At 36.7% G+C, this 65,162-nt stretch overlaps 3 protein-coding genes across 3 annotated transcripts; 2 read left to right on the top strand and 1 right to left on the bottom strand.

Moving 5' to 3' along the window:
• The first annotated feature begins 18,872 nt into the window (after positions 1-18,872).
• Positions 18,873-24,451, top strand: LOC111881382 (flavin-containing monooxygenase FMO GS-OX5). The gene is made up of 7 exons (XM_023877776.2): positions 18,873-19,384; positions 21,842-21,923; positions 22,114-22,263; positions 22,679-22,761; positions 23,818-23,953; positions 24,043-24,213; positions 24,305-24,451. The coding sequence occupies exons 1-7, from the start codon at positions 18,873-18,875 to the stop codon at positions 24,449-24,451; spliced, it is 1,281 nt and encodes a 426-aa protein (XP_023733544.1).
• Positions 24,452-24,720: 269 nt separating this feature from the next.
• Positions 24,721-27,365, bottom strand: LOC111881376 (vesicle-associated protein 1-3). The gene is made up of 8 exons (XM_023877770.3): positions 27,168-27,365; positions 26,521-26,591; positions 26,343-26,424; positions 26,118-26,233; positions 25,863-26,015; positions 25,743-25,784; positions 25,274-25,351; positions 24,721-25,011 (listed from the first exon to the last, which is right to left on the bottom strand). Exons 1-8 carry the CDS (start codon positions 27,217-27,219, stop codon positions 24,898-24,900), a joined length of 708 nt encoding a protein of 235 aa, XP_023733538.1. The 5' UTR covers positions 27,220-27,365; the 3' UTR covers positions 24,721-24,897.
• An 18,757-nt stretch (positions 27,366-46,122) lies between these two features.
• LOC111881368 (uncharacterized) lies at positions 46,123-48,941 on the top strand. Its single transcript, XM_023877762.3, has 2 exons — positions 46,123-47,846; positions 48,594-48,941. The coding sequence occupies exon 1, from the start codon at positions 46,357-46,359 to the stop codon at positions 47,779-47,781; it is 1,425 nt and encodes a 474-aa protein (XP_023733530.1). The 5' UTR covers positions 46,123-46,356; the 3' UTR covers positions 47,782-47,846; positions 48,594-48,941.
• Positions 48,942-65,162: the final 16,221 nt, after the last annotated feature.

Raw genomic sequence — 65,162 nt, 5'->3', positions numbered from 1 at the left:
GAAAAGTTTCAATTTTTCCCCTTTAGGTTTTATAGTTTAAATTTAAACTCAAAAGTTTAGTTTTGAATTTTAAATAGATGAAACCCTTATGTTTTGAAATGTTTCAAAAACTTGCCCTCAAGTTTTGGAATTTAAATTTTGATTAAAAGTTTAATTTTGATGTATATTTAAATTCTAAACCCTAAGTTTTTGAAATGTTTCAAAACTTGTCCTCAAGTTTTGGAATTTAAATTTTGATTAAAAGTTTAATCTAGGAATGTTAAATTCTAAAACCCTAGTAGTGTTTTGAAAAGTTCATATCACACCCTTATGGTTTTATTAATTAATTAAGGTGTATAATTAAAAGGGGTTTAATAAATCCATAAAAGTTTTGGTTTACAATTTAATTGAATTAAAAGTATAATTGTTAAATTTGACCACCTAGTATTTTAAAAGTGTAAAATACACCCTATACTATATATAACATTAAAAGTCTAACATTATATATATATATATATATATATATATATATATATATATATGAGTAAAAGTCATTCTTACCGTTAGTAGGCCTCATTCACGCAGCTGGTCTATAAGGGGTGTTTAAGGAAATTGCCTATAAAATGGCAATTGAATGGGTATCCACTCTTACCCACCGCACTCTTGACTAGTGGAGGGTCGTTAGCCGAAGGGGTAGGATAGGACAAAACCTTCCATTATAAGTATAATGAAGTACAAAAGTAACTAAATGTTTTACAGATTCCCAATCTTAGTTACTTAGGCAAAAGTGAATTGATGTAATTCCATGAAATTACACTTTGTGCCCTTGCGAAGATGTTAGTGGAGCGTGTGTGGTTTACCGGCACACTAAATGGTTCTAAGAAAAGGTAGCAAAGGGTGACTCAATGTTTGTCATAGTTCGGTGGAGCGTGTGTGGTTTACCGACACATCGAATAGGTGACTGTAACATGTGAGGGCACCATGTAAGTTTGCATGGTTATTCACACCCGCTTTGTGGTCCTCGGCATCCCAGTCACAAACTAGAGGGGCATATTGAGATTTAAACATGCCATTGAAATGTTCAATGAATCTCAAAGGATCTAGGAGTTTTCATAAATTTAAAACTTAAATTTCTTTTTCGTTTTTCATGGTGGAAATTAGTGAATCGTCATTCACTTACCTTCAAATATTCTGCAACTAGATTACGGCATCCCTTTTCTAGGTTGTATCGTATTGTGTTGGGTCCTAGCCTTAGTATCTCATTTGGGTGATTTACTAAGGACTCAATCAATCAACTAACTTGAATTTGTTTTCTCTCGTTTTGTAGATGTCAAAGTACGACAACTATGGTCTTCCCAAATCCCGTGGAACAAGCTTTCCACATGAAGATGATATTCCACGATTCGATCGAGGAAAAAGAAATCATGCTTCACTTCCTCCACCTCCTCCAATTATTCTCCCTAACCCACAAGTTCGAAGGCTTGAAAAGTTCAAGCTCACTCAAGCCCTTTTGGCAAGTAAACATGAAGAGGGAAAGTCGGTGTGTGCACACGTCCTAGGGATGAAGTCACACATTGATAGGTTAAGAATGTTGGGATCCGTTGTCTGTGAGGAGATGGCTGTTGATTGGGTTTTTCAGTCACTTCCTAACTCATATAGTGAGTTCGTAAGAGAGTACTATATGATGAACTACGACGTGACCCTTATAGATCTCACCTATATGCTTATTGTTGCTGAATCAGCAATGGTTTGGCGCAATAGAAAAGCAAAGTTGATTGGTGAATCTGCCTTCAAGACTTCTATGGATATAGACAATGGCAACGAAAGACATGCTATGATCGAAAAGTTTGATCATAAGAGAATGGCAATGTCTGAAGTAGTTCCATGTCCTGTTCCAAAAGAGTCAATTTGCTTTTATTGCCAAGAGAAGGGGCATTGGAGACGAAGCTGCCCTATTTACCTAAGAGATCTAAGAGATGGGATAGTCAAAACGTATGGCTCTGCTTTAGGTAAAATCCATTGACTAACTCTTTTAAGCTCCTATTCTAGATTCTTAATACATAATGTGATAAGATTACAATTGATGTTTTGTAGGATCGAAGAAAGGAGAGGAAGCTTAAGGGAAGAAGTGAGCAGAATCTAACCGTGAAGAAATGGATTTCGATCGCATTACTTGAAGATTAGATTCTTGAGCTACTACTTAGAATTAGAATTAGATTGCTAAGAAATATGTATTAGCATAGTTTTTCAATGAATTGCATTGTAAGGACAAAATTTTTCCGCAATAAAATAAATTTTGATTTTATATTATTTATTTATCCTTGCAATGGCATGCATGAAAAATTGATGTTTGAAGGTTTTTAATATTAGCAATAATGGATTTGATTGTTAGTTATGTTGTCTGTGGAAATGTCGATAATTTACCAAATAGGGAGAGTTTCTCATCGCCCAAGTTTCAATTGGACAGAAACTTGGAATCATGCAACTTGGTTGCACGATGAATGAGAAATTTCATATTTGGAAATTAGACTAATTCATTGACAAAGTGTAAAGTGAAGGACTAGGAGATCGAGCACACAAAGTTGCGTGTTGATCAAGTCCACCATAAGAGTAACAAAGATATTCGTCATGATTTACTAAAGGTTTAGTAAATATGATTATACTTACAAGATTAAGTTTAATTCTGAATTGATTGAAAAGGTTTAAATCAATAGCAGAACGAATAAGAAGAATAAAGTAGGCAGAAAGATAAAAGTTTCTCCATTCTAAGAAGAAGAGAGAGTACCTTTTAAGCTTTATGATAAGTCTTAATGATTAAGAACCATATCTCAATTGATCCTCTAAGTGAGTCTTAGTACAATTGTATGTCTAAGAAGAGGAATCAAGAATTGAAGAAATGGTTAAATCAAGAAGTCAATCATACTTCGTTCCAAAACAAGTCTTAGAGTTAAGATTGTGACATTGAGTGATAAGTATTAAGAAGGTTTATAACATTCATCAAATGAGGAAAGTTGTGATGTCTTGGATAAGACAAAGACCAAGTAGGACCTATTTATGAAGTGTTTTGATAAAAACTGCACTAACTCTTGAATATTTGTTTGTCAAGAAATGTTTATTGACAAGAGAATCTTATATGTCGAGGAGTCAGCGGGAGTCTTAATGGTCTTGAAAGGTTTCAAGAACAAATCAAAATAGACCTTATTGATCATCACTAGCACACGAGTTGAGGTTTACAACCTATCGTGTTGACACTATATTGTTTCTGTGCCGTTCCAATTGAGTTAATTATGCATGTGAGCCCTATGAGTTCTCATTTGAACGCATAAAAGGCAGGCACCTTGATCAATGGAAAGTACATTGATAGGAAAGGGTGAGCTGCTCAACTACTTGGAAGACATGGTGGGCAGCTGTGTTACCATAAGGCAAGAAGTAAAGATTAAGAAAGTTCAGCTCATATGAGTTTGAATTTGTCGTAAACTTTGGTTTTGACAAATTCACATGGATAGGAACACATACACCATTAAAATCTAAGTGTCATAAGATTCCCTCCTTCATAAAAGTGACTGTGAGGAAATGTTTTCACTAAGAAAGATTTTAAGAAGATAGGGATTGTGAAATTGAATTCTCGAATTCGATTATGGTTACGGTATCCCTTTCCATGATTCGAATTGTGAGATTTGGCAATTAGTCTGAATTGTTTAGACACACATATGAGCTATCTAAAGAAAAGGTGTATAAGCTTAGATAAAGGATTATCAAAGCATTAGGTATTAGAAACATGAACTTAAGGAATTCAACAAGTATTGTTTTTCTGGAAGTTAAGCTGGTTTCTGAATACATGTCAAAGCTAGTGGGAGCATAAGTGTTATGTTTATAATAATTATCATGATAGTGGGAGCATAAATGTTAGCAATATTAATTATAGAAAACAAGAGTTATACTTTGCAAAGTCGCAATAGTTGAAAAGTTGTTTTGCTCTAATTAAGGGAGAGAATATTATGCTTCATTTTAAATTTAAAGGTTTAGGTTGTGGAATGTTAATAAATTTAGTCAAAGGTACATAGTGTGCTCTCAAATTTTGATTATGATTACGACATTCCTCTTCATAGTTCGAATTTTGAGAACATAGCACATAAAATATTATGGCAGAAGATTGATAAAGTATCAAATCTTTATGTAAGAAATTATGCATCATGTCCCATACGCTTCCGGTATAGGATCGATTGCAAATGCTATAATATTTGACCATTCTAAAATTTTCCAAATGTCTAGCGCATTTAGAGGGAAAAAGGACAAGAATCGGTTTTGACTAAGATAATTAAAAACTATCAAAGGACAATCCAAAGTTCGTCGAGGATTGGTCGCTTGTGGGTAGTTGGAAGTATAGTATTGGATGGACCATATCGACATTATTATGAATAGATAATATTCTATTGAGAATGAGTTGTCATATGGCGAATATGGAAAGGTTTCCATATTGGGAGTTAGATATTAAGAGTCTATGTCTAGATTAGAAATTTTATGCAAAAGGATGTTCAAAGGAATGTACTTTGAGTGAGAGACATCACATCTAAAGAATTGTCTTGTAACAATCTCCGATAAAGGACTTTGTAATATCATTGGCAATAGGCATTGTGACTTTTGTGCTATGACATTAAAAAAGGATCATTGCATAAAATGTTAGAATCTAGCATATTCCATAAGTGGCAAGAATTTGATATTCTTTCACTTGTGAAAAGGATTGGGATTTGTGAAATGAGTATGATTGGAAATGTGTTCATTTGATCTATTTCACAAAGTAAGAACCATAGGTAAACATTGTGTGCATGCTAAGAGCATGGGACAAGTGTAATAATTCAAGTAAAAAGTTGATTACTCAAAACAACAAATAATGAGTAATCGATATGGTGATAAATAAAAGGTGTTTTATTTATGCTCAAAGTTTTAAGGCCATATGGGATTAATATCATTCTTGTGTTTCACTTTGCATGTTTTGACTTCCTGAATAATTTAATTGGTTTAGAACAGTCAAATTATTCGAACGGGCCATAGTCGTTCATATGTTGGAAGTAGGTATGAATAAAGACTGTCATGAATTGGTGTGTGGATTGTCTTAAGAGTATTAGACATAAGCAAATGTTTGCTGCAATGTTCATGAATGCTTATGAATATGATTTGAGCATTGGATTAAACCCACGCTCACTTGGATCACTCCATGAATTGTATCACAAGTGATTAATGAGACGATAATATCTTATATTCTTGAAACCGAGATGTGTGAGTTGTATCTTGCAAATCGGTTGCATATTGATAATATGTAAAGGCACTAGTAACTTGGTGTCATAAAACATATTGTTGTGTGTGATTCGGTGAGTGAGTGTAAGCGAGCATTGAATCAAACTTTATCCGTTCCTTTTATCCAAAGAAGGATAAAAGCGATATCTTTGGGCCCCTCAATGATTTAGTGATGACAAACGTAAATGCTCGGCCGGGCTAGGGATAATTTGATTTGTTCAATTAGTCAGTCGTCATAAATCGGAAGTCGAGAAATGGTACAGAAAGAATGATTAGAAATCATGTCTTATACGATATCTAGAATGGAGGAATATATGATCCCTTATCTAAAGGACACGCGTATCTGATAGGATCAGAGTTGACAGCGGCTTTGGAAAGCTACGATTGCAGATCAGGATCTGAAGTCATACGCAAAATAGTTATTAGACTTATCCAAGTGGCAGACTGCTGGATTAGTGTCTAAGTCCATAACTATTTTGGTATGTACTTGACCCGATGGTGCATGGTCCTTTTGGGTTGCCTTTACCATGAGCAACTTGATAGGATGAATTATGGAGAGAAAGGATTAAATATGATTTATTAATATATTATGGGAATAATATATTAAAGGATAAATCATATTGTTTAATTAAGATTAGTCAAGAATTAATAAGAATTAAGTTTGTGACTAAAAGAGATTAATTAAACTTAAGGGACTGGAATTGTAATTATAAGATAATTGCAATTGGGCTATGGATTGCCTTATATTATAAGGTTGGACAAATTCTATGGGGAAACCCATTGGAAATCGTCCAAGGCCTTTAAGGAAAGGAGTCCATGGGTTGCTTAGGGATTAAGCATCCAAATTAGGGTTTCCTTGTTAGATAACCCTAATAGCCTCACTATATATAGAACCCTTATGCTCCAAAAACGTGGTGAACTAATTGTCTAGGGTTTCCACACGTTTTTGAGAGCCTCCTTCTCTTCTCTTCTTCATCATCTTGCTCTTGGTGTTTGTGAACCATTAGAGGAGTGACATTTGTGACTCTAAGCTTTCTGAAGTCATTACAATGAGGATTTGAGATTGTTATTGCTACATAACAATCAAGGTATGATCTAAACCCTAATTATATGTTATGTTGATTATCATATGCTAGATCTAGGGTTTATAGTCTTGGATAAATTGCATGTATAATAGAGAAACCTAGATCCAAGCATTAGGGTTTGTATGAGCACATAGGATGTTCTTATGTTCAAAACCCATTAGTTATCACCATCTCAACCCATATATGCCACCAAAGCTCTGTATTGACTTTTAACCATATATTGGCACCTTATAAAAACTAAAATAACTCTTCAAGCTTTAGGTAAAAGGATGAAAATGGAACAAAAGAAAAACAAAAAGAAATCACACTTAAGAATAATGTAAATTAAAGAAGCACCTGAGAGAGAGAAAGAGAGGCGACGATCTTCTGTTCCCCATGATCAAGTTTATCTTCCCATGCTCCACATCCCTATTTTTTCTTAGTCCCCTGTAAATCAGAACAAATGTGAAAACCACATCCTGTATCAAGTATCCAAGAAATAGCATGCGATGAGTTGTTAGATTGAATAGTGTAAATACCTGCGAAGGACGACTTGATCTTCCCATCCTTGATATCTTGTAGATAATTCGGGCAACTTCGTTTCCAATGCCCTTTTCTCATGGCAGTAGTAGCACTCTGCATCCTTTGGGTTAAAGGTGGGTGCAGTGGGACCAACCTTGGTTCCACTAGAAGAGGTGCCATCATGGGACTTTCCCTTATGGTGGCTCTTTGAAGGAGCCTTCCTCTTCTTACCCTTCCCTTGCCCAATAACCAAGACGGGGGCAGCTGTAGCAGGAGTTGATGCAACATATTTATCCTTGAGGTTGCTCTCAGCAGTCCTCAACAAGCCTTGAAGTTTGCTCAAGTTGACCTCTTCTTTGTTCATGTGGTAGGTCATGCGAAACTGGTTGAAGTAGGGTGGTAGCGAATGAAGAATGATATCAATCGCCAACTCTTCATCGAAGTTAACATTTAACTTCAGCCAGGCGGTCGACATACCTCTGCATTTTTTTGCAGATGAGCAGTGACAGACTCTCCGTCCCTCATCTTGGTCGTGATCATCAAAGTGATGATCTCGTACCTCTCCTGCCTGGCACTTTGGTGGTACCAGTCCAGCAAATTCTGGTGTATCTCATATGGATTGTAGTCCTCGTAGGACTTCTGGATTCCTACAGTCATTGTCGCGAGCATGATGTAAAGAACTTTCATAGCATCTCGCTCGTGGGCCTCGAAGGCAGCAATCTCTTCAGAAGTAGGAGTGTTTACGTTCACCTCCTTCAGCTCCTTGTCGAGGACATACTCCTTGTCCTCGTAGCGGGTAACCATTCTGATGTTGCAGATCCAATCATTAAAATTGGTCCCATCGATGATCACCCTCCCACACAAGTTCATGAGTGAGAATGAGTCGGATGAGGTTAAGCCTGAAGCGTTGTTGTTGTTCGAGTTCGACATCTGAAAAAGAAAAGAGACAAAGTTTGATTAAATAATAATCCCTAATTAAACACCCAAATGAGAAATTAGGGCTAGGATCCAACAACATTATTTCAAACATAAAAGAGCGATGCCGTAATTTAAATTGCAAATAATTTGAAGGTAAGTGAATGACGATTCACTAATTTCCACCATGAAAAACAAAACGACTAAGTTTTAAATGTATTGAAATTCCTAGATCTTTTGAGATTTATTGAAATTTTCAATGACATGTTTAAATCTCGATATGCCCTTCAAGTTTGTGACTGGGATACCGAGGATCACAAACAACGTGTGAATAACCATGCAAATGTACTTGGTGCCCTCGATGTTACAGCCACCTAATCAATGTTTCGGTTAGCCACACACGCTCCATTGATCTATGACAAACAACAAATCACCATTTTCCACCTTTTCTTAGAGTCAAATTAGTGTGTCGGTTAACCACATATGCTCCACTAACGTATTAGCAAGGGTACAAAGTGTAATTCCATGGAATAGCATCAAATTCACATTTTTCCTAAAGTAACTAAGATTGAGAATTTTATAAAAAAACATTTAGTTACTTTATTATTCATTATACTTTTAATGAGGAATTGGTTGCCCTATCCTACCCGTTCGACTAACAACCCTCCACCAATCAAGTAAGCGGTGGGTGAGAGTGGACTAGAGGTGGCAATCGTGTTGTGTCGGGTTGGGTTCGTGTCATGTCGAAACACTAAATGGGTTGAAAGTGCATGACCCTAACCCGACCCATTTAATTAACGTGTCGTGTCGTGTCAACCCGTTTATTTTTGTGTCGAGTTCGTGTCGGGTTTCGGGTTAGGCTATACCTTTAAATATGTTGTGTCATGTGAGGTTAAAAGAAATAGCATGTTGAAAGAGTAGGAGTTGGGTAGGCGAAAAGGAAAAACTAATAGTTTGGAGGTAGAATAGATGAAGTCATAGCAAGTTCAGATGACAAAACTGAAAGAGTGGGAGTTGGGTGACAAGGTCATGTGGATGTGAGAGTGGTGAAAGAGACTGGGTAGTTTGGGACAGAATGGAAAAACTGAAATGAAGTCTTGATCTAGACAACTAATTCATTTCAACATTACAAAACAATTCAATTCAAAGGTTTTCTTTTGCTTATGGTTTTGTTATTGTATCTTTCTAGATTATTTAAATAATTCAAAAAACGTGCATATAAATAAACGGGTCATTTTCGAGTCATATTCGAGTTGAAATTCTCAACACTAACCTTACCCATTTAATTTTCGTGTCGTGTCGTGTCAACCCGTTTATTTAAACGGGTTGAAATATCTTACCCAAACCTGTTTATTTCATGTCGGGTTTCGTGTCGTGTCAATTTTTGCCACCTCTAGAGTGGACACTCATTAAATGGCCATTTTATAGGCCATAACCTTATACCCCCCTTATAGACCGGCTTCGTGAATGAGGTCTACTAACGGTAAGACTAACGTTTATCTTATAGATATATAATAATTATTCTTATAATATTATGATAGTATAGGGTGAATTTTAAACTTGCAAAATTCTAGGGCTTGGAATTTAATTATTTCAAAATTAAACTTTTAATCAAAAAATTTAAATTCCAAAACTTGAGGGCGAGTTTTGAAACATTTCAAAACTATCTAGATCAAAATTCAAATAAATAATTAAACAATTAATTTTTGGTGATTATCTAATTTTGACCTAATCCGATTTCATGCAAGATAATTGATCAAAAAATTCAAATAATTAACATTTATCAATAAAGTAATAATTATCTAATTAGATGACAAAATGTTTTATTTTGACAAAGATAATCATAAGGAATCAATAAAATTCATGTTTTATTAATTGGAAACAATTATGGTAATTATCCTAAGCCAAAATAAGCAAAAAAATCCCGAAAATCCATCTGTCTGACAGCCCGACTCGCCGAGCCCCATACAGGACTCACCGAGTTCATCCTCCTCGTCGAGTACCTCTTTGGGCTCGACGAGTCTGTCAGGCAGATAGCCAAAAATTTGATTTTAAGCAATGAATAAAGACATTATGCATCAAATACAATAGAAACCAAGCAAGGCTCTGATACCACTGATGGGTTTTGAGCAAAAGAACATCAAATGTGTACATGCAAAACCCTAAAGCTTTGTATCTAGGTTTCTCTATTGTACATGCAAATTTATCCAAAGCTTGTAAACCCAAATCTAGCATACAAAAAAACTAACTGAATATCAAATAAACAAGTTAGATGAATACCTTGATTGTTGATTGTAGATCTTGAAGCTTTGAGAACCTTAGCACCCCAAATGTTGCGCCTCTAATGAATCACAAACACCAAAATCAATTGGATGAAGCAAGAGAGAGAGAGAGAGAGAGAGAGAAGGAGAGAGGGGAGAGGGAAAAGTCGGCTCCAAGGCTTCTAGGGTTTTAGTGTAGCTGAAATCTCATGCCTAGGGGTCTTTATATAGGTGTGGGAATTTGGGTTTCAGTGATTATCCTTATCTAGTTACTTAGCCACCAAGCAGCCCAAAGGATAATTCTAGAACCCCCTTAGACGAATTCCTAAGGCCTTATCCTTAGAATTCGTCCACCCTATGCTCTAGGGTTTCCTTACCCAACTTTGCAACTATCACATAATTACAAGTTCAGTCCCCTTAATTCAATTAACCTTTTTGGACCATAAAATTAATTCTTAATTAATTCTTGACCAATGTTAATTAAATAAATATGATTTCTGTTTTAATATATTATTCTTATAATACATTAATAAACCATAATAACCTCTTTCTCTATTATTCATCCAGTTAAGGTGCTTTGGTGAATGCAACCCAAAAGGACCATGCACAATCGGGTCAAGTACATACTAAATATAGTTATGGACTTAGACACTAATCCAACAATCATAACATAACATGTATGGGTATCTTGGGGAAAACTTACTTAAGCTCGGTAGATTATCGCATCACACACCTTGATTTTTTTAAAGTTTTTTTCTCTTTGCAAATTCTTTTTATAAAATGATTTTTTTTTCTTTTGAAAAATTTTCATACCAAGTCCTTAGTTTGAGTCCAGACACACCCGAGTGTGTGTCTGAATCCCTCAAACCAAGGCTATGATACCAACTTGTAACATCCCAAAATTCAAGACCAAAAATTTCATTTTAATTAAGTTATTATAAAGCAAAAGTACAAGAAAACATCCATAATAACGTTCCATGTCAAAACCAAAGTGTCAATAATCAAAACATGTTATCATAAAATAATATCAGAGTGTACTCCCAAAGATCTCATGTGCGGAAAACATAATGTGATGTGTTGCGATCGAGCCGACTCCATTCCTTCGAAAACGAAGTACCTGAAACCAAAACTAAAAACCATAAGCACGAAGCTTAGTGAGTTCCCCCATCATACCACATACCATACAAATCACATACTACCAGGCATATCTGGGTGCTCGGCTTACCCTGTCAGGCATATCTGGGTGCCCGACCTACCTTGTCAAGCATATCTGGGTGCTCGACCTACCCTGCTAAGCATACTGGGGTGCTCAACCTACCCCACTGTCAGGCATACCGGGGTGCCCGACCTACCCCATTTCAGGCATATTTGGATGCCCAACCTACCCTCCGGTGTATCTCAACCGGTTACAGGGACTGTTTCACCCCTACCACTACTACATAATAACATAACATAAGATAAACATACTGTCAAGCATACCGGGGAGCCCGAACCACCCCTTTGGTCCTTTCGACCTGATACAAGGACTATTCCCCATACTACAACTATCACACAACATCATACCATACTAGCACATAAAACATAACAGGTAGTGGCATACCAGACAATTATCACAAAGAAAATCATCTAACAAACAACTCCTACTAGTGGGGTCGGCATTGTGGCCTTAGACCCACTTCTACTGGATAGTAACTCACCTCGCACTGTTGAAGTCCCACAGACAAAACCCTAGTTGTTGGATGACAAATTCTCAAACTGTCAATATCAAAATAACACCCGATTAAGAATTGGGTTCCAACACATAACCATAAGTCCATGCTTGGGTAAAAGGCTACGTTACCCCCATCTTAGCTTGATTCAAGCCCACGGCCCAATCTAAAGGCCCAAAAGTCAACTATGAGTCAAAGCCTAACATCTGGCCCAATTTTCCAAATGCGGCCCAAACCTCTACATGGTCTTCCCCTAAGGCCCAACCATCTAGTCCAGTCCAAACATTTGGCATTCCAATGGTCCAACATCTCATAATCATCAAGGCCTAAATTATGGCCCATCTACGGCCCAATTTTCCAAATTTGGCCCAACCCCTCATATGGCCCTTACCCTCAAACCCATCTAAATATTCTAGTCCATATGATTACTCTTGGATGGCCCATAAATAGCCTAATCATCAAAGCCCAATAGAAAGGTCCAACTCAAGGCCCAATTTAAAATTAGGGTTTCTTACATGAAATGATGATTAGGGTTAAGTGTCCCTACTTAACCCATTAAGGATTTAATTCATTAAGTCCATCACTCTACTAGGTAAATCATATGGTGTGGTAGGGCTTAATACATAATCCCAATCTGGTTGTCCAAAATGCGGGTCCCGACAATCCAAAGCCCATATATCCAAAATTAGGGTTTTCTAAACCCTAATTAGGGTTTCCAACCCAATCACATCCCAATAGGCCCAAAAACTAAGTCTTTAGATCAATTAGGGTTTTATTAGGCCCATTAGAGTTTCATTAGGCCCACTAGTGTTTCACAAGTTAGGCACCACCCACTACCACCTCGGGTAGTGGTGGTCAATGACGGCTCGCGGCGGCGGTGGCCACCTCACGGTGGTGGTTATGGTTCTAGTCCCATTATGTCCAAGCAAGCTAAACACAAGCAAAAGCACACCGCCACCCAACACAGTGGCTGGTGGCGGTAGAAAGGCGACAGCCACCACCTTACGGTGGTGGTTATGGGTTTTCTTGATTATACTAGTCACTAATTACAATTTATAATGCCAAAATCCCAAATAAGACGCACACACACACAACCACCCTTGTGGTGGCCGATGGTGGTACATGGTGGCAGCCACCATGGCTGGCGGCCATGGTGGGTATCTGTTCCGTTTTCCGGCCATCAAACACCACCTTCAACACACACGCGATTCTGATTTATACAAAGAACCCAGAAACCCACCTGGCGGCTCACGGCGGCTGCAACGACTGTTTTGCGATGGCAGTCACCACCTCACGATGGTGGCGGTGGTTTCTCTCTGGTTCCCGGTAAAGCAGGCACACCAACAGAGGAATGACTACACAACCCACATCTTCATGCCCTAGCTCGGAGATCTGGACGCAGCCACCACTTGGTGGTGCATGATGACGACAGCAGCAACCCTAGCGGCCACAACGGTGGCTAACGGCGACGGCTAATGGGAGGAGTGAAGCACTACAAGAAAATTTCAATTTAACTACGAAAAAATTTCATAGCAAAAATCTAAAATTCCGTAGCTAAAGCTGAATAACTAAGGAATTTTGTAAGCAATTTATCAATTAGACTCCGTAGCTATAATTCTTGTAGCAAAATGTTTAGCTACAGAATTATAATTCAGTAACAATTTTGTTATGACAGTTTCTACGACATCTATTTCGTTGCAATTTGAGTTCCATAGCAAATTTTGTAGCCATCTGTTCTGTAGTGAATTCCGTAGCCGTATATTTTGTAACAAATTTCGTTGTCGTCTGTTCTGTAGCGAATTCCATAGCCGTCTGTTCCGTAGCGAACTCCGTAGCCGTCTGTTCCGTAGCGAATTCCATAGTCGTCTGTTCCGTAGCGAATTCCATAGTTGTTTGTTCAGCAACAATTTCGTAGTATTTTATCTTGTAGCAATAGGTCCCAAAGCAAATTCAGTATGATAAATTTTTCAACAAAATTCAATTTTCCAATTATAATATTCATAAAAACATATAAAAATATAGTAAATATAAATTTAATAGTTACATCAATTTTATAGATATATGATATTATCGAAAAATTCTTCTACAAGGTTTTCTAATCATTAAAACTGAATATTAATCACAAATACAGTCATGCAGTTTAGATTTGAATCGCCACATACACACAATAGAAGCTTTCTCCGATGGCATCTCGTCATACAAAAGTCCAGCAGAGAAGAATCTTTACTGTAGCCAACTTCCTGCATGACTTTGATTAAAACTTCCTGAAAAATTAAGATGAAATTATAAAAACTTGTTGGAGGTGGAGAATATTTTTTATAAAAACAATCGAATGGAATATGAAGCATGCCTCTCTTTATTTATCTGACATAAATGAGCCACTCAAATCCCACAACACCTTCATTATATCATTGAAAGTTACCTTGCCATTATAATCTGATTCGTATACTTCGAAGATACTGTAAGATTATGTATTTACAAGTGTTACATCATATCAAAAGATTTCACTAAAACTTCAAGGAAGGGAAAATTATAAAACTTTTAAAGTTTCTTTGACTATTGAAAAGATGATACTACATATATAAATCTTTAGATCAGATGGAAATTAAGTCTAAAAACAAAGAACTTAGGGTGCGTTTAGTTGCGGAAAAATGAACCGTTTTCCGGAAAAAAAATTCCAAGAAAAATGAGAATTTTGAAAACGCATTTAGTTCGTCTATTTTTCTAAATTTTTCATGGAAAATGAAAATTTTTCGTTTTCTAAAATTACAAAGAAGTTGTAAATTTTTGGAACACTGATAATCATTATTTTCCACATTTTTCAAATTCCAAAATTTTTTTAAAATATAAACACACACCCACTCCCACCCCATCCACCTCTACCTACCCCCACCTGAACACCCCCCACCTACACACACACATACATACCCACCCACCCCCCCACACACACACCCGCACACACACACACCAACCCACAAACACACACACACACATATATACCCACCCACACACACACACACACACCAACCCACAAACATACACACTTACATACATACCCACCCCCCCCCCCCCCCCCACATACACACACACCCACAAACACACACACATATATACCCACCCATATACATACCTACCCCCACCCTCACCCTCACAGACATACACCCACACACACACACAAACCCACACCTACCCCCACAAACACACACATACACACACTCGCACCCCCACATACCCAACACCACCCCCATAATCACCGACTTACCATCACCATCACCACCACTAACTCGTCACTAGCACCACCACCACCGCTGCCGCCGCCACCACCACCACCACCATTGACACAATTGACGTCGCCACCACCATCGCCTGTTATCACCACCACCGTCGCCGACCCGCTACTGTCACCGCCCCCACCCACACCCTACCACCGCTACCGTTTTCTAAAAATGAAAACCGATAGAAAAATACACATCTAAACATGTTTTCTAATTTTCTAAAACTGAAAATGAAAAATGAATAAGTTTAACTAAACGCTTTTTCTAAATTTTTCAATGAAAAATGAAAACGGAAAACGAAGATCGAAAAGGGAAAACAAAAAACGGAAAATAAAAATTATTTTTCCGTAACTAAACGCAACCTTAGCCATATTGTTTCTTAGTTTCAATCAATGTAAGAATTACAAGATTATCACAAAGTCCTTAAAGCTCAAACCATCCACCATCTTAAGCAATCTCTGTAAAGAACCATAAAGAAAAAGGAAGGCAAATCATCAAAACACCTTTTAGGCATCCCAATATATCATAAAATTGAAACCGAGTTCTAAACCCTAAGAATTTCCGGTAAAACAAATCATCATGAAAACTTTATAAGCATGTCAAAGTAAAGACACTGATTGAAGATTTGACTTATACTAGGAGAGAACAGTTTTGACCATATTTGTCTAGTCAAAATCCACAATTTGCATCAAATGCAATCAAATTAACCAATAAAAACTTGAATCTAGCTGCATGTTTGGATTGGTAGAGTTAACAAGATCCTTCAGGTCATTGGATAATAGAAAGAGAAAATGGAGGAAACAGAACAGAGAAGAATGTTACATGGTAGGGACGAAGACGATTGAGAAGAATCTACAGATTGAAGGAGCAAGCGGCGAACGATAGAGCAAACAAGAGTGAGAGGAGCTCACTATAGAGCGAATTCCGATCGATAAAGGCAAAAATGGAGACCGGGGGGAAACCGCAGAATGACGAATAAGGAATTAGGTCACAATAATGAGCAAGAGTCCTGCCTACAAAATAATTCATTGGTTGACTAGTCAAAATTTAACACGAATATCTATTTTTTAATCCATTTGGTGATTTCATTATACACGTTAGATGATAATTAAAGATTTTTTTTCATTTTATGTTTCAACACATATTTTCTTACATAACCTACAAGTCCTTCATTTATAGAACGAGTAGATAAAAAAATATGTATATATTCCAAAAATCTATTTTATTCAAATTTAAAATTTATTAGAATTTATTTTAATAGTAGATTTTTATTTTTTTTTGATAAATATATCAAAGTAGCACCAAACAAAATATGCTTATTTTTGAACGAGGTCATGTGAATTCACAGTAAATCCTTACTTACATCTCTTGGAATTCCATTCGGTTAACACAACACGTAATGGAATTCAAGATTCCAATTCTTAGTTATCTCCCAAGATGTTCGATTCCGATATTCAGTAATCAATCATCAAATATTACATAGAGTGAATTCCATTTTTAGCCCCTAACTATATCCTGTTTTTGCAATTTTGGTCGTGTTCTAATGTTCTGTAACCTTCTTGGTCCTTGTTACAAGTAGAATAACTATATCTTCTAAAAATATATATTTTTGTTAATCTTATATATATATATATATATATATATATATATATATATATATATATATATATATCATGTGCTAATACTAATTGTGGAGGGTTGGAAAAGATGACATTTATTGAGGTAATTGTAGTAACATTTTTATGTAAATATTGTAATAAATTTGTTCCACAAGATCATTTATTAAAATTAAAAATATTAAGTAAAACATTAAGGGTAAAATAGCTATGAAGTTTTATCCCGTAGCAAAGTAGCTACATAACTTAGTTCCGTGGAAAATTTTGTAATACAAGAGCTATGAATTTTTCCACCGTAGCAAAATAGCTATGTAAATCTGTAGCAAAATTTCATAGCATAATAGCTATGGAATTTCATTTCATAGCAAAATAACTACGAAAATCATTTTCTTAACTAAATTTCGTAGCAAAATAGCTATGAAATATTATTATGTAGCAAAATAGCTACATAATTTAGATTCGTAGTAATTTACGTAGCAAAATTGTTACATATTTTAATTTCGTAGCAAATTCGGTAACAAACTAAGTACAGATTACGATTCTGTTACAAATTTCCGTAATTAGTTATAAGTTTGCTACGGAATTTTATTTCATAGAAAATTTTGTAACAAAAAATCTACAGAAAGCCATTCCGTAGCATACTCCGTAGCAAAATGGCTATGGAATTTGATTCCGTAACATTTTTCCGTAGCTATTCATGATTTTTCTTGTAGTGAAGAAGGATGGTGGCAGTTAGCCGTCATCGGAAATAGCAGCTTAAAGTGTTAATTGTGAATCTCTTAATCGCAGTTTTTATCTAATAAAATGTAGTTTCATAGTGTTTAATACCTAATCTTAGGTGGAGTTATATCACGACAAACATATTTTTGCATTTGCGAAAATTGTGATTATTTGGGTTTTTTTTTACAGACTATTTAATGGTAAAAAAATAAAAATCGTTAATATGGTAATTTTCTTAAAATAAAATTTGATTTTCCATAATTTGTTTATTAAAAAAAGACAAAATTGCAAAAATGGTCCCTATGGTATGCATTTTTTTGGGGTTTTAGTCCAAATCTCGACCTTTTTGGATTGGTGGTCCTTTTGGGTTGGTTTACATGCAATTTTGGTCCCTGTTCAAATTAAAAAGACTATTATACCCTTAATGAATTTAGTTTTCATTTTTCTTTCCCTTTTTAAAATTATTATTATTATTATTAAATATAAAAATGGGTCTCTCTCTCTCTCGTTCTTGGATACCACCAGCAAGGGAAGAGGAACTGGTGGCTGCCCTCACCTCTGCAACTCCTTTCCTCCTTCATTTTCTTTCCCGTCGATCAAATAGCCCAAACACCCTGCGTTCACTTCGTGTGCTACCCATCTCCACAGCCGACAACAAAAGGGGAAAGCAGCCGAGAGGAGCAATGGAGCAACCATATTGCCATCACCTTTGATGCTTCAACCATCTTGTCACCGCCTTCAGCTCCTGCGCTTCTTCTGTCTCAGAAGGAAGGTGCGAATTGCATTTAGGGTGAGGATATCGTTCTCCAAACTAATTGTTCCGTAATTTGTTCATGAAATTAGTAATCTTTCTAAACAGCATCGCACACATTTGCTTCGAATTTCAGTCAAAATTCATCTTATAGAAGCAAGATAAACACGAAAAAATGGTTCCAGAACAACAATGGGAGTAGCAATTACAGCTTTTTGGAATTAACATTGAAATTAAAGGAGTGAAAACAACTAGGGTTTGTTACTCTGTTTCTGTGCTTTTCTTCTACTTCTTCTTTCTCTTGAGCTCAAAGACGTTTTAAATCCTCCATTTTCAGATCCATCGTCATCCCAATCTTTGTTCAATGATTTCTGAAATTCAAGATTGCGAAAATGAATTGATCTGGATTTTGTAAATAGAGAGAGAGAGAGAGAGAGATGTGGCCCCCAAATTAGGTAATTATTTTATTTTTCATTTAAATTAAATAGAAAAAACATAAAAAATATATCAGAAGGGCATAATAGTCTTTTCAGTTTACTGAGGGACTAAAAACGCAAAGAAACCAGCCCAAAAGGACCACCAATCCAAAAAAATCGAGGTTTAGACTAAAACCCCAAAAAAATGCATACCACAGGACCATTTTTGCAATTTTGTCTTAAAAAAATAGAAAAGGTTATTGATTGTTGACCATGAAAACTTCACATAAACCACCCACCTGCTCCATCATATATGTTTCTACCAGAAAAGCGAGGAAAGCTATCAGCCATGGCAACTTCTTTAAAGGTGGCCGTCATTGGTGCTGGTGTTTCCGGACTAATCGCCGCCCGTGAGCTTCAAAGAGAGTCCCACCAAGTTGTGGCGTTTGAAAAGTCACACCGACTTGGAGGAACTTGGGTCTACGATCCACGATTCGAGTCAGATCTCTTAGGACTTGACCTAAACAGAGAGATCATTCATGGATCTCTTTACAAATCACTGCGGACGAATCTTCCACGTCAGCTCATGAGCTTCATTGATTTCAAACTCAACGATAAAACATATGGCGATGAGAGGTTGTTTCCTGGACACGAAGAAGTTCTAAAGTTCTTGGAAGATTTTGCTGGTTACTTTGAACTCACTGAGTTGATTCGTTTCAATACTGTGGTGACCCGAGTGGAATTGGTTGACTCGGAGATCATCGAGTTTGAGGTGGAGTCAAAGACAAATGGGGTGAATACAGTGGAGGTGTTTGATGCGGTAGTTACCTGTAACGGTCACAATAATGAACCTCGGCCTGCATTTTAGGGATGAAAGTGGGTCCAAACCCGGACCCGATGGACCCGGACCCGGAAAACCCAGAACCGGTTAACAAGATTTTATAGAACCGGAAACCGGACCGGTATATAGGAACCGGCTCCGGTGCGGTTCCGGGTAAAGTGGGTCTAGAACCGAAAAACCCGGAAACATCAAAGTGGGTAGGTTAGAACCGGATAAAGTGGGTTTAGACCCGGAAAACCCGAAAAAACCGGAATTTTTTGGTAATTACTTACAACTTAGTGGGTTGAACTTTGAAAATTTTCATATTGATATCCTCACTTTGGGGGGCTGTAACTTATTGAATACGAAACCACAATTAACAAAATTAGAGTCTAAAATCATGTACAAACTCTAAAATACACTCTGGAAAAACCCGCATGTCAATCCGAATTTAAAAGAATGAGATATACTTGTGTTAATATTTTCACATAATACAAAGTACAAAAACAAATAGCTGAAAAGTCAGTTTTGATATCCCGACTTCGGAGGACTGTAAATCATTGAATGTTAAACCAAAAATGACAAAATTATAGTCTAAACTCATGTACAAACTGTAAACTAGAAGTTGAAAAAAACCACATGTCAATCCGACTTCAAACGAATTAGATATGCATGCTTTAAAACTTTCACCGAATACAAAAAAACTAAAAAACTAAAAACTTTCAGCTTTGGTATCTCAACTTTTGAGGACTGTAAGTCAATGAATATAAAACTAAAAATGAAAATTTTATAGTCTAGAATCACGTACAAACTCTAAACTACATGTTGGAAAAAACCGTATGTCAATTGGAGTTGAAACGAATAAGATATGCATCTTGTAAACGTTTCACAAAAAGTGGTTCCGGCCCTAAAAATGGTTCCGGTTCCAAAAACCGGTTCCGGATTTTAGACTCGGTTTACCCGGACCCAATGTACCCAAACCCGGATTACCCGGAACCCGGATAAAGCCAATTTTTAAACCCGGAACCGGACCCGGTTCTATATATTCTGGTTCTAACGGGTCCGGTTCCGGTTCCGGTCCGGTTTTCCGGTTCTAAATCTCATCCCTACTGCATTTGATATTCTAGGTCTATCTTATCTAAAATGTATTTTTTATTATAATATATTTCTATTTTGGAAAATTTCATACAATAAAATCTATATGTTTTTAAAAGACAAATCGCAATTAAAACTAAAAGGGACTATAAATACCAATGTTTAAAAGCCAGTTTTTTAGTTGAATCGGTCTGATGATGACCGGTTCAACCGATTGTCACTTTACATCTGATAGTGGTATACGTCGGTTTTCGAGTTGTGTCACTCCAGATAACTTAATCGATCGAGCTATTCAATTTTCTAGGGAAATTTATTGTTTTTTTTAATAGGCAGAGTGAAATCTAATTATCTAAGTCCAGTAAACAGGTTCACATGATTTTTTTTTACCAATTTTATTACACCGATTCAACCCGGTTTTTGAAGAAACCGTCCAATTCAATCCAGTCTAAAACTTAACATAAAACCAATCGTTGTTGAAACGCACTTGTCCTCAGCTCCGGTCCGGCCAATTCGAACATAATTTTAAAACACTGATAAATACATGATTTGCAAATGTTATCTCATGAAGTCATGAGACACAATTTAATATGTTTTACATGTAACAACCAATATATCAATTCTTTTTGAAATATTAAAATTTAACTAAGGTAAATATATACTCATCTTCTTGGATACAATGCCAAGTGCTAACTTCATGCTAAGGTTGGTCGGAATACCTTAAGAGCACACCACGGTGGGATGAGATGTCACCGTGGTGGTGTTGTGAACACCATACCGCCTGATGTATGGTGGTTTTGTGAATAGAAACGTATGACGAAGTTACACGGCATTTTATTCTTTTTCTTTCCAATAGCTATTTTTCATTTTTTTTAAACTGACCACTATAAATACAATATTATCAAATATTTTATTTCACAAAACGCTTGCTGCTCATTTCACACACAACACTATATTTTCTATTGCTAAAATGAATCCAAACAACTCTCCCATCAAAATCACTCCAAGACAAGTCACACGCAAGTGCTTCAACAAATCTGATTCAAAATATTGTCATTTTTAACTATTTAATGGTTTTAATAAACTTAATGAAATCTTCCTCTTTTATTATTTTAAATATTTATATAATTATTAAATTACATTTTAATATAATTAAAAATAATAATAAGATATAATCATTTTCTATCGGTAAAGGAAGGTGGGGGAAAATGAGGTTGCCATCTTATAGCAAAAAAGTGAAAGGAATTGAAAGAATCCATCCACCACCTAAGGTGTAGCACAATTGAGTTCAGGCAGTAACTTTACATACAAATATTTGAATCTCGGCAGCCTTTAGTTGATTCCTTTAGAACAGAAGCTTCCATTATATATTATTAAATCCATTAAAGTTTTTATATATTTTTCAAAAATGATACAGGAATCGAAAAATGGTCTAAGAAGCAAATGCATAGTCACAACTATCGTGTTCCCGAGCCATTTCGAGATCAGGTTAGTAATAAGAAAATACTACGAAATACAAACATGTTATTATTAAACATTTCATCTATGTATTTAAGAGTGTCTTCAAATTATATAATTTAAAAAGATTTAGCAGCTTACATCAACTAAATAAACTGGTTTTTTAGGTTCAAAAGAGAGTATTTAATTTAACAAACATGTAATTTAAAAACATGAAAAGATTGTAGTTGTAATTGGGAATGGGCCAAGTGCATTGGACTTGTCAAGAGAAATAGCAACGGTTGCCAAAGAAGTTCACATGTCATCAAGATCTCCTCATGTTAAAGTCTCGAAATCGGAGAAGTTCAGCAATATCTGGCAGCATGCTAAGGTAAATTAAAGTATATGATTACTCTTTATTAGAATGACTAAATGCGCAATTTAAAGTCTATTATGTCTTTTGTCTACGTAAAATCAAAATGGGTGATTTTAGTAGAGGTCTTGAACCAAATATATTTGAGAAAACTGAAATTTTTAGTAGAAGCAGCAGCATCGATTGAGGCTTCGGAAGCAGCCTTTTTGGTTGGTGATTGGTGAAGCAACTTGAGTGAGGAAGCAAACTTGGCTTCAAAAAGGGGGCAAATAAGGTCGCGGAAGTGGCGTGTTTTGCATTGCTCTTGTATATATACATTTAAATGAATTTTCATATTAGTAGATATGTAATTTATAATGATTCTAAACTTTGTCTCTTATATCATATAAAGATATACAAACATGACAAATACAATTGTTTTTTTATTTGACAGATAGATTGTATCAACGATGATGGTACAATTACATTTGAAGATGGATTATCAATTGATGCACATATCATATTCCATTGCACTGGGTATGACTCTCTCTCTCTCTCTCTCTCTCTTTATATATATATATATATATATATATATATATATATATATATATATATATATATATATATATATATATATATATATATATATATATATATATATATATATATATATATATATATATGATAGAAAAAGTCGAGATCTCTTGAATTAATCACTTCACATTGGAGTTTATCCCGGTTCAAAACTCATAAACTTCAACTTAGGATGACATGTCCTTAACAAAGTTTAGAAAATATTATTAGCAGTTAAAGATAAGGTCGTCTCCACCTCCAAATTTGTAAAAATATTGTTTCATCACTCTCGCCTCGATTGATGAAAAAGAAATAGACCCGAAAAGATCCAAAGAAGACTTTCACTCAGCAGAAGATCTTCTGACTTTATATTAGTGTCCTCCCTTTGAATCTTCGGTAAGGGCCTTTAGTCTTTTTATTAGAAATTTAGAATAGGGGTCACGTTGGTTTTATTAATTCACCAAGTACTTTAGTTGCTAGGCAATATGTAGTTCCTAATTATCCGGTGTCTCTAGGAAGCTGACATTTTTGCTCCAAGATTATGCAAATATAGTTTCATCTTGCATATCATTTTTATACAAAAAGTATACTCTTAATATATTATTTGTTTGAGACTTATATATTTTTTTCTAAAACATCCTTTATGTTTATCATATTTCTACACATTTATCTTGCATCTTTTTTTGTCGCAATGACTTTATAAATCATATTATCATATAATTATAACCAAATAAATTATTAGTTTGAATTAATTTAACATATACCCTATATATTATAAGAAGTAGTTGTTACCTTTAAACTATAACTATACAACTGAATAAGCTAGAAATGTAGAAACCTAAAATTTGAAGGATCAAAATGGACATATTAAATTTTCTACCATATTGGTGTCAAAAGACAATTCAATGCCAAATTAGGTTTTATATTATTCCTTTACACCAAAATGCTATAAAAATAGTACAAAAATGAAATTGGGTGTTAGGTTGGGTATGTTCTAAACATATAGACTTCACATTTTAGGTACAAATGCCATGTTCCATTTCTTAAGACTAATGGCATTGTGAGGGTACAAGACAAACGCATTGGACCTCTCTACAAACATGTTTTCCCCCCACAACTAGCTCCAAGACTATCTTTTGTTGGACTACCTGAAAGAGTAAGTACATTGTTACTATTTTCCTTTTATTTTACATCATTGATCATGTAAAACACATATAACTAACATGGTTTCCTAATATTAACTAGAGTCTTACATTTCTAATAGTCGAGTGTCAATCAAAATGGATAGCAAAGACGTTGTCAATGAAGATATCACTGCCATCAAAAGATCAAATGTTGAGAGACATCAAAGAACATCATGGAGATATAGAAGATGATGGATTTCCTAAAGCTTACACACATTTTTTTGAAATTGAGGTCTTTCTAAAGCTATTATTTTTATATACTTCCTTAACTTAAATGCTAATAGTATGTACATAACATCTTGACACCTAAATCCTAATGACAGAATGATTACATAGATTGGGTTTCTGCTCAGTTGGGAATGAACGTGGAAAAGAAATTTGCAGAGATGTTCAAATACATCATCTATTGTGCCATATCTGGGAATTACGATGATATTATGAATTTATTCAAGGTGAAATTTGGTATATAATTACGGGCTTTCAGACAATGATTTATCTTTATGTATGCTTATCAAACAAATGTCTAGAAAGATGTAATAAAAATGAGTAGCTCGATTGACAAAAAAAATATTTATGTGTACTATCCTTACTCATGTGCTAAGAAATTTATCGTAATGGTAAAAAATAATACCAAGTATAACAATATTTTACAAATTTAGGCAGTGTTTTTTTTTTACTTAACCCAATAAGTCGCTTTGTCCTGATCAAGAAACAAATCTCATAATATTCATAAAATTAGTTGTAGCTTCAACTGATCATGGTCTTAAATTAAAAAATAAAATGTACTCAAACCAGTTTTACACTTACAACACGACTAAAAATAAACAAGGGTTTGATAATCTTTGCAGAAAAACCACGAGAATTTGCATCTAAAATAAATAAAAACAAATCCACAATTTTCCCATTGCTTCTTCTTCTATGTCTGCTTGATAAGGTACCCAACCACAAAACTTATTATACCCACCACCACCAGAAATAATATCGAATAACCGCCTGATTGATTTTTCACAGTTTGTTTTCTCATCAGCTCCTATTTTTAATTCAAAACGACATAACAAAATTCATATATCTGTTATTTTAGAATAATATAAATAAGAGTAAATTACAAATTCAGTCCCTTCACTTTACTCAAAACCACAAGTTTGGTCTAATTTCTGGGAACTAAATCCGGAACTAGATGAAGCCTTTGGAAGATTTCAAAGAATGGACTAAACTTACAAATCGTAGTAAAGTACAGGGACCAATTTTGTAAATTGTCTATAAAGTAGGTCATCAGATGCAAAAAGACATACCAGTTCCTGTTGGAGCTTCTGACTTTGTTTAAGAGCAGCTGTTTTTTCATCAGTCAACCTTGATACCATAGAAACCGACTGCAGCATATATTACAATAATACCCTCCCTCGTTACATTAATCATAAAGAAATTCCTTGTTAAGGGTCGTTTTAGGGGTTTGACGAAAACTCATAATATTCAACACCGAATCAAGAAAATAAAGAAATTGTTTCATGAGTCATGCAGATAGAATGTAGTATAACTGTATGAATGAATACCAATATTTAAGTCTTTAATTTCCATACTACAAGAGAAAAGAACTTCTGTTATCATCTCATTTTTTCTCTTTTGTAGTCATAAAAATACAAGCTTGTATTGATTTTTAGTCTTCGTTTCCAATTTTGCATATTAGGAATTTTCTTTTTCTTACTAAGCATTTTATAGAATACAAAAATAAAAATAGACTTCTGAGAAGAAATATACAATCACCTCTGCAGAGAGCTTCTCCTTGGGATCCACGGATCTTGTTGTCTACATTCATACAATCAAATTAAGCTTTTGGAAATGATTGAATGAAAAGTTATATTAGCAAAAACAAAAATTGCTTACAACATCAGGCCATGAAGAATTTTGACTTCCATCTTCGCCCCTCGGGGAGGAACCTTCTTCAGATTCCTCTGGGACAGGTGATGGAGGATTAGCAGGAATGTATACAACCCTCAATTTAAACTCCTCAACAACCTTGTTCTCCTCTTTATTGAACTACAAAAAAAACACAGATAGTTTTAGTTTTTGGATTGATAATCAGATAATCTACCACATAATTTTGCACTAAAAACTAAAGTTCATGAAAAGATGAGTCACCATGTTGGCAGTTATGTCCTTATTAGTTGCCCCAATAGGTGCAATAACAGCTTGCAAGAGAAACTTGTCTTTGCACTGCATGTCAGAAGGTGTCTCTTTCTGTGCTTGCATTGTAACTACAAAAAGTCAAAGAAATTTGTAAGTAGTCATAATCCACATTAATTGTCCCACATAGGTAGAGAACGAGATTCAATGTTAGCAGGATTATATGGTAAGATTTGTTACCTGTGACATTACAAACTGATCTTGGTAATACAATTCCAGTGTTTGGACGAACACAATATTTTTTGGGGTTTGTTGTTTTAACCTTCAACCACATGATAAAATTACAGAAGCTTGTCAAACTTTATGGAAGAGCAATAAGTTACAAGTCACTGAAAAAAATGAAGTACCAATCAGATACCTTGAAGGCAATATATTGATCAGTCTTGTTGGTCAACTGTAAGGAACATGAGCTCTGCTTCTTCAACTCAACTACACAAATAAAAATGAATCCCATTTTGTTTTTTTTTTTTGTTTTCACATAGAAGGGCATAGGAACATAGCAAAGAACAGAGATAAAAGTATGTGCAATAGAAGAATGCAAGCAATCTAAAATTTACGTTAGTGAGTTGATCTACAAGTCACCAAAAAAATCTGCAGAATTGAGCAGAATTCACAAGAAAACCGATGATTTGATTGTAGACTTGTTCATGGAAGAAAGCTATTATTTTTATCGGTCTTCCTATCTACTCTTGTTCATGGATTCAACTGCTCGATTATGAAGTCTTGTAGACTTGTAGTTGACTTGTGATTCAACACTTATTCTTTGATAACAACTAAAAAAACGCTAACAGACGCTAAGCCAAAAACCCTAAAATGAATCAATAAACAAATCTTAAATCACACTTCTATTCAGTTAGCAAGAAATCACGAGTAACCTGATCGAACTAAAACGCTTAGTACACTCCACGAAAGAACTTAATAGTACATCAAACAAATCGCAAGTACAAAATCTAAATTTACAGAAAAAGAACATTAATAACAGCAAGATCAAAACTAACAACTTACATGGAAATTTGAGTTCTGAAGGGTGAAGATTGAGAAAATCCCCGGTGCTCATGACTGTAAATGCAACAAATTCCGATCCGGGAACCCCTAATTTGATGAATTTTGTGTCGAGGAATGGCAAGAATGGGTGAGGAGTTCGGTTAGGGTTCTTAATTTTAACGTATTAATTTAAAGAAGCGATAGACTGGTCCAGTTGATTGACGAAACTAACCCTGATGGTGGTGGGCTTTTTAAAAGAAGGTGGCGAGTAGCTTTGAGTGTGATTAAGGGTAAATATGGAAAAAACATCTCTGGTTATTATCGCCAATACCCTGGTCAAGGGTGGATGGCTCTTTTAGGAGAAAAAAAAAAAAAAAATGTTTGGTGGTATGAATTATGGACCCCCGGTACAACGTGGCATAGTGTCAAATGAGTCAGTCAATTTCGTTTTTGACATCTTATCGACGTGTTGGATTTCTTAAAAACGATAATTTTTGGAGTCATTTACATTTTTATAAACTCCAAAATATTATTTATATATCTTTATAAATTTTATAGTTACATATATATCATCGTAAACCTATAAAATCCACATTTATATACAATCTCATATTTTAATTAGAATTAAACTAACTTAATATTAAAAAAATTAGAATTCAAAATTCTATTTGGTGTTACTAAAATACCTTTCCTAAATTAAAGATTATAATTAAACCATTTTAATTTGGATAAATCCAATTAAATCAGGCCATGATATGCATTTTTTTCCTAATTGAAAAATCATTTTCTAAATGAAGGATAACCATGTTCATCTTCTTCATCATACGGTTCTTCATTTTCAGGAATAATAGCAAATTATTTTGAACTTCATCATACTGTTCTTCAACATCCATGTATAACAATAAGCTATTTTGAACAACAGTCCAATAAAACACCAAACTATTGTAAACAAAATGTTTGGGCAAGAAAGTTATGATTTATCGAATAAACTATGTTTAGTTATAAATCTTAATCTTTTTATTAAATGATCAAGGATCCTATCGGTCGATTTCAAGTCGTCAAGTGGATATATTATATAGCATTTAATGCTTTTAAATTAAAAGGTGAACTGAAAGCCTGTTCATTTTTATGTGCTTCTACTTACAAAATTTGTGGTATGAAAACTTGGAATAAATCTTCTCTCACAGTGTGCATATATGCAACATAAGATTAGACCACAATACCTTTGTAAAGAAATATACTCTTGACTTCTAGACGAGATGCCATCACTTTCAAATCTCAAATTTATACTTGCTTACATATATTAACCAAAAATAATCTTCATAAACTTTGAAATTTTATCACTTCTAGTGTCCAAAATTGATTTACAATTAATTTGAAACCAAACACAACCATTCAACCAATTATTTGTTCACGTTATTATTTGCTTGCAATATCATGGTGTTTTATTTGACCATCGATCAAAATAGCTTGTTGTTATTCCTAAAAGACAAAGAATTATGCAATATTAGGTCGACTTTTAGAAAATTATTTTTTTATCAGGAAAAAAAGATGCATATCACGACCTCATTTAATTGGATTTATCCAAATTAAAATGGTTTAATTTTATCCTTTAATTTAGAAAATATATTTTAGTAACATCATATTGAATTTGAATCTAGATAATTTTTTAATATTAAATTAGTTTAATTCTAATTAAAATATGAGATTGGATTTAGATGTGAATCTTATAGATTTAGAATGATATATATAATTCTAAAATTTGTAAGGATATAGAAGTAATATTTTAAGGTTATAAGAATATTAATGAAATTTTCTTTTGGTTAAAATTTTAAAAAGTTAGATATTTATCTCAATAACCAAAAAAATAAATAAAAATAGGGTTTGTTAGTTGCACGAGCGCACGAACCGTCAATCATAATAGGCTTCTGATCAAGGAAAAATGTCACTGTAGCCCCACTAACTTACAAGTTTTGGTTTAAAAGGTCCCTTATTTTATTTTTTTACTTTAGAAGGGCATAAACTAACATTTAACCGGCTAATTTGGGATTATGACCCAATTCAACCGGTTTGCTTGTCATGTCATCATCCAAGTAACCTACTGAGTCAACTCAGACGACTCAGTTTACACGTCATCGACTCACCACCGAGTTCACTTACTTGGGCACTAAGGGTGAGGTGGTCCCCTACTATATAAATGGATGGTCTCTTGGACAAAACCCTAACACTTTGTTACCACTTCCGGCCAAACACAACCCGACAAACGAAAATAGAATACTCGTGTTCCCTTTCATTGTCTTCCATGGAGCCTACCCCACCACCATCACCAGATACTATAAACTCCAACAACTCGATTAGCTCAAGAGACGGGCTATACTTGAACGATTTGCACACGATTTTCTGCGACTGTGGTGATAAAATAGCCGAGCAAAAAGGTGAGGTGGAGCGCATGAAGGAGGAGATGGGTCGCGATTACCTTCATTCCAGGGTTGATGTCCTGAACATGCAGCAAAGGTTCGACAAGGTTGAGAAGCAGATTAAAGCTATTGCGTTGTTGGTTGTGGGTCTTGTCGTGGTGATGCTCCTGCTAATGATTTTCATCATTCACTTGATATTCAGCAAGTGATTCTCAAGGAGGTGAATAGTAGTGGTATGATAATCTAGTGTTCATCTTAATCGTCTATTATGTTTAAGGTTTTTATTGTAATATATGTTATTAGGATTGTGTGTGTTCGTTTGTGTTTGTGGTAATCGCCTATGATGTATGTGGTAATCTAGTGGTGGTTGTTTACGGATGTTTTTTGAAGTCCTGGGAACATGTAACAGGCATTTTGATATTATCTTGATGAAATGTAAACACCTTGAATGCGTTTTGATTTGTTGGGATCAATGTTCTTGATTAAGACTAACGATTTGGACACTTGGTTGGCTTAATTAATGAAAATTAATTGTTGTTGGTAGACCAACTGTGACAGATGTTAATGAGGTCAAACATTGGGGTAATTTCGTCAAGGGGTATTTTCGGAATTTACAATTTTTAAGAACCTACTTCCTTACTCGGCTGGGATATTTTCGTCATTTGCTCTTTATAAGTACTTTACCTCCTTTACTCGGCAGTAGATCCCATTTCTTTGTACATGTTCTTGTTTGCATTTTGAAGTTAGCAGCTCTCGGAAATAACAAAGCAAAAATGGTGAAATGCTCATGTGGATGTTTGGCCATAATCAGAATGTCTTACACTCCATCAAACCCTGGAAGACCATTCTATGCTTGCCCCACTAAGGTTTGTTTGACTTTCTTTATCAGGACATTGTATCCCTAATTTATTTGTTTTTATCTTTGCATTCTACACTTCTAACTTCTAAATTGATTTTGTTAGGGACCTCGTAATGGTTTTATTTGTTGGGTAGAAAAAGCAGACACTAAGAATATGAGTGATGAAGCAGTTATGATTGCAGGATTGGCTAGGTCAAAAAAGAAGCTTGAATCAAAGATTTGGAAATTGAAGATGTCTTTAGTTCTAAGTTGGATTATTTTCTTTGGCATAATTGTGTACAAGTTGTAGTTCGTATGTAGCAGTTTTTTATGTCCTTGTCAAGGAAATTGTTATGGTTATTTACATTATCCTTGTAATGACTTTCAATCACTAATGTCAATAATAGACATCAATGCCATGTTCACCTAGAGTAAATGGGACCATATATATCCAGCACTAATGTAAATAATGGACCCCAATACCATGCACGTCCATAAACACAACACACCATCATTAGGACATTGAAACCTTTTGCATACATAACACCACAGTGAGTTCATAACATAGTAATTTAAATAGTACAGAACATAAAATCGAAACACTTAATCCAACATTGTTTAGCATAAGCAAAGTGACTACATAACACCACAGTGAGTACATAACATAAAATTGAAACACTTAATCCAACATTGTTTAGCATGACCAAAGTGAGTAGAAAACATCAAATTAAAACACTTAACCCGAAATCAGTTGTCATAAACACATTGACTACATAACGACATTGACCACACTTAACCTATTCCAGTTCCATTGGCTTGTCAATAGTGTTGCCTTCCCCATTGTTACCCTCAACCCATGTACCAAGTTTTTTCTTCAATACCTGATGCAATGGTATAAAAGTTAGGGTGTATAGTGGAAAAACTAAATAAAGTATTAATAGAAAAGAAAAAACCTTTGAGCTCTTTTCAACTGATTCAATAGGATTGTAATGGCTGGGCATGGTTTCAAATCAGGCCATGAACAACCTTTTGGTGAGATTGAATTGCCTCTCCATAACATACAACCTAATTTCTTCTAACATTGTGATTATTGGTTTTTTCCTTGCATCTCTAATGACATTGTTGAAGCTTTCAGATAATCCATTTTCAACTGCATCGCACATCCTCCCCTCTCTAAAGAAAGCTCTACTCCATGATTTTAGGTTCTTTTCCATAAGGTAGTCAAATGTTGCAGGATTTAGTACTTGTATTTCCTTCATTGCTGCCTTAAATAAGGTTCAGTTGATGCTTTGCAAGCTTTCCAAAACATCCTCTCATAATGCACACCACTGAACCTTTTCCTAAAGTTGGCAACAATATGCCTTGCACACTGTCTGTGTTCAGCATTAGGCAATACTTCCTTCACAGCCTCCAATAGCCCCTATACAATTTAAATTCATATGTTAAGAAATGGAATTTTATTAACAAGAAATATGAAGTATAATAAGTGATATACCTTATGTTGATCTAACATCAGAGTGATACCACTACCATCATCAACTTGTAGATCATCTTGAAGATTCTCCAAAAACCATTTCCAATTTTCTTTATTTTCCACACACACAACTGCCCATGCTATTAGGAAAATATAGTTGTTAGCATCTCTTCCTACGACACATATCAATTCTCCACTACATGATCCCTTTAAGAAACAACCATCCAGCTTTATTACTCTTCTACAATTTCCTTTCCAACCTTGTTTCAGCCCCTCAAAGCATATGTAAAACTTACTAAAAATATGTCTTCCCATCAGGCATACTGTTGACATCCAATTTGACAGTTGATCCTGGATTGGATCTTCTTATCTCTTAACCATATGACCAAAGCTTGGCATAATGCTTAACTAGTGTACCTTCAATAAGTTCAATTGCATATTTCTTTGCTCTTCTACACTGTCCCATACTCACATCAATTCCAAATTTTTGTTTTACTTCTTCCTTTAGTAGCCTAACACTTATTTTTTGTTTTTGTAAAAATTTAGATGTGAAATGGCTACCAATCCATGCATAGCTTATAATTGACCCCATTTTAAAATTTCTAGCACAATTATGGTCATCTATAAGAGACTTAATCTGAAATGAATTTTCCTCACTCATCCATGAAGCCCACAATCTAAACTTGCATTGCCCTGAACAACATTTAACTAAAAGCCTCCTACTATCATTTTTTTGTAGCACAATTGATATCCTTTAGCAACAACATAATTACACAACATATGTTTTAATTGTTTAGGATTTTCAAATCTCATTCCTAACACAGGTTTTTGTTTTTTCCAATGAACATTTTCATTAAAAGCTGTTACCTCCTCATGAATTGGGCCGTGTTCATCCATCTGATCAAATGGATCTTCATGAGATGGATCCTCTTGAGGTGGAGTGTGTGGAGTTGGTTGCTCCTTGGGGCAGAGCTTGTTCAAAAATACATCATTCAAGGTCTTGTTCATGGGGATGCAATCTCCATCTTCAATGTTGTCATCCAAATCACCTTGCACTTGTACTTCATCTAGGTCAATGCCTCCTTCTGTCTCAACATGCAACTCTTCTACTACTTCACCTACAACAGAAAACTTGTCCTCGGGGTGCATACTTTAGCCATCTCATCAACAATGCATTGATGAACATGAACACTAACATGATCCATGTACACAGAAATTACACAACCAGAATCATACCCTACTTCGATAAACTCCTGGTAGTCTTTCTCAGTTGCCATTATCCTGAGTCCTTTAGGGAACTCGATATCGGGCATGCAAAAGTACACATCAACACATGTCTCGTTTGCAAATCTCTGAATGAACACTAGAAATTCGTTTTTGTCCATTCCAGCAAAATCCACATCCTCAAACCTTTGCTCCACTCTATCTGAGTAACTGATCACTGGATACCTCGTAAACAAACCAGCAAAATAAAAATCTATTTTCATGTAGACGGCCATAGAAAAAAATCCAGGTATGATTTTTGGATGAATAGTTGAAGAAAAAGAAGATATTCGTAGATGAAACCGATTAAAGATGAAAATTACTTGGAAAGGAAGGGTCGGTGTCATTTATCGATACACTAACACGTGGCATATGATTTAGTTTAATGACCTGGCTTTCTTTTAATGATATGTCCAAGAAATAATGCTGATTGGGATTGGGGTCACCGGGTGACCCCTTCACTTTATTAAAAATGGTCAAATTAGCCGGTTAAATGTTAGTTTATGCCCTTCTAAAGCCAAAAAATAAAATAAGGGACCTTTTAAACAAAAACTTGTAAGTTAGTGGGGCTACAATGACATTTTCCCTCTGATCAAAAAATGTCCTTTATATTTATATTATCAAAAGATTAAAAATACATTAATTAAAATATAGTTGCATGCTACTAATCCCATTATGTTATTTATGTCAATTAGAATTTACATATACAAATATAAAGACAAATTGCAAAAAATATTTAAAATAGGTTATAAATGGCAATGAACTACCATTGTTACACAAAAAATGCACCAACTAAGATAATATAACCAACCTATAATATTTATTTATTTTTTAAAATGAAAAAAGTTCATTCTATACAAATTAAGTTTTCAAAACTAAAACTTTTATAAACATATTTGCAATCTACTATATTTCAAAAGAAATAAATCTTTTGACTTTGATTTCGATTGAGAAAGGGTTTTTTTTAAGTATTAATCATCAAAGAATAATAGATGAAATTGTTACTAAAGTACTAGTAGAACGATTAGAAAATATAAATATGTTGGTTGTTAATTTCTTTTGAATAGTTATTTATATCCAATCTCAAAATATTATTAAAAGAGAACCCTTAATTCACCAATGAAGCAATCAAGGCCCTTGATTGTATTTCAATCATATGATTTTCACCCTTAGATCAAATTGATGACATCATCTTCTCCAAATAGAATTCAAACGTTTAATTATAGAATATTTTAAATTTACCAATTATATTTCAAACACAATTACATTAAATTATAAAATCTTTAATTATAGAATCTATTCATATTTAATTATAGAATCTATTCATATTTTCTAAAATATATTTCACAATTCGGTCACAATTACATTTAATTATAGAATCTTTAAAATTAGTAATTATATTATCAATTAAAGCATATCATTATATTTATATATGAGGCATCAGTTTCTCCATAAATCTAGCCAAAAACATGAATAGCCGCCCCCATCTTTCTCCTCTATTTTCTCTTTAACCAGAATTCCCTAATCCTATTCTTCCTCATGTCAATGGTTGTGCTTCAATTGATGTTTTGTGTGTTTATAACAGAATGTAGCACCATAAGGTAGTTCTTTTTTGCTCATGTATTCTTAGAATTTGCATATTGCCTCTTCCTTGCATCTCCAATTATCACACCTCTGTTTTGGCTTCACACAAATCCCTACAAACTTAAGCAAGCATCTCCTTCAAAACATCTTTTGACGATCTATGCCATCATTAACCCTAATTAATATTGTTCATAATTTAATTCCATTATTTATAGTTTTTGGCTACAAAATTCAAACCTAATTAGTTTTTCGTTTTAAAAAAAACCATTAAATAAACATATCAATAATTATGTTATCTTTAATATATATTAAAACAAAAATCTTATGATATCATCTGAAACAATCTGGGTTATTGATTGTATTTCATTCTTATTTTTTCCACCCTTAGATCAAACTGGTGACATCATCTTCCCTAAATGAAATGTATTTAATTTCAATAAAAGCTTTCCAAATGTCAAACAAAATTAACTTAAATCCATTGAAATAGAATGTATTTAATATTAATTAAAATTTTCCATATTTTAAATCTTGAATTTTCGATCATAAAGGTTTTAAAATAGTCAACTTTAAAAGCATATTACTGAAAACCATTTCAATTAATGCATTAAATATCTACCATTAATATAAATCTGTTTATATTAGCAAACCATTAATATAAAATTCATTTTATTAGGAAACCATTAATACCAAAAAATCGAATTAAAATTATCACATACATATACGATTCATTATTGAATTTGCGACTCACATTTATTTTCGATCGTTGCTTTTCTTCAAACCTTCACCTACAACATCATTCTTATTGTTTATCATTTCCATTATCATTCTTGCTTCAAACCTTTATTGTTGTGCACTAGAAGGTCAGTACCTTCTTTCGTTTTTTTATATTTTTTTCGATTATTTTTTGTTCATATATCAAATGTATGTATTCATATATATTTTGATATTCTTTGTCACAGCTTACATGAAATCGATTAACTACTTTTCTGAAACTTTTCAAAAAAATAGGAAAATATATTACATACCTTTAATCTAGACAAAAAAATAATGTACTCTGATGGAAATCAGTTAAAACACAATATAGCAAAGTACTTTGACGGAAAGGAAAATGCACCATACCCATTTTTTTGTTCATGGTAATCAATTTTTTTGTGTATTCGTTTAGCATGATACTTCCATTTTTTATCCGAATGGTAAATCATTAATTTAGTATGTATAATGTTCATCAGAAGGGTAAATCAGTCATTTAATTTAAACATTGATCAAATTGTGAGCTGCTACTATTTCTGTTTGTTTAATAATCTCAATATGGTTACTGTTTTTGATTGTATATAATATGTTAAATTGGTGGCTGAATTATAGGGATTGCAATCTTGATATAGAGCTCATATAATCTATTTAGATAAATATATGGTAATCCCAAATGGAAAATGGAGGATAAGGGTATAATAGGAATAAAGAGATATTATTTAGTGTTTAAATGTAAATTAATATCCTAATATGATGGTTGAATTACAACATTTATTTTCTAACTTTAAATTGAAATCATAATTGAAGGTTATTGATATTGTTGGATGGATTTTTTTTAAAATGTTAAGTATGATTTTAAGGTTTGGGGGCAGAAAGGTATATTCATTTGTGATAGAATAAAGAAGGAATATTCGAATTTGCCTTTTTGAAGGTATCAATAAACTCCTAAAATTATGTGATTTATTTTAATTTAATTGCAAATTAGATGCAAAAAACCTGTAAGTAAGGAAACATAAGGGAAAAATAGGTAATTCAACTTAGGGAACTAGAAAAGCATTAGGCTAGAAAAGAAATTCAACACTAGATATTGAGATGACACATATACTAAAATGATTCTTTTAGCATGATATTTCCATTTTTTTATCTGAAGGCTAAATCATTAATTTAGTATGGACTATGTTCATCAGAAGGGTAAATTGGTAATTTAATTTTAAAATGGATCGAATCGGTTGTTGCTACTATTTATGTTTGTTTGATTATCTCAACTTAGTTACTGTTTATAGTTGAATATAATAACTTCATATTATACCATTTTTAGGAATGTACGTGTAAAGTACATTACGATACATTTTTAACAGTAACTTGTCGTGATTTTTTTGTGTTGTAAATGCTTTTTAATTTATCTTATTCACTATTAAGGAGATGGATTTTATAAACAATTTAATCCAGAAAGGGTTAAACTATAATTATTCTAATTTGTATATGTTTATGTACAGTAAATACAAATTTCAAAGATTGTTTTCTATGACTAACAAAATTATGTTTCTATTTTGAATCTCATATAACATCATTCAGTCTAGATTAAGTCAAAGAAAACAAAAATGTAAAATTTTCATATTAAATTCTTAACATATTAACTTGGACTCGATATTCAACAACCTCTACAAACTGCAATAGCTATGTGATTTTTTTTTACAATTTATAGCAACATACTTACCATGAAAAAAGAACTTTTAATTTAAGCTACAACTTAGTTTTTTATCGGTAACAACAATATACAACATTTAATATCAACATCCTTGTCTACTGGTTTCTCTAAATATTAATACATGAACCATATCAAAAGTAGGCTAAAAAGTTAGAATCTAAACTAGGAATGATCTTATTTCCTTGAATATCATATTTACGGTATTATAGAATTTTTTTTATTTGATTGTAGAATCAAATTGCATAATTACAATTAACATTTTTTTTATTTAACTTTGTATGTAGGTATAAAACAACAATAAGTATATTTTTGAAGGAACATTGTTCAAAATAATTTGTATAATCTAAAATACATGTTAATTTAGTTCATTTCTATACTTTCCTGTAACATTGGATTTTTTTGTCATGTTATATTCAAAATATGGGTTATTAGAACAGACGCCTTAGGTGTTTGACGAAATGTCTCAAAAAATCTGACACAAGTTCTCTACGCTCATCTCACAACAGGTATAAATTTTGGTATTTTTCTAGATTTTTAGCATCATGTGTTTTTTATGTTTGCAACTTTGTAATGTTACATGTTTTTTTTGTCTCATCCTCAGGTTTTTCTATCTCTGATAGGGCTTCATTTTTTATATTTATTGTAAACTATCGATTCAATCTATGTCACTTTGTTATGAATTTTATTAGCGTGATAAGATTCTAATAAATTGTCAATTTCTTGATCTTTTAGAAAAAGATGTTCTAACTGGATTATCATCTACGACTGTTGTATTCTATTTTGTTGATGAAGTGATCTATGATTTGGCCATGATGGTTTTTACGGATTATGTTTAAACTGATAATTGTTCCTGTCATCAAAAAAATACATCCAACAAAAAGTGAAAGACAATTTTTTAAATTAATACCATTATCTAATTTTAAAGGATCTTTTTTCAACTTTGATGGCATGCAACAAAGTTTTGGCTGAAATTTTCAATTTTGTCGGCATATAATAGGTTATGACTTAAATAATGATATTATATATTTGGGCAATAATGTTTTCTTCGGTTCTTAAATTATTTTGTAGGAAGTGGTCCAATTTGGTGTCATTGATCTCACAAAAGGCAAGTCTCATGTCTCTTTTAGCGTATCCATTAACTTTAGTAGTTTATTGACCATATTTGTTTTAAAAAATGTTAAATCTTGATTTAGTGAATGCAAGTCAATAGGAAGTAAAGGTGCAAGAAGAGAAAAATATTAAATATGGGATGATCATGGTTATTTCAAGCCAAAATAAAATTCTAAAGTAACAAATGTTAAATTTAAAACATAAACACTTGTAATGCAGAATACATATTATACTTCCCAAATAAATAACCAAAAACTAACCTCACCCCCAAATAAATTACATATTAACTAACATCAATAAATTATGATTATAGTGTCTTGATTTTTAATTATACATTATAAAGAGTCGGTTAATATGTAGTCATTATTTTTATATTCGTATCGGTTTTGAACTACAAAAGCTATGTTCAAATAATAAAAATGAAATGTAACATATACGATGGTAATAATGCAAAAATAACCTTCAAATTTGGTTTCATACAAAAAAAATAGTCTAAAACTTATTTCTAAAAGCAATAAGAAATAACAACGAACTTTCAAAAAGAAATGAGAAATTGCAATGAACTATTAAAAACTATCAAGAATATATAATATAGGATGATAATAATGCTTAAAAACACTGAGTTTGATCTAATGTGAAAAAAGTAATTTTATATGAAAGTAGGATTGCAGTAATACTAAAAGAACTTATATGTTTTTTATCTGATGCAAAAATGGTCGAAACATACTTCTAAATTAACAAGAAATAACAATGAACTTTTAATTCATCTTGAATAACCATTTAATAGGTATATGTGAAAGATATGAATACTCGGCAGTTAAGACCATATACCTTACAATGTCTTGAAGTAAACATTCTTGAAGTAAGCATTCATTTTTCCATTATTTTATCATTGTCATAAAATAAAAATAAAAAATCATCATCTGTTTAAATTGTTTAATTCGTCTCATAATAACAAGTAAGTTGTGTGCCTATTATGTATTTTAACAATTTCAATACGTAATGGGTAATATTTAAATCGAGCAAACATAAATATTTTTATATTTCTTTGTTAGAGTTTTTTTATATTTATTATTAGGGTGGGGAGGGGGGGGGGGGATGGGGGGTTATGTGGTTCATTTCAAATAAACATAAATAAGTTGCTATTTTTTAAAAATAAACAATTCTATTTTGCAATATAACCATGAAATAACAATGTATTTTGAAAGTACATTGTCAAACGTTTGATTATACTTGCGTAGATCCGTTTTTGCACATGGTTAACTATATGTAGCTGTTTCTGCTGTCACAAGTAAAAAAAATTTGAATGTACTTTGTGGCGATGAATGTCGTTCAACTAATAAAAAAATATTGTCTACAAAGAGGTCTTTTAACGACTATATATATTTACCAACCTCGGTGTATTTTATACACATTTCAATAATACCAATAATTCTGATTTTTTTTATAATTATTCTGCAATATCTGTATACATTTATATTTTATTTATATGTTTCCCGCGTTTAACACGGGTCATAATCTAGTTGAATTTATTGCTAATGAGTAAAGATTTATATATGATGCTTAATTACTAACAAATATTGTTAAATAGTTTATTTGATACAGATGATATCGTTTGTTTTTATTTATTTAGTAATCGTTACTTTTTTATTTCTTATCAACAAGTTCACTCATAACATATTTAAAAATATGTGGTTTTAATAATATAAAATATAGTCTGTAATTTAATTGAATCTTGTTAACGGATACTTTTGTGACCTATATTTATTATGAACTTTAATTTTGAATTTAGCCGTAATAAATTACATCATAACATTTTTATAAGAAATGTTTTTTATTGAGCTGCAATTTGATTTTCGCATAAGGCCTCTAAAGTATAATGGTCGGGACTTCGATCTCATAATCATTTTATTGAAACTATTATAATATGATTATGATCTTCCAAAATTTGGATTTCTGAAAATGTACTATCATTTTAGAAAGTACTAAAATGCATAATATTTTTGAAAATCATTTTCTTAAATAGTGCCTTTATTTAAGGCGATGTCCATTCATAATATTTTCGTGGCTTCGAAGTTCTATTTTAATAGTCGTAATACAATGTATCTTTGAAAATCTTTGAAAAAATTATTTTTTTTCAAAATCGTTTTGTATAAATAGAAGTATGTTATTATTTGTTCTTGTACTAAAAATCTTGTAAACTGTATCTTCAAAAATATTAACATGCTTTGAAAATCATGAACATCTTCGAAAATATTGATCTCATTCGAAAATCATGATCCTTTAAAGTTATCTTAGGTTCTTTTGTGATCGAGATTAGGTATCAAAAAAAGATAAATGAAGGTACTAAATGAGCTATAGTTTTCTGAATTTAGGAGGAAAGGTCCCTAAGGTTTGGTCTTTTGACGGAATCTACCCTCATTCCTTGAAAAAAAAATAGATTCCAAAAATAACACAATAACCCTTTTGCATCTATAAAATACCTTTTATTTATTTCATTCATTTGTCAAGCCTTAAAAAATTAGTTTTTGATTATATAACTATTTGTATTACTATTTTAACCCTATCTTGAAATAATAAAACAAAAACGGAATGTTACAAAAACATATCTAGAAAAAATGAGTCCCCATTAGAATCAACCTTTTTTTTTTTGGCTGGAGAGCCATTCTTAATTGTTTACTTTCTAAGGTGTAACTTGACAAAAGAGGAGTGAGGCTATCTTCTCCTAGAAGTGAGGCTTCACGTTTGGTAGATGAGTCTTCAGGACTCTTTACACCTTCTTTACACCTTTGATGTAATATACCTTGGTGATAGAGGTTTGGGTTCTCTTCTAATCCTAGTGTGATATGGACTTAGCAAAGGTTCATTGGTCCTTTTAGGGTTTTGGCCCGGTTGGGTCGAGTTGCTTATTGGTTGGATCTTCTGGCAGAGCTTAGCCAGATCCACAACACTTTCCATGTTTCTCAATTGAGAAAGTGTTTGGTGGACGAGTCAACAGTTGTACCCTTGGAGGATATTCAGGTTGATAGCAGCCTGAATTATATCGAGAGACAAGTTGTGATCTTAGATCGAAAGACGAAGACCTTAAGGAACAAGGTGGTTCAGTTAGTGAAGGTGTAGTAGCAGCACCGAAAGGGTTCAGAGTGGACGTGGGAGTCCGAGGGGGAAATGAGGGAGCATTATCCAGAGTTATTTTCAGATACAGTAGCAACAACAGACTTCGAGGATGAAGTCTAAGATAAGTGGGGGAGAGTTGTAACGCCTCATTTTCTGGTCTATGATTTAAATAAAATAATTTTCATTTCTTAAGGGGTACTCGACGAGTCTGTAGCCCGACTCGTCAAGTAGAGACGGGATGATCAAGCAAATTTAGTTGGCTACTCGACGAGTCCATACGTTGGGACTCGGCGAGTCCGCTTGTCTGGATGAAGCCCTAATTTTAAGGGTTTGCACCCTATTTAAATGCATTAATGCGCCCCAACCTCGCCCCCATCACCCTCAGAGCATTTCTTACCAAACCCTAGCCCCCCTTAAAGAGTGTGTGAGTGGTTGTTACCTTGTGAAGGAACTTTTGGAGCAAGTAGAAGAAGGAGAAGGTTGAAGAGTTCAAGGAAGAGGAAGTAGATCTAGAACACACTCATTTGTGGTCATCTTTTCTGGTAATAAAGTCTCCACCTTGCTTATTGATCTAGTAGATCTTGTTTGTCCCCAAATTGTTGCTTCTAAGCCCAAAAACCTGAAACCCTTGGTGATAAAGCCTTATGACTGGGTTATACTTCAGATCTGGACCCTCATTGCATTCTAGAAGTGTAAAGTTTCAGTTGTAGTCATGATTGAGGTCCCTCTTGAGCTTGGAACCCCATTAAGAGCTTAAATTTGGCATTTGAAGCCTTTAAAGCCATGCATGCACGTAAAGTTTGTAACTTTACGTGATAAGCATGCTCTAGAAGCTTGGATATGTGATTTGGAGCCGTTGCATGGCTCAAATCAAGTATGTATGGGAAAAGGACTGAATGGACTCGGCGAGTCGCAAGGTTGACTCGACGAGTCATATGAAGATAGACGTGGACTCGACGAGTTGGATGAGCAACTCGGCGAGTCCGATGAAGATTGTCTTAGACTCGACGAGTTGTTCATACAACTCGGCGAGTCAGATGAGTTTTCCCGATTAAAGTAGAGTTTGAGTGAAATAGCTTCATTCCTTCTTAGTTACACGTAAAGTTAGCAACTTTATGTGTTCAGATGGTCCCAGGAGCCTAGATCTACGAGTGAGATGCTCTGGAATGGATTAGAATCGATTGTATGGAATCTGCACGCTAGGACTCGCCGAGTTGTTCTTCGAACTCGACGAGTCGAGTCGCGAGTCCCCCGTCTTTCTTCGATTTGCGAGTTCAGGGTGAATCAGTGAGTGGGAAAGGGACTCGGTGAGTTAAAGTCAGAGTTAGTAATGGAGGGACTCAACGAGTCTGCGCCTTGACTCGGCGAGTCCGGTCAACTGGAAGTTGACTTTGACTAGGGAGTTGAATTTGACAGGGGGTAGAATAGTCATTTTACCCTGAGGGCATTTATAAGTACCTGATCTAGTGTTTTTGGGATTTGTAGCCGGACAGTTCCGGAGCAGCAGTCAGCCACTTTTAGAGTTAGCATCTCAGCAGCCAGCATTACGCGGTGAGTTTCCTTCCAGTAGGAACAGGTCTACGGCCACAATGCTGACCCGTTTAGTTAGCAGTGGTTCCGGACCCAGGTCCGATGCATTAGTTAGAGCGCTTGATGTCTCTGTGATTCAAGCACGTTTTATGTTATGTGTTCCGGACTCCGGTCTGATGCAGCATGCAATATATGTGTTCATGCTAGTTGATATGTTTATGTTATGTTATGTTCAGTCAGTTCCGGACTTCGGTCCGATGCAGGGGACAAGGTCCCAGTTAATTCCGGACTTCGGTCCGATGCAGTTAGTTTCGGGCTTCGGTCCGATGCAGAGGGCAAGGCCATGGTTAGTTTCCGGACTTCGGTTCGCTGCAGTTTCTGGACTTCGGTCCGATGCAGTGGGCAAGGCCCAATATGTACTCTATATGTTATTGTATGGTTTGTGGTAGTTTGGGGGGGGGGAGCTTACTAAGCTTCGTGCTTACAGTTTTTAGTTTTGGTTTCAAGTACTTCCGCTAGCAAAGGGAAGAGCTCGGGATGATAACATAACACACACCACAGCTTCAGCTTTTTATTCTGGGAGTTTATTTCAGATACTATGATATGTTGATACAGTTCTTTGTCATGGCACATTTATTATAACTTTTTGAGATTTGTGACGTACGGTTTCACTATATATTATGGATGATGGTTAGCTTTTAGTACTATTTAAACAAAAAAATTTGGGTTGTATTTTGGGTCGTTACAGCTAACTCCGTCACTTAATTTACCAGATACTGAGCTGTTTTTTGAAGTTCCTTGACCCGATAAACTCTTTTCTGGATCGAATGTATCTTCAGTGTCTATTTTATCACCTAACGATTTTTGGGTTGACTTTTTAGACTCTATTTCCATCTTTTTTGTTGATTTTTGTTGGATTTGCAGGCTCTAAGTTACTACTCCCACTTGGGATTGCCCTACGGCTATTGCTATCGTTTTCAGTCTCTACAACGTCGATTTAAAAGCTTGATCTCCGGAAATCGGTTTCTGTCCCACCCTCCACCTTACCGGTCGACTTCAAAGACAAGCACCCCCTGAAGCCGTTGATCCGCCTTGACCCTTTTCCTTTCACATTTTCTGCTAGACAAATGAGAGCATGGTTTAATTTCCTTGAGATTTGATTTTGTGATGAATAGGGTTTGATGGAGTGACGGCTAATCAAAAGCATCCTCATCAAAGAAGCCTCCTTGAACTCTCCAAATTAAAGAACTCAAACAGAGCATAGTTGGTGATGTGACAAGTTTGGTCAACAAATTGGAAAAATTCAAAGTCAATTTAGGGGAATTGGTCAACAAATGCCAATGTGGCAAAGGGGCAACCGGGTGACCCCTTTCACTTTGGCCACAAGGACTTAATCGACCCGACAAAAAAGACTTGGTTCCCTCATAAAGCCATCAAAATAGTTTAGGGACTAAAAAAGTAAACCCTAAAAACTTGATAGGACGTATATGTCATTTTCCCCTTATTATAAACTTTAATTTTGAATTTAGCCGTAATAAATTACATCATAACATTTTACGAGAAATGTTTTTATTGAGCCAATTTGATTTTCGTATAAGACCTCTAAAGTATAATGGTCGGGACTCCGGTCTCATAACCATTTTATTGAAACTATTATAATATGAGTCATATGACTATGATCTTCCAAAATTTGGATTTCTTAAAATGTACTATTATTTTAGAAAGTATAAAAACCATAATATTTTTGAAAATCATTTTCTTAAATAGTCCCTTTATTTAAAATAAGTAATAAAGGCGGTGGCTTTTCATAATATTTTCGTGGCTTCGAAATTTTATTTTAATAGTCGTAATACAATGTATCTTTGAAAATCTTTGAAAAAATTATTTTTTCTCAAAGTCGTTTTGTATAAATAGAAGTATGTTATTATTTGTTCTTGTACTAAAAATCTTGTAAACTGTATCTTCAAAAATATTAACATGCTTTGAGAATCATGAACATCTTCGAAAATATTATGCTCGAAAATATTGATATTATTCAAAAATCATGATCCTTTAAAGTAATCTTAGGTTCTTTTGTGATCGAGAGGTATCAAAAAAAGATAAATGAAGGTACTAAATGAGCTATAGCTTTCTGAATTTAGGAGGAAGAGTCTCTAAGGTTTGGTCTTTTGACGGAATCTACCCTCGTTCCTTGAAAAAAAAAATAGATTTACAAAAATAACACAATAACCCATTTGCATCTATAAAATGCCTTTTATTTATTTCATTCATTTGTCAAGCCTTAAAAAATTAGTTTTTGATTATATAACTATCGTATTATTATTTTAACCCTATCTTGAAATAATAAAGCAAAAACGGAGTGTTACAAAAACACTTCTAGAAAAAATGAGTCCCCATCAAAATCAAATTTTTTTTTGGCTGGAGAACAATTCTTAATTGTTTACTTTCTAAGGTGTAGCTTGAAAAAAGAGGAGTGAGGCTATCTTCTCCTAGAAGTGAGGCTTCACGTTTGGTAGATGAGTCTTCAAGACTCTTTACACCTTCTTTACACCTTTGATGTAATATACCTAGGTGATAGAGGTTTGGGTTCTTTTCTAATCCTAGTGTGATATGGACTAAACAAAGGTTACCAATCTGGAGCAGCTTATTTCCATGTCTCATGATTATTGTCCCATTCTAATTGAGAGGAAATTAGTTCATGTTATGTTTTTGTCTTCTCTTTAGTTCATTAGGCTAGAAAAATGATTTGATCTTCAGCAAGGTTTCTTCCTCTCCTTCTCGGGTGACTGAAGACATTATTTAAGACGATTTATTTTTAATTAATTAAAAATAAAAGAAAATGGTTTTATTTGAATCGGTGAAGTTGGTGTATTTTTATATTTGTTGTTGTTTAAACTTTTGTATGATTTCCTTTCCTTCTACTCTCCAAATGCTTGCTAGGGGATCTAATAAAATTTCGCCCTTCAAGAAAAAAAAAACTAATAAAATATCGCCGTTCAAGAAAAAAAATACAGTCATGCTAAATCTTTCAATTCTAATTATAAAAATCAATTTGCAAAGACTAAGTTCTAGATGCTTCTTGAAAAACATAAATGTTGACTTTGGTAGTTCAATAAAAATTATTAATAATCAAATTCGTAATGTTTAAACGGCTTTACATTTTCCATAATAAAGAATTTAATAAAAAGTTTAATGAAAAGAATACTCTGTCTATCTCTCTCTATACTCATACCTTCCTTCTAAGACATCCAAGGCACCACTGTTAACCCTCTCTCTCTCTCTCTCTCTCTCTCTCTCTCTCTCTCTCTACCACACCACCACCTCAAAGTTAAAAGATTCATACATACACACCTCTAGATCATTCACATGAGTTTTATAGAAATCATGATATGATTATGTGAAGAAGAACAAAGATCGAAATGGAATTGGGAGCGGCAGCTACTTCAAAACCCCCTCAAATCTCAGAAATGTTTCAAAAGTTTGCAATTGCATTCAAAGCGAAAACCTTCGAATTCTTCACCGAAGAAGAAGAATCCGCCGCCAACTCCGCCGCTGTATCAGCTGCCGTCTCCGATACTGAAGATGGGTTCACTCTTCTTGACTCCACCGAAGACTTCATCACCGATCAGAAAGTCATCATCATCAAACCTGATTTGAATTTGAAAAGTCAAAATCAAAGTGTTTCTGCTTCTATCATACAACCCTTCAATACCCACTTTGGTAACTATCTAATTTCATCTGTTTTCGCTGTGATTTCATCTTTCGAAGCTTCGTATCTTCAATTACAAACAGCCCATGTGCCGTTTGATGAAGAAGGGATTATGATTAATGATAAAGCTTTAGTGAATCAACTTCAGAAATTATACGATTTGAGGGGATTGTATATAGATTCTCGAAAGAATCCGGATTTTAATCTTGATTTCACAACTGGGTCTTGTTTGGAAGCTCAGGTTAACGAGAATCAGAACAAATTAAGAGCTTTAGAAACCATGTTTAATAGATTGCAGTCAGATATCGACGGGAAAGGCGACAAGGTTTCGATGTTAAAGAAGCAATTGGCGGGCATCGAGGAGTGTAATTCCAAACTATCAATCAAATTGTCGAAAAACTTAAAACCCCCAAATGGGTTTTTGCCAACAATTAGGGTTTTCGATTCAATGTTACGTGACGCCTGTCGATCTTCACATCAGTTCACAAAACTTTTGATCCAGTTGATGAAAAAAGCAGGGTGGGATTTAGATTTAGCAGCTAATTACGTTCATCCTGACGTTACGTACGCAAGAAAGGGGCATAACCGTTACGCCTTTCTATCATATGTCTCTTTGGGTATGTTTCAAGGTTTTGATTCCGAAAATTTTGGTGTGATCGGAAGTGAATCTTCTGATAACTCAATGGAACTATTTGATCACGTATCAGTTAACCCATTAGAGACATTAAACAAGAACCCTAGTTTCCCTTTCTCAAAATACTGTGAAAGAAAGTACGAAGAACTTGTGCATCCAACAATGGAGTCTTCAATATTCAAGAATTTTGACATAAAGAAGGAGGTTTTGGATTCATGGAAGTCTTTAAGCGTATTCTATGAAGCATTTGTTAATATGTCTAGCTCAATGTGGTTACTTCATAAACTGGCACGATCATTTACTCCACCTGTTGAGATCTTTCAAGTGGAAAAAGGGGTTGACTTTTCAATGGTTTACATGGAAGATGTAACAAAAAAAGATAAATATCATCATGACAAGGGTTTATCAAAGGTGGGGTTTACAGTTGTACCTGGATTCAAAATTGGAAGAACAGTTGTTCAATCTCAAGTTTATTTAAGTGGATCAAAGCATACAAAATAACAACTTTTGTGAATCTTGTTGGATGTTAGAGTTTTGATCTTGCGGTTTACAAGAGGAGTTTCCTGGTAATGTATTTAAGTTTACATTTTATTGTTACTTTTTAGGTTTGTTTTTTGAGTGCTTAGTTTCGTGTAGAGATTTCTGTACAGAAGTTCTTTGCTCGTTGTGATACTAAAGAAGATAACAAATTGTATGTTACTCCAAAGTTGTGAAAATATCATAGCAGTTTTTTAAATCATCTAATTCAAATTCTATCAAAACGTGTCTTTTGCAATGATGATCTAAGTATCTAATGGAAAAAAAGCAAGACATAGCTATTGTACCTTTTTTTTTAAAAAACCATAGCATCTTACTTTCGTTTAGTTTCAGTTATAGCATCGTTATTCTGACTTTTTTCTAATTAAGACATTGTACTTTGTAAAATCTATCTGATTATAGCATTGTACTTTCAAAATTTGTTATTATCAGGGTATTGTGCTTTTAAAAATCTACTTAATTGTATCAGTGACACTTGCTTTGTATTTGGATGATATTGCTATAACAAACAAATAAATGGAAGCATGTTTCTATTTTTTGCAATTAACCCAAAAAATATTGTCAAAATGTGAATCTATCTTCATTTTGTTTTATCTTGAAGGGAAGAATATGCTTGAATGATGCAACCTCATATCCATGCTCGAGTTATTATATATGAATTCTTTAAGTAATCAATGAGTAAACTATTTTTTTTTTAACCATTTGATTGCTGTGAGGCTGCATAGATAGAGAATCTGTTGAGAAAACAAGAACAGTCAATTCGGTTTATGTTTCAGGATTCTATTCTATGTTGAAGTGAAGAAGTTGTGTCAATGATGCTGTCTCATAGCAGTTTATGTTTCTGGAATCTGTTCTATAATGACAAAATGGTCATTTTACATTGGGTTAAATCCGATTTCTAAACGCCATGTGAGTCAGGGAAGAAAAGGGCTAAGAAACAATGAAATGCGGATCAAAAAAGCAAAAATAAAAATAAAAAGGTGAAGTTTTGTACAATGTCCAAAAAGAAGTGATATAACACAGGGACTAAGATTGTAATTTACTCTTGTATAGTTGTATATATATTATGATTGTTCTGATGTTGTACATCATGTCAATGACAACTAGTTTTTAGCTTTTCTTTATGATGATTCCTCCTTCCTATTGTCGGAAAAAAGCTTTTAAGTTCAATTACTTGCTCATAATCATCATTACAAAGAAATATTCGACAAATAGTCAAAGAGTTGGTCAAACCATTTTCAGTAGTCCTGTTTGTGGATATTATCATTGGTTTTAGGTCTATGAAGGCTTATTTATATTGGAGTTATGTGTTATTCTAGTCAGAAGGTTGTTAAAGTTGTTAGTGCATTGGGCCCTAGTGTTTGTTGGCATTAAACTATATAGTGTACAACATGCATCTCTTTCACAATAAATAGTGCTTATGGATGATGACTACACCACATGGTATTTTCACTCGAATAAATTTAACGTTATTTATGCAACTTGTCTATTTTATGTGGTATAGACAAATTTTGTTCATTTTGAATGTGGCTTCTAAGTCACATCAGAACACTAATCACATTCTCCATGCATTTAACTATATTTGGAATAAAGTTAAATAAATAGATGGCTATATTTATTAATAGAAGTGATATAGAGTTCATACAAATTAAAATTAAGTTGGACCTATTCACAAAGTCTTTTCATAAGCTAAGCATAAAATGTCATGTTTGGGCTCTAAGACTTAGTTATTCTAGTAATAAGATTTGATTTGAATCTAATATTTGAATATTGGAACATTGTAACAATAATTATTATATTGTTTTGATATATTGGGATATTATCTTTTTAGTAATACTTGTTGTAATGTGTTTTAATATTTTTAATCTATAAATAATGTAGTTATTCTAAAAGTCCATAGTTGGTCAGAATTATGAGAACAACTATTAAGTAAGACTAATATGAATCGTATTGGTTGATTTTCATAAGATAAAAGTAGGTAAAACGTTGTAACCAAGTTCGTAGGTACTTGCCAGAGATAAATATAATATCTTGTATCCTTAAACCTGAGACACATATTTGGAACTTGACTGTAGGAATATATACTTTGATATAGTAAAATGTTATTCTTTGACCACACAGTTATAAAGACCATTATAAGGCATAATATGAACTATACAAGAGGCGTATCTAGTCAAGATAGAATTTGTTCGTCTTATATGGTGAGAGCTACATATCTAAGGTGTCTTACTAAAAGTTGAATACCAAATGAGATTAATTGTGATCCATATCTCATGTTCAACATGATATCTGCAACGAAGAGATAACTAATAACTTACCTTATACATCAATTGAAGCTTTGAATTTTTGGGGAATTGGATGTTGTTGGTTGATACTTCATCCTGTGTTGTTAGGGGTAGTTAAATGTTACTAGACGTTCACCATCGCATATTTCAATCTACAATGAAACTTGTGGTGGTGGAAGATTTTTTTGATCTATATGCTTAAGAATCATCTTAGAATGATATTTGCTAATAACATATGATCTTAAAATGTCACACAAACAACAAGTTGATATAAATATATTATTTATAAGAATTTGATTCTTGATAAATAATTATAATTCTTGCAATTAATTGGAAATTATTTATTTTGAGAAAAAAATATTATTCCAATATAAGTATCATGGTTTATATCATAATGTATGATATCTAAAGTCATGTACATCGATTTGGACTTAAATACTTTTGTGTTTTAACTAAAAGTTCATGGCTTTATAAGTATAAAAGAATGTGAATTTTTTTATAAACATCTCTTCCCTTTTATACATAAATGTTAGGGAAAACAGGCGATACTTGTCAAGACTTAGAACAAATCTGATGTCACTTGCCAAATTCTGATGACCATTGTTAGGAAGTAATGCGGATAATAAGCAAAACTATAAGCATACGAAGACACAATATTTACATGGTTAAGTCAAGGTGACCTACGTCCACGGGCATGAGGGGAGTATTTTTCATTTCATAGTTCTCAAAAAGAGGTTACAAGTACAATTCACCAAAGATTCGTCCTACCTACTAAGGATACAAGATACAAGACACAAGACACTTCAAATGACTCTGTATGCATCCCTATTTATACTTAAAGGATCAGACCTAAAACCCTAATGGGCCAAGCCTATTGGCCCATAGGCCTATTAATAGTGACAACCAATCACAATCCGCCATACAACATCTTCTGGAACATTCATCCATTTCATACAACCCATGAACATCAGTAACACACATGATGGAACACCATGTGCCATAATGGAGCATCATGATATACAAGTGGCACATCATGAACACTAATGGCCCAACATCCATCATGGTGACACAACATGGTGTAATCCTTGAGAAATACCAACTTCTGAGCAGCCTTGAACGATCTTAAGCATCATAGAGGACTTCATAGCATACTTGGCTCATCAAGTACCAAGATGGTCCAACTTGTACCATGATGGCGCGACAAGTGTATGGATGGCGTAACAGGCTTCAAATGTGGCACAAGAACATCAAGATTGGAGAAACAACACCATCTTGGCGCAACAGGAACATACATGTCACAACAAGGTCATGAATGACGCAATAGCATACTCCATGGCTCAACAGGAGTACCCCATGGCGCAAGAATGATCCTCATGGCGCAAGAGGAACCCATCATGGAGCAAGATGGAGCATAATGGCGCAAGAAGGAATGCCCTTGGCGCAACAACATCCTTTTTGGTACATCCCTTCAACATATGACACAACAAAGTTCCCTTGTTGCTCCATATCACTCCCACGTGATCCAAACCTCTTCCAAGTTTCCAAACCCCCTTCTATACGATTCGTTCCTTTGGCACTTGATTTGTTCCTTTTTCAGACGATCCATTCCTTTCTTAGATGATCCATTCCTTAGTTACATGCTCTATGAACCCCAAGTGCTCCATTGACTTCCAAGTGCTCTAAATGCCCCATGAACATGATCCAGATGCTCCATGAACATGATCCACATGCTCCATTAACATGATCCATGTAACGACCCAATTTTCACGACTAAAAGTTTTGTTTTAAAAACATTACCTTAGCAAATATTAATAACTAAACACATCGTCTGATCAAATCATAACACAAAGTGAACCATGTCTAAAGCCAATTCATACATTCAATCAAAATATCAGAGTACAAATCCCAGTGAAGCTTGTAAATGCGGAAACCGGAGAGTGTGTGTGTGACATGCTGCTACCGCGCCGGCTCCTTTCCCCTAGCTGAGGAGGTACCTGAAACCAAAACTGAAAACTGTAAGCACAAAGCTTAGCGAGTTCCCCCATCGTACCACATACCATACAAACACGTAACATACATACTGCCAGGCTATTCTGGGGTGCCTGACTACCCGGTACGACCGTTCTGGGGTGCCGTCCTACCCGTGTCAAGCCATTCTGGGGTACAGACTACCCATGTCAAGCCATTCTGGGGTGCTGACTACCCATTAGTCCTAACAACCGACCACAGGGACTGGTCCCCTCGTACTACCTCTATCGCATATAACATAACAAGCCAGCATGCAAACATATCATCATATTCTGTCAGACGTATCTGGGGTTTCTGACTACCCTTCGGTCCTAGCGACCGAACTCGACTACTATCACATACAACATATCACGCTAGCATATAACATATCAGGTAGTAGCTATCCTAGATGATATCACAAAGACAATCATCTATCATACGTCTCCTACTGGTGGGTCGGCGTTGTGGCCTTAGGCCCACCGCTACTAGAAGGTAACTCACCTCGAAGTAGCTGCTGATCTGATCGGGAACTGACTGCCTACTGCTGCTGCTGCTGCTCCGGAAATCCTCCGGCTGCAATTCCCACAATATACCCAATCAAACACTGCGCACTGACCTTTGGGTAAAAAGACCATTTTACCCCTGACCATGCCCTAAGTCAAAGTCAGAGTCAACTTTCAGTTGACCCGACTCGCCGAGTTGGCTTTCCAACTCGCCGAGTCCCTATCCAAACGACTGCCCTGAATCCCGATCCTACCCGTCGAGTTAGGCGACGACTCGACGGGTTTACCTTCTTAACCAATATTCAAGTCCTTCATCCTACTCGCCGAGTTTTATGAACAACTCGTCGAGTTCATCTTCATCCGATGAACACTGATGCTAAGACTCGCCGAGTTGTATGAACAACTCGTCGAGTCCATCTTCATCCGAAGAACACTTATGCTGAGACTCGCCGAGTTGTATGAACAACTCGCCGAGTCTGTTCTTGATCTAAGGAGATTGCCTTGAACTCGCCGAGTCAGGGCATTGACTCGCCGAGTACCTCCATAGATGAGTTTAGCTTCCGACTCACTGAGTCACACCCCGTAACTCACTGCTCACTCGACCCTACGAAAAGGGGACAAACTCGGAGACTCGCGAACAGACTCGCCGAGTCACATGAACGACTCGCCGAGTCGTTGCCATGCACCCACTAAATACATAGATTTGCTCGATTCCAGTCCATGCCATTCACAGATCTGGACTTCTAGGACACGAATCACACGTAAAGTTTCCAACTTTACGTGTGGATATTCACCAATATGGATTTTAGGGCTCAAAATGCCTCAAAAGGGTAGATCTAGGGTGAACAAGCAACATGGGGCCATAAAGCTAATAGATCTGAGCTCCTGGAGCTCAATCTTGCCTAGATCTAAGGGCTGATCAGCCTATTACGAAGTAATTTGCACATACAAACTTGGGGTTTGGCTCCAGAATGACTTACATGAAGTTATAAGCATAGAAACAGGGGAAAAACGGGTTATATCTCAAAGGAACTGCTGAAAGAGTGCAAAGATGCCTGGATTCCTTTCCTTCCTCTTGATCTACTTCCCTTCTTCCTCAAAACCTTCAAGAACACACACAATAGCCTCAAACTCTCAAGGAACAAGCTTAGAACGAGGGTTTGGAGCTTCTGGGGAGAGAATGGGGGCTGGCCTGGGCGGATAAGTCCTTTAAATAGGGTGCAAACCCCTGAAACCTAGGGTTTCATCCAACAGTTGTGACTCGTCGAGTCCAGGATATGGACTCGCCGAGTTGCCATCTTAAACGTGTCCCGGGTCCCGCATCCACTCGGCGAGTCGGACCTATGACTCGCCGAGTCCAAGGCTAAAAGAAAGGAAATAGTCAAATAACATTTACGTACCAGGAACCGGGTGCTACAAATCTCCCCCACTTATTTTAGACTTCGTCCTCGAAGTCTGCTGCTCGATCCTGAAACAGCTCGGGATAATGCTCCATCATCTTGTCCACCGGCTCCCAAGTCCATTCCGAACCCTTGCGGTGCTGCCACTGCACCTTCACTAGCTCCACCTTCTTGTTCCTCAAATCCTTCGACTTCCTGTCGAGGATTGCGACTGGGCGCTCAATGTAATTCAGACTGTCATCCACCTGAATATCCTCCAAAGGTACTACTGCAGAATCGTCCACTAGGCACTTTCGCAACTGAGAAACATGGAAAGTGCTGTGGATCTGGCTGAGCTCGGCTGGCAGATCCAACCTATACGCTACCTTGCCCACCCGGGCTACGACCCTGAATGGTCCGATGAATCGCGGGCCCAACTTGCCCCGCTTCCTGAATCGAATGACGCCTTTCCAGGGCGACACCTTCAGGAGAACCATATCCCCGACTTGGAACTCCAAATCGGATCGACGCTTGTTGGCATAACTTTTATGCCGACTTTGAGCAGTCTGAAGCCTGCTCCGGACCTGCTGGATCCTCTCGGTCGTCTTGAGCACCACTTCGGTGCTCCCCATGACCCTCTGGCCAACTTCACCCCAACATATCGGGGTCCTACACCTTCGTCCGTACAACATCTCGAATGGAGGGCGGTCGATACTCGCGTGATAGCTGTTGTTGTAGGAGAACTCGGCCAGGGGAAGATAGGTATCCTAGCTACCATCGAAGTCTAGCACGCACGCCCGCAGCATATCCTCCAGAGTCTGGATGGTCCGCTCGCTCTGCCCATCCGTCTGCGGGTGAAAGGCAGTGTTAAAATGCAGACGAGTGCCCAACTCGTCATGGAATCTCTTCCAAAACCTGGAAGTAAAACGCACATCCCTGTCCGAGATCACCGATACTGGCACCCCATGCCGTGCCACAATCTCCCTGATATAGATGTCGGCCAATTTCTCGGCCGATATGCTCTCCTGAATCGGAATAAAGTGAGCACTCTTGGTCAATCTATCCACGATGACCCAAATCGAATCCACTCCACATGCGGTCCTGGGAAGCTTCGTGATAAAATCCATCGTGATATCTTCCCATTTCCACAGTGGAATATCCAACGGCTGCATCTTGCCATGCGGTCTCTGATGTTCGGCCTTGACCTTCCTGCAGGTCAAACATCGCTCGACATACCATGCCACATCCCGCTTCATGCAGGGCCACCAATAGTCTAGACGAAGATCCCTATACATCTTCGTCGCCCCGGGATGAATAGAGAATCGGGACTTGTGCGCCTCCTCCATCAAAATCTGGCGCACGCCTCCGTGATACGGCACCCACACCCTACGGTGTAGTGTCAAAAGTCCTCGGCTATCATAATCAAAGGAGGAAACCTGACCCATCACATGCTCGCTCTTCCGATGCTCCTCCTTGATAGCCTCCTGTTGAGCCTCCCGAATCTGCTCCAACAGGGGAGTCACCATGGTCATCCTCATGCAAACGTCCCTGATCGGCGCCGCCTTGCGGCTAAGCGCATCGGCCACCACATTGGCCTTCCCCGGGTGGTAAAGGATCTCACAGTCATAATCCTTCACCACGTCCAACCATCGACGCTGCCTCATGTTCAGATTCAGCTGATCCATGAGGTACCTCAAACTCTTGCGGTTAGTGTAGATGGTACATCGAACCCCGTAGAGGTAATGCCGCCAAATCTTGAGGGCAAAGACCACCGCCCCCAACTCCAAATCGTGCGTCGGGTAGTTCGCCTCGTGAGGCGTGAGCTGCCTCGAAGCGTAGGCAATGACATGCCCCCTCTGCATCAGTACCGCGCCCAACCCAGAAATGGACGCATCACAATAAACCACAAAATCCTCTACGCCCTCTGGCAGGGCTAAGATCGGCGCCTCACACAATCTCTGTCTCAGCGTCTCAAATGCAGCCTGCTGCTCGGGTCCCCACCGAAAGACCACGACTTTCTTCGTCAGCCGCGTCAGGGGTACGACTATCTTGGAGAAATCCTGGATAAATCTCCGATAGTAGCCTGCCAATCCCAGGAAACTCTGAATCTCAGATGGAGACTTCGGAACCTCCCATCTCATCACGGCCTCGACCTTGGCCGGATCGACCAGAATCCCGTTCTGATTGACGAGGTGTCCAAGAAATTGCACCTCACGCAACCAAAACTCACACTTGGAGAACTTGGCATACAAGCTCTCCCTCCTCAGGGTCTCTAACACCTCTCTCAGATGCTCCTCATGTTCCTCCCGAGTCTTGGAATAAACCAAGATATCATCGATAAAGACTATCACAGACCGGTCCAGCATCGGTCTGCATACGCGGTTCATGAGGTCCATGAACGCGGCAGGAGCATTGGTGAGCCCAAACGGCATCACCACGAACTCATAATGGCCATAGCGCGTCCGAAACGCGGTCTTCTGCATATCCTCCTCCCTGACCCTCATCTGATGATAACCCGAACGCAAATCAATCTTGGAGAACCAAGATGCTCCCTGAAGCTGGTCAAAGAGGTCATCAATCCTCGGAAGCGGGTAACGGTTCTTCACCGTTACCTTGTTCAGCTCCCGATAATCTATACACATCCGATGTGACCCGTCCTTCTTCTTCACAAACAGAATCGGGGCTCCCCAGGGCGAACTGCTCGGACGAATAAATCCCTTGTCTAGCAGCTCCTGCAGCTGCGTAGACAACTCCTGCATCTCGGGAGGAGCCAACCGATACGGTGCCTTGGCTATCGGAGCCGCACCAGGAACAAGGTCAATCCTGAACTCCACCTGTCGCTCCGGAGGTATCCCAGGAAGCTCCTCTGGGAAAACATCTGCAAAGTCCCGGACCACCGGAACCTCGCTCACTGTCGCCTTACCCGCCTCCCGGGTATCCATCACATACGCGACATATCCTGCGCATCCCTGCTGAAAGTAGCGCCTAGCCCTCGCTGCTGAACATACAGCGGGTCCATACTGGGGCCTCTCACCATGAATCACTAACTCCCCCCCGCTTGGGGTCCTGACCCGCACTAGCTGCTGCGCACAATCTATCACAGCCCCATTAGGGCTCAGCCAATCCATGCCTATAATCACCTTGTTCCCACGCAACGGTATGGGAACCAAATCTACCAAGTAGCGCTCCTCGAACAAACGCAACACGCAATCTCGAAATACCATCGATGCTCGCACCGATCGATCATCAGCAATCTCCACCTCCAAAGGGCAATCTAACTCGCCTGATGGCTCATGAAACTTCTTGCTAAGCGCAAGGGAAACGAATGATCGGGACGCACCCGAATCAAATAACACCTGAACTGGGAGGCCATTCATATGGAATGATCCTAATGCATACGTATACATACAGAGCACATATCAACAACATAACATTATAAAAATAAGATAGAGGGAAAGAATCATACCCGTCACCACATCGGGTGCGGCGCGTGCCTCCTCGGTAGTCAGCTGAAATGCTCGGCTCCTCACCATTGGAGCCTCTGACTTGCCCTGCTGGCCATCCGTGATCCGCAGGGTCGCTGGAGCTGGCGCCTTCACTGGCGCTGAAACTGTCAACTGGGGGCAATTGGCCTTCTTGTGGCCCCTCTAGTTGCAGTGAAAACACAGACTGAATAACTGCTGCCGGAGCAGTGCAATCCCTGCTGATGTGCCCGGACATGCCGCACTTGTAGCAGCCTGATGATCCCATCCTGCACGCCCCCTCGTGCGGCCTGCCGCATTTCCTGCAGCGGCTCGGTCCTGACTGGCCTTTCGGCCTACCATCTGATCCCTTGGGCTTCTTCCCCGAAGCCCCTCCTGCCTGTCCCTCCTCCAATTTCCGTTTCCGGATGTGCTCCAAATCTATCTCCCTCTCCCTCGCCCTGGCAATCATAGAGTCCAAGGTAAGGCAAGCTGAAAAACTAACATGCTCCCGGATGTCAGCTCGTAGCATATCATGGTAACGAGTCCTCCTCATGTCCTCGTCACCGGCATACTGGGGCACCAACAAAGCCCTCTCCCGGAACTTGGCGGTGATCTCCGCCACAGTCTTCGTCGTCTATCTCATGTCAAGAAACTCCCTGGCCAGCTGCTGAAGCTCGACCGCCGGCGCAAACTCTGCCCTGAACCTGGTCACAAAGTTCGACCAGGTTATAGCCTCGATAGCTGAGGCTCCCAACGAGTCACCCACTGACTCCCACCAATCCCGGGCTCGGTCCCGTAAACATCCTGCTGCATACCTCACCTTCGACCCCTTGGGGCAGAAGCTAGTCAACTGGGCAGACTCGATGTCTGCAATCCATCGCCTGGCAGCAATGGGGTCTTTCACCCCCATGGAAATCCGACGCACCACTGCCCCTGAAGTCCTTAAAGGACAGTGTGTGAGATCCCGACTGGCCAGATGCCATGTCGCTCCTGAACGCCCTGAGGCGATCCTCCATCAACTCGATGATCCCTTCCTTGATCGACCCAAAGATAATGGGAGTCAACTCAAGGATACCCCTGGTGATCTCTGACGTGATGAACTCGCGTAGTCCCTCATCCACCGGCTCGGATCCTGATCCCGAACCTGACCCCTCTCCTGAACCGCCATCTACCGGCCTCGATCGAAGTACCACCATTCTGCAATACATCACAACAATCATTAGTGATACTGATACTCCCTGAGGGATCACATCTACTTACCAGTTCCCTGGTCTTATCTTGGCCATCCTTGGTTCGGGTACGGATCCTCTGCTTTCAGTAGTATGGACCCATACTACCTTCCACATCTATCCGTACCTTCTTCAAGGAATGCCTCGACTCCACCAGATCCCTTTCACTACTGCTGATTACTGCTATACTCATCCTAGGCTTGCCCTAGGGAAATCTCTAGTTCCACTCTAACCAGTCCTCAGTTGCTGCAGGCCTCCTTGTAATGCCAATTAGCCATTACCCGAATACCATCACATGTGACGAGGCTCAGATAATCCTTCGAGTACCCGACTCGTCCCTACAACGGTTGGACTCAAACAAGAGCTGCGCAGTAGGATCAAATCCGGCACTCTAAGATTATTCAACCCTGATCACATGTGACGTGACGCATTCGCCTAATGGCTAACTCCCATTATTCAGAGTCCCACGTAGCACGAAGCAAGCAGCATTCAGATAAGGGTAACAATCTCAATTAACTCTATCTACTCTCAGGAATTGAGCTAGCATAAAGTGCTAAGCTCATACTACCAGGCATAACCTAAGCAGGCTATCCTACTTATTGTTTACTCAACTACTAGCATGCAAGTTCCCATACAACTGGAACACATAAAGCAGGCACATAAGGCATCACTCCTAGATCCTTAGTCCTATTCTAGCATGCTGTTCTACAAAAGCTGATAAACATAACATAAACTTGTATGGGTACTTTGGGGATACTTACTTGAGATCGGCCGGTCGCGCACATCACACACTTCGTTCTTTCTCACAACTCTTTTCTTAATTTTAGAAAACATTTTCTTTTAGAAAATCTTTTAATCCCTCGATTTGAGTTCAGACACTCCCGAATGTGCGTCCGAATCCCTCAAACCAGGGCTCTGATACCAACTTGTAACGACCCAATTTTCACGACCAAAAGTTTTGTTTTAAAAACATTACCTTAGCAAATATTAATAACTAAACACATCATTTGATCAAATCATAACACAAAGTGAACCATGTCGAAAGCCAATTCATACATTCAATCAAAATATCAGAGTACAAATCCCAGTGAAGCTCGTAAATGGGAAACCAGAGAGTGTGTGTGACATGCTGCTACCGCGCCGGCTCTTTTCCCCTAGCTGAGGAGGTACCTGAAACCAAAACTAAAAACTGTAAGCACAAAGCTTAGCGAGTTCCCCCATCGTACCACATACCATACAAACACGTAACATACATACTGCCAGGCTATTATGGGGTGCCTGACTACCCGGTACGGCCGTTCTGGGGTGCCGTCCTATCCGTGTCAAGCCATTCTGGGGTGCTGACTACCCATGTCAAGCCATTCTGGGGTACTGACTACCCATGTCAAGCCATTCTGGGGTGCTGACTACCCATCGGTCCTAACAACCGACCACAGGGACTGGTCCCCTCGTACTACCTCTATCGCATATAACATAACAAGCCAGCATGCAAACATATCATCATATTCTGTCAGACGTATCTGGGGTGTCTGACTACCCTTCGGTCCTAGCGACCGAACTCGACTACTATCACATACAACATATCACGCTAGCATATAACATATAAGGTAGTAGCTATCCTAGATGATATCACAAAGACAATCATCTATCATACGTCTCCTACTGGTGGGTCGGCGTTGTGGCCTTAGGCCCACCGCTATTAGAAGGTAACTCACCTCGAAGTAGCTGCTGATCTGATCGAGAACTGACTGCCTACTGCTGCTGCTGCTGCTCCGGAAATCCTCCGGCTGCAATTCCCACAATATACCCAATCAAACACTGCGCACTGACCTTTGGGTAAAAAGACCATTTTACCCCTGACCATGCCCTAAGTCAAAGTCAGAGTCAACTTTCAGTTGACCCGACTCGCCGAGTTGGCTTTCCAACTCGCCGAGTCCCTATCCAAACGACTGCCCTGAATCCTGATCCTACCCGTCGAGTTAGGCGACGACTCGACGGGTTTACCTTCTTAACCAATATTCAAGTCCTTCATCCTACTCGCCGAGTTTTATGAACAACTCGTCGAGTCCATCTTCATCCGATGAACACTGATGCTAAGACTCGCCGAGTTGTATGAACAACTCGTCGAGTCCATCTTCATCCGAAGAACACTTATGCTGAGACTCGCCGAGTTGTATGAACAACTTGCCGAGTCTGTTCTTGATTTAAGGAGATTGCCTTGAACTCGCCGAGTCAGGGCATTGACTTGCCGAGTACCTTCATAGATGAGTTTAGCTTCCGACTCACTGAGTCACACCCCGTGACTCACTGCTCACTCGACCCTACGAAAAGGGGACAAACTCGGAGACTCGCGAACAGACTCGCCGAGTCACATGAACGACTCGCCGAGTCATTGCCATGCACCCACTAAATACACAGATTTGCTCGATTCCAGTCCATGCCATTCACAGATCTGGACTTCTAGGACACGAATCACACATAAAGTTTCCAACTTTACGTGTGGATATTCACCAATATGGATTTTAGGGCTCAAAATGCCTCAAAAGGGTAGATCTAGGGTGAACAAGCAACATGGGGCCATAAAGCTAACAGATCTGAGCTCCTGGAGCTCAATCTTGCCTAGATCTAAGGGCCGATCAGCCTATTACGAAGTAATTTGCACATACAAACTTGGGGTTTGGCTCAAGAATGACTTACATGAAGTTATAAGCATAGAAACAAGGGAAAAACGGGTTATACCTCAAAGGAACTGCTGAAAGAGTGCAAAGATGCCTGGATTCCTTTCCTTCCTCTTGATCTACTTCCCTTCTTCCTCAAAACCTTCAAGAACACACACAATAGCCTCAAACTCTCAAGGAACAAGCTTAGAACGAGGGTTTGGAGCTTCTGGGGAGAGAATGGGGGCTGGCCTGGGCGGATAAGTCCTTTAAATAGGGTGCAAACCCCTGAAACTTAGGGTTTCATCCAACAGCTGTGACTCGCCGAGTCGCCAACTTAAACGTGTCCCGGGTCCCGCATCCACTCAGCGAGTCGGACCTATGACTCGCCGAGTCCAAGGCTAAAAGAAATGAAATACTCAAATAACATTTACGTACCAGGAACTGGGTGCTACAATCCAAATGCTCGAGTCACATTTAACAATCTCCACCTTGACTTGAGAATCCTATGAACTCCACCTAAAACAATAACTTCCTCTCACATCCTGTCATCAAGCGCCAAAAGGGCTTACCTTCTGCAAACATCAACCAAGTCTAAGCAAAGCTTGAACCTCTCTCTGGGCAACGACCTTGTCACCATGTCCTCCGGATTCACCTTGGTACTAGACTTTTAAATACATAACCTCTCTTAGAGCATGATAGGTTTCTCTACCTCCATAAGAAGATTGTGAACGAGACCATCTGCCAATGATCTTCTAATCTCCAGATCACTTTCATGGTCCAAGTCTATCAATCCAACCAAGTCCATATGTGGTGCATTTGCACCATACATTAGAAAAACATCAAGTGTTATCTTCAAGTGTCGCAAGATCCACTTGACCACTTCCCAATGAGCTTTTCCCCGATTGCCTCGAACCACCAAAGAAGAACTAATGAGTTTGGAATGATCACATTAGAATGGCCACAAGACTTTATCAAAGTAATGAAAATTGTATAACCATCCTTCTCTTTTATAACTCCGTATCTCCAATCTTGTTATCTTCTTTTCAGCTCCAAAATCATTTATAACAAACTCATTCTCCAGAAGTTTCTTCAAGTTGTCTTTCCCAGCATCAACATCACCAGAAACTTCTTCCCTAGGTTGAACAAGGGATTCCTCATGTCTATGATTTTCCATGCCACTCTGTTGTTCCATATTTATCATAAAACTGTGTGGGGTTTCTATTTCGAACTCCACCTTCTGGATAGCATCCTGATCGTTCCCTGCAATACTTTACTACCTCCACTCTGGTTACACATAGCAAATATAAAGGTCACATGTCTGATAAAAATGAATTTTGGAGTTTGATCTTCTGTATACCACATACGACGACCTATCCCTCTAGATGCATATCCTAGAAATATGCACTTAATTTCCCTGTGCTCCAATTTACCATCATTCACACGAGCATAAGTAGAGAATCCAAACATTCGTAAACCAGTGTTCTCAGAGGGTTTCCCAAACCACACCTCTGGAGGAGTCTTACAATCAATTGCAGTTGATGGATATCTATTCGCCAGATAGCAAGCAGTATTAACTGCTTCCGCCTAGAATTGCTCCGATAAATCAGCAGATAATCGCATGCACTGAGCATGCTCCACCAGTGTTTAGTTCATTTGTTATGCCACTCTGCTTTGCTATGGTGTTAACCGTACAATGTGATGCCTCACTGTACCTTCTGTTTTGTTGAAGTTGTCAAACAAAGCGTTGCATAAATTCAACCCATTTTCTATTCAGAGTGACCTGACATGGTTCCCGATCTGTTTCTCAACCATCATCTTCCACTCCTTTAACCATCCAAACACTTCATCTTCATCCCTTGTCTTTAGAAAATATACCCAGGTCTTCCTTGTGTAATCGTCGATAAAAGTCACAAAGTATTGACATCCACCATGAGACTTCACATGAGAAGGACCCCATAGATTTGAGTGAACACACTCGAGAATCTCCTTTCTTGAGTGTTGAACCAAACTGAACTTGACCCTGATTTTTATCTCTTGAACACAAGCTTCACCAGGTTCAGCTTTTCCAGTTGCATCTCCACTAAACAACCCTTTCTTGCTCACCTGTTCCAACTTATGGTGCCACAACTTTCTTTCATCATCATATTGATCCAAGGATGGGGTTACAGTCACCGTTCCCCAAATTGTACAGCCCATCCAGAATATAAATCCCATAAGTATTCATCCTTCCCTTCATAACTACAAGAGCACCCTTGGAGACTCTTAACCAATCACCCTCTCCAGAATACTTCAATCCATCCTTCGCCAAAGTGCCAAGAGAAATCAAATTCTTCTAAAGCTCTGGGACGAACCAGCAATCCAGTTTTTTGACCATACAATTATGCATCTTGATATGCACCATGCCGCTGCCTTTGATATTGCTCACCCAGTCATCACCCATCTTGATTGTGCCATTCCACTCTTTGAAGGAGTTGAACTAGTCACGATTGCATGTCTTATGATAGGATGCTCCAGAGTCCAATACCCAAGCATCAATAGAATTAGATGTACAAATTGTCCAAACTTCACCATCGTCCCCTTCATCAGAATTTCCTTGGACCACATTAGCATTGTTGTTGCTTGGTCCAACATCATTGTTCCCTTTCTTTAACAATGGACAATCTCTTTTGAAGTGCCCCTTTTCCTTGCAGTTATAACATTTGATGTTAGCTTTAGATTTGGAACTTGACATCCCTTTGTTACCTCCACATCTATCCGATGTTCCTCCTCTGCCTGCGAACAAACTGGAACTGGAAACTTCTTCTTCAACTAAAACTTTTCTTTTTAGTTCCTTGGACATTAAAGAATCTTTCACATCAGTCACAATGATCGTTGTCCTACCATATAACTGTTGGATAAGGTGTCTAAGTCAATAACTATATTTGAGATGTACTTGACCCGACCCGGCATGGTCCATTTGGGTTGCACTATTTCTGTTCCATTATTATGATAAATGTAATGTTGGGTTTCGATAAATGGATGTTCAAAGGGGACTTTACAGAGAAATAACTACTAATTAGAATTTTGCTTCAAACACCTCCACATTCTATGTTGAAGTGAATAAGAAGCAAATGATACAAATACCCAAGTAATAATACTCCATTCTATTCAAAATTACTGTCAAAGCTAGAAGAGAATAAGAAGAAAATTAGAAGAATTTTCAAACCTCAATGCCCTGGCGATGAATCGGAAGTAATCTTCGAATTAGAAGCTGGGATGAGGCGTCCAACAGTTGGAGCTCTAGCATCGACGCTCCGACGATGAATCACATGCGAGAGGAGAATACATTATGCTTGAATTGCACGATGGAGATATCGATTCAAGTTATTTATTTGCTGAGTGTGTCTAGGCCCAACCTTACAAAGAATAATGTTTGAATGAAGTTGATGGACCCGATTTTCTAAAGACGTCATGAAATTTTTTTAGAAAATGAAAACTTTGGAAAAGTGATAAAACTCATTTTCTAATTTAAATACAATTTAGAAAACTGGAAAATTTCATTTTCCTGGAAATTTTGTGAAAATTCAACAAACCAAACACGTTTTTAAAATTTTCATTTTCTATGAAAATTTTCTTGGAAAATTAGAGAATTTTCTACAACCAACACACTCTAATTATTTGACGTTTTCATAAACTATCCATGATAAGCTAGATAACTAATCACTAAAAAACGTAAGCTAAGTTCTATTTAGCTAGAACATGAAATGTATTAAACAAATAAAATTTATTTCCTTAACTATTTTTTCGTAAAACTATTAGATTTTACAAAAGCAAATACC

The sequence above is a fragment of the Lactuca sativa genome, chromosome 7 (assembly GCF_002870075.4).
Source record: "Lactuca sativa cultivar Salinas chromosome 7, Lsat_Salinas_v11, whole genome shotgun sequence".
Taxonomy (NCBI): domain Eukaryota; kingdom Viridiplantae; phylum Streptophyta; class Magnoliopsida; order Asterales; family Asteraceae; genus Lactuca; species Lactuca sativa.
This window is presented reverse-complemented; position numbering and strand designations above follow the sequence as displayed.

Excerpts from the sequence above, each read along its gene's own strand:
- LOC111881368 (XM_023877762.3), top strand. The coding sequence starts at position 46,357 with ATGGAATTGGGAGCGGCAGCTACTTCAAAACCCCCTCAAATCTCAGAA.
- LOC111881376 (XM_023877770.3), bottom strand. The coding sequence starts at position 27,219 with ATGAGCACCGGGGATTTTCTCAATCTTCACCCTTCAGAACTCAAATTT. Across the intron at positions 26,234-26,342 it reads ATCAGTTTGTAATGTCACAG|TTACAATGCAAGCACAGAAA; the intron begins GTAACAAATCTT and ends GACTTTTTGTAG. Across the intron at positions 26,016-26,117 it reads AGGACATAACTGCCAACATG|TTCAATAAAGAGGAGAACAA; the intron begins GTGACTCATCTT and ends TTTTTTTTGTAG.
- LOC111881382 (XM_023877776.2), top strand. The coding sequence starts at position 18,873 with ATGGCAACTTCTTTAAAGGTGGCCGTCATTGGTGCTGGTGTTTCCGGA. Across the intron at positions 21,924-22,113 it reads CCGAGCCATTTCGAGATCAG|ATTGTAGTTGTAATTGGGAA; the intron begins GTTAGTAATAAG and ends AAACATGAAAAG. Across the intron at positions 22,264-22,678 it reads ATATCTGGCAGCATGCTAAG|ATAGATTGTATCAACGATGA; the intron begins GTAAATTAAAGT and ends TTTATTTGACAG.